This window comes from Salmo salar, chromosome ssa04 (assembly GCF_905237065.1).
Source record: "Salmo salar chromosome ssa04, Ssal_v3.1, whole genome shotgun sequence".
NCBI lineage: Eukaryota > Metazoa > Chordata > Actinopteri > Salmoniformes > Salmonidae > Salmo > Salmo salar.
Window position 1 is genome coordinate 52890132 of NC_059445.1, and position 72089 is coordinate 52962220.

General features: G+C 43.4%; 2 protein-coding genes across 3 annotated transcripts; both read right to left on the bottom strand.

Annotated features, from left to right (window-relative positions):
* Window positions 1-10256: 10256 nt before the first annotated feature.
* Window positions 10257-36931, bottom strand: LOC106603569 (solute carrier organic anion transporter family member 2B1). Of its 2 annotated transcripts, none has more exons than XM_014197427.2 (15): window positions 36783-36931; window positions 30980-31068; window positions 25310-25447; window positions 24902-25064; window positions 24558-24782; window positions 23959-24057; window positions 17408-17538; window positions 16684-16780; window positions 16281-16445; window positions 14909-15098; window positions 14660-14810; window positions 14031-14188; window positions 12943-13007; window positions 12407-12527; window positions 10257-12154 (listed from the first exon to the last, which is right to left on the bottom strand). In XM_014197427.2, exons 1-15 carry the CDS (start codon window positions 36832-36834, stop codon window positions 11968-11970), a joined length of 2031 nt encoding a protein of 676 aa, XP_014052902.2. In that variant the 5' UTR covers window positions 36835-36931; the 3' UTR covers window positions 10257-11967. The 2 variants fall into 2 exon arrangements, with proteins under 2 accessions (XP_014052902.2, XP_014052903.2); XM_014197428.2 differs by lacking the exon at window positions 36783-36931 and adding an exon at window positions 30643-30777.
* Window positions 36932-48977: 12046 nt separating this feature from the next.
* On the bottom strand, window positions 48978-50340 carry LOC106603570 (olfactory receptor 7C1). Its single transcript, XM_045717655.1, has one exon. It carries the CDS (start codon window positions 49915-49917, stop codon window positions 48979-48981), a length of 939 nt encoding a protein of 312 aa, XP_045573611.1. The 5' UTR covers window positions 49918-50340; the 3' UTR covers window position 48978.
* Window positions 50341-72089: the final 21749 nt, after the last annotated feature.

The window sequence follows — 72089 nt, forward strand, 5'->3', positions numbered from 1 at the left end:
GCACCTGCTGTCGGAATGGTGTAGGAACAACCACTTGACTCCAGTCACTACATTTACATTTTAGTCATTTAGCAGACGCTCTTATCCAGAGTGACTTACAGTAGTGAATGCATACATTTCATACATTTTTTTCTTCTTCTCCGTACTGGTCCTCCTGTGGGAATACAAACCCACAACCCTGGCGTTGCAAACACCATGCTCTACCAACTGAGCCACACAGGACCACACATGGTGTCATGAGCTGCCCATTTACACATCAAAACTCCTACTTCCATAAAGTAGGCGGTTTCTCTAGTTTTAGCTTCCTCAGTGGGAATTACCGAAGAAAAACACTTGAAGACTGGTGCCTCCTTTTTAACATTCAGTCAGCTTCTCGGGGGTGACAGACAAAAGAATGTCATGTAATTGGGGTGCGATTCCGCTTTCCCCTGCCTTAGTTTTCACGGGGGTAAAAACCGTTGGCTTTGCAGAAGGAATTCTCGGTGCATTGTCTTCACATTCAACATTCCCAAACATGGAACTAGACAAATCCACCACATCTCATACCTTGCGAGATTGTGCCCTTGTTAACACACAAGCAGGAAAAACATGGGGAAATGCTTGAACCAATATCTCAGCTGTAGTTATGATTTCTGGGTTGTCTACTACCTCTAACACAGGAGTGACGTTACCACCAGCAAAGTCATTCCCTAGTAGCAATGTGACTCCTTTTACTGGTAGTGTAGACACTACACCATCACGGAAACATCCTGATACCAAGTCTGACACTAAGTGGACCCAGTGTAATGGTACAGGTGCGGTTTTTGTCTCTATCCCCTGTAATATGACATGTGAGCCGCAATACGTTTCAGGAGACCAGGGTAGAGCATCAGTAACCATTGCTGACTGTGCCGCCCTGTTGTCTCGTAAGATTTGAATGGGCTTTTGATCCGCTTGTTCTCCAGTTAAGGAAACACAACCGGTAGAGATAAAACGGAGCATAGACAGGATCCGGTTCCCCAAATGTTGAATCAATAACTTGGTCCAACGGACGAGCCAAAGACTTGACTAAACCCACACTTTTCATTTTTGGGGAAGGTGACAGGGACTGTTTCGGTTTATTTTTCAGGCTTAGGGTTGTTAGAGGAAAAGCGACCTAAACGAGGCACTGGTGATGTAATCAGTCGGCCTTCAAAACGAGGCGTACCAAAGACAGTCTTGTGTGTCAAAGCGTACTCATCTGCCAACACTGCTGCCTGGACCAATGTCGCCACTTTCTGTTCATTTAAATGAACTACAATTCTATCAGGGAGGTTGCTTTTAAAATCCTCCAACAGCATCAACTCCCAAATCAGGTGTTAGCTTTGCTGGCTGAACACCAGCGATTAAACAGAGACTCTTTGTCCCTTGCAAACTAAAACGTACGGTGAGAGTTTTTTTTGTGGTTCCTGAAGCGCTGCCTATAAGCTTCAGGCACCAACTCATAAGCCCGCAACACGGTAGTTTTAACTATGTCATACTGTAAACTGTCTTCCAGGGAGAGAGCAGCTACTACTTCCTGGGCTTTCCCAGACAATTTACATTGTAACAGGAGCGGCCAAACCTCGAGTGGCCAACGCAGCGCTGCGGCCACACGCTCAAACGCAGAGAAATAGGAATCAACTTCCGACTCCCGGAATGGAGGGACTAAAGCTATATTTTTACTCACATCGAAGTGGGCTTGATGATGAGCAGGGTGTGGAGTCACACTGGCGCAAGCGTCTAGCTCGAGTTGTCGGATCCTCACCTTGTCGATTTCCATTCGCCTAATTTCTAGATCAAACTTAATTTGTCTCTTTATCATTTTGCTCCATTTCTAACTGGGCCAGCCTCACCTTCAGCCTAGCGGTCCCATCTGAATGGCCAGAAGCAGAAGATAAAGGGTCAAATCGGAGCAATGTGAAGGGGGTACAAGCAACCCCTTCCTCCGCCCTGTCCTCCGACTTGGCTTCGGAAGTTCTACCCGTCTCCTCCCCTGAAGCCTCCCTCTCATCCTCTTTCAACGAGAGAATTCATTCTCACTAAACCCTCCCTGACTTGCACCAAAAGCTCAGCCTTTAGGGCTTTCTCAGGGACGAAGAGTCCATAATGGTCAGCTATAGCAAAAAGGTCTACTTTCCGCAACCGCACTAACCGATCAACAGAGGGCGCTTCCATAAACTTGGAGATGGCTGAGGCAGCCATTTTGTACTCTGCAGCCTACTGAACACACAAACTAAACAAGTCATCCAAACTCACAACCTACCATCACACCAGACCCTTTTCCCCAAAATTACCATGTGACGGAATAAATTCCCAGTAAACGGTAAATTCTCTGTCTTTTGTCATCCTTACTCGCACCTACAGTCCCATACCTCTTTCACTCCACGGGGAGTTGAGTTGTAGCAGGGTGTTACGTTCCCTCTTCCAAGAGGCGTACGTAACAGTGGAGATGCTACAATGTTGTTGATCCACCTACTCAGCCAGTTACGTGCCTGCAGCCGTTCGGCCCCTGGCTCTCTCAACTGCGACCCTGTCCCAGTTGAGTGAACCGACTGCCTTTCTGTTCCAGTTTTCACTGCCGGCCGCTCTGGCCTCCCGGCTAACTAACCTGCACTATCGTCACAGCCTCTCGCAGCTCTCCCCCTCTCAGGTCCCGCTGCCCCCGCAGCCGTTCGGCCCCTGGCTCTCTCAGCTGTGACCCTGTCCCAGTCGAGTGAACCGACTGCCTTTCTATTCCAGTTTTCACTGCTGGCAGCTCTGGTTTTAAATGTACTTAAGTATCAAAAGTCAATTTAATTGCTAAAATATACTTAAGTATCGAAAGTATAAATAATTTAAAGTTCCTTATATTAGGAAACCAGACGGCACCATTTTCTTGTTATTTTATTTACGGATAGCCAGGGGCACACTCCAACACTCAAATCTTTACAAACTAAGCATTTGTGTTTAGTGAGTCCGCCAGATCAGAGGCAGTACAGAAGACCAGGGATTTTCTCTTCATAAGTGAGTGAATTTGTCAATTTTCCTGTCCTGCTAAGCATTCAAAATGTAATGAGCACTATTGGGTGACAAGGAAAATGTATGGAGTAAACGTACATTATTTTTCTTTAGGGATGTAGTGAAGTCAAAATTACCAGAAATATGAATGGTAAAGTACAGATACTACTTAAGTAGTACTTAAACTCTTAAATGTTATGGCAAAATGTAGATTTCTGCCTAAATAGACATACCCGAAAGTAACTGCTATTCATGTGCAATTACATGATTCTGACATGCAAAAACGTGGTATGTTTGGAAAGAAGACATCTGGGAGATAGTTACAAAGTTCAGAATACACAAAATCAAGCACAGACATTAACAGTTTTTTTTATTTGGAAAGTCATCTTTCATTGGCTTCCACAACATGTGAACAATGTCAGAAAAAAATATGCGATTGATAGACCTAAGAACTAGAAATGTTTTAGTAAGTGTGGTCAAGTATTTGTGGTTAGTAAGTGTGGTCCAAGTATTTTTTTTCAGTAAATAAACACAATTTCTACCATATCAATCTCACTCAAACATTGTGGTGGTGTCAGGGGAAATTTGGGGGTTATCCCCCCAAAAATTGGTGCCTGACAGTGCCTGAACGTTTAGCCTTGGCATATTCAATGTATTGGTCCCACATACAAATAAACAGTTTATAAAAGCAACAGATATACACTACCATTCAAAAGTTTGGGGTCACTTAGAAATGTCCTTGTTTTTGAAAGAAAAGCACTTTTGTTGTCCATTTAAATTAACAAACTGATCAGAAATAGTGTAGACATTTTTAATGTTGTAATTGACTATTGTAGCTGGAAACGGCTGATGTTTTATGGAATATCTACATAGGCATACAGTGGCCCATTATCAGCAACCATCACTCCTGTGTTCCAATGGCATATTGTGTTAGCTAATCCAAGTTTATAATTTTAAAAGGCTAATTGATCATTAGAAAAGCCTTTTGCAATTGTTAGCATTGTTCTGATTAAAGAAACAATAAAACTGGCCTTTAGACTAGTTGAGTATCTGGAGCATCAGCATTTGTGGGTTTGTTTACAGGCTCAAAATGGCCAGAAACAAATAACTTTCTTCTGAAACTCGTCAGTCTATTCTTGTTCTGAGAAATGAAGGCTATTCCATATGAGAAATTGCCAAGAAACTGAAGATCTCGTACAACACTGTGTACTACTCCCTTCACAGAACAGCGCAAACTGGCTCTAACCAGAATAGAAAGAGTGGGAGGCCCCGCTGCACAACTAAGCAAGAGAACAAGTACATTAGTGTCTAGTTTAAGAAACAGACGCCTCACAAGTCCTGAACTGGCAGCTTCATTAAATAGTACTCGCAAAACACCAGTCTCAACGTCAACAGTGAAGAGGCGACTCCGGGACGCTGGCTTTCTAGAGTTCATCTGTCCAGTGTTTTTTTCCCCCATCTTTTCTTTTTATTTTATACTAGTCCCATGCATTTCATAGACCTCTTGAATAAGAAAATAGGGGCTTGTGGCACCATTCGTCCTAACAGAATCGGTTTCCCCAAGACCAAGGTAAACAACATGACAAAGACAGCGGATCAGGACTAACAAGCTGCTTTTTTTCAATTCAATAACGACCATGTCTCAAGGAGAGTGAATAATGCATGGGTGAGGAAGAATATGAGGAAGAATACCCCCGTTTCTGTGATGATGAGGAGTCACAAAAAGCAGAAATAGATACAATTAATCACTAATCTTTGATGATCTTCATCAGATGGCACTCATAGGACTTCATGTTACACAATACATGTATGTTTTGTTCGATAAAGTTCATATTTATATCCAAATCTCAGTTTACAATGGCGCGTTATGTTCAGTAATGTTTTGCCTACAAAACATCTGATGATTTTGCAGAGAGCCACATCAATTTACAGAAATACTCATAAACTTTGATGCAAGATAGAAGTGTTATGCATAGGTTTATAGATAAACTTCTCCTTAATGCAACCACTGTGTCAGATTTCAAAAAAGCTTTATGGTGAAAGCACACCATGTCATGATCTGAGTACACCGCTCAGCCACCAAAACAAGCCATACAGATACACACCATGTTGTGGAGTCAACAAATGTCAGAAATAGTGTTATAAATATTAACTTACCTTTGATGATCTTCATCGGAATGCACTCCCCGGAATCCCAGTTCCACAATAAATGTTCGTTTTGTTTGTGCGTTTAGTCCAGTAATACAAATGCACAATGTGCGCTCACAAAGTCCAGATGAAAAGTCAAAAAAGTTCCATTATAGTTCATAGAAACATGTCAAATGATGTATATAATCAATCTTTAGGATGTTTTTATCATAGATCTTCAATAATATTCCAACCGGACAATTCCTTTGTCATTAGAAAGGAAAAGGAACGGAGCTTGTGCTCACGGCCGTGCGCGATCAACAATTCAAGGCTTTCAACCAGACCACTGGTTCAAACAGCTCTTATTCGCTTCCCTTTCACAGTAGAAGCCTGAAACAATGTTCTAAAGATTGTTGACATCTAGTGGAAGCCTTAGGAAGTGCAATCTGACCCCATTTACACTGTATATTGGATAGGGAATCACTTGAAAAACTACAAACCTCAGATTTCCCACTTCCTGGTTGGATTTTTCTCAGGATTTTGCCTGCCATATGAGTTCTGTTATACTCACAGACATTATTTTTAACAGTTTTGGAAACTTTAGAGTGTTTTCTATCCAAATCTACTAATTACATGCATATTCTAGCTTCTGGGCCTGAGTAGCAGGCAGTTTACTCTGGGCACCTTATTCATCCAAGCTACTCAATACTGCCCCCCGTTCCCAAAGAAGTTAAACCTCTCTTTCGTATTGTCTGAGATCCCCAAAGATTGGAAAGCTGACGCGGTCATCCCTCTCTTCAAAGGGGGCAACACTATAGACTCAAACTGTTATAGAGCTATATCCATCCTGCCCTGCCTTTATAAAATCTTCGAAAGCCAAGTTAACAAACAGATCACCAACCACTTCGAATCCCACCGTACCTTCACCACTATGCAATCTGGTTTCCTACCTGGTCATGGGTGCACCTCAGCCATGCTCAAGGTCCTAAACGATATCATAACCGCCATCAATAAAAGATAGTACTGTGCAGCCGTATTCATCGACCTGGCCAAGGCTTTCGACTCACCGCATTCCTATCGGCAGACTCAACAGCCTTGGTTTCTCAAATGACTGCCTCGCCTGGTTCACCAACAACTTCTCAGATAGAGTTCAGGGTGTCAAATCGGAGGGCCTGTTGTCAGGACCTCTGGCAGTCTCTATGGGGGTGCCACAGGGTTCAATTCTCGGGCCGACTCTTTTCTCTGTATAGATCAAAGATGTTGCTCTTGCTGCTGGTGATTCTCTGATCCACCTCTACGCAGACGTCACCATTCTGTATACATCTGGCCCTTCTTTGGACAGTGTTAACGATCCTCCAAATGAGCTTCAATGCCACACAACACTCCTTGCAGTGTTGTCAATTAAAGGTTCTTTGCTATAAATTCAGCTTTTACAACTATGACAACACACAGTATCACTGTGGCCCAATTAAGACACCATAGTGCCCTCAAAGCTCATCACTAAGCTAAGGACCCGGGGACTAAACACCTCCCTCTGCAACAGGATCCTGGACTTCCTGACGGGCCGCCCCCAGGTGGTAAGGGTAGGTAACAACACATCTGCCACGCTGATCCTCAACACTTCTTAAAGCATTGTTGGTTAAGGGCTTGTAAGTATTTCACTGTAAGGTCGACACCTGTTGTATTCGGCGCATGTGACAAATACGATTATAATAGGGCTAGGATTTAGGGCTATAGGCTAACTATGAGCACCCGGGCAAACTAACAGCAGTTGATTCATTCACGGAACGGTGGCCAATGTTCATTCGTTCGTCTCTTTCCGAGCAGGGTTCATTCGTTCGGCTCTACCCGTGCAGGGTTCAGCTCTTCCAACCGTGCAGGGTTCAGCTCTTCCTACCGAGCAGGGGTCGTTAGTTGATGGCTGGTTTGGTCATCAATGGCAGGTTCAGTTGTCAGTGGCTACGTGCTGGGCCTCTTGTAGCTGGGTCAGGCGTGTCCCCAGTATCTGTAAATATACAATTAGAGCATGTACTGGCCAACAGTTGGAGTCACAATCACATGCTGGAAATAAGCAATTTCCTTTTGATCACATTGTATGAGTTGTCTTTTTCCCACAGCAGGTGATTAGTGGAGAGGAGCAGCAAGGAGGTAGATGTCAGTCACTCGAGAGGTCCCCGGTCCAAATGGTGCACTGAAGAAAGGTTCCAGTTCCCTTTGACTCTAGTTTTGGGGTGTGTTTAGCAATTAGTTTGGGGAGGGAAGAGGTGATAGGGAATTGGCAACAGCTGTCTCAATGTCACTTTAGTCCATGCCAATCTTTGGAATCACATCACAACATACAGTACAAGCAAGCAAAATAGTCCAAGCATTTCAATTTGATTTCACACGTGAGAATGTAAGGAATTAAGTGAAAGGCACTCGTTGTAAACAACACACAGCACACGTGAATAAAAGCCACTCATAAATAGACATGATGTCAAATAATAAGACATGCTGATACGTAATATAAAGAGAATGGCAGTCTCTAGTTTAGTAAGTGTTTTGTGCATATCTCTGTGTGGCTGAGTGTGTGAGTGTGGTTGGGTGTGTGTGTGAGTGTGTGGAGGGTGCTGGATGCTCTGCAGGGGTCTGCCATGTCCATCCAGCCGTGTCCGTGCACTGTAATTGAAAACGCTCAAGGTATACGGTAATTTTCGATATTATCAACACTAAAATATTCAGAAATGTTTTACTGCAGCATACTGGGCGGGGAAAGATTTGTTCTATTTCGAATGGTACTGTAATTTCACCCCACAGAATTCAGTACCATACCGTGTCTTTGGAGTGTCAAAGACCTTTTGACCACTAGTGGTTGCATGGTATTGTTGTTTTGATCATTAACATATTTTGACATGTGCCTTGTAAGAGGCTATATTTCTTTCACCAGTGAGTGAGAATTCTATACCAGTTTAACTGGTATGTGGTAGTAGTGCCCCATCAATTTATAATGTATAAGGGACAGATTGGGGTGGGAGCAAGTCTCTTTTGGTCCGTTTTGCCCTGCCAGTTTGGAAGGCTTTGTTAACGGGCTAGGGGGCAGTATTTTCACATCTGGATGAAAAGCGTGCCAAAAGTAAACTGCCTGTTACTCAGGCCCAGAAGCTTGGATATGCATATACTTGGTAGATTTGGATAGAAAACACTCGAATGTTTCTAAAACTGTTAAAGTTATGTCTGTGAGTATAACAGAACTGAAATAAATGGCAGGCGAAACCCCGAGGACAAACCATCCCCCCCCAAAAAGAATTCAGCTTACCTCTATTTTCATTGGCTAGTACTATAATTATAAGCCCCTGTCCTCCCAAATTGCAGTTCCTAGGGCTTCCACTAGATGTCAACAGTCTTTAGAAAGAGTTTCATGCTGATTGTGAAATTGTAGTTTTTCTAGGTGGCTCCCATTTTGGCTTGTAGTATTTCCTTGCTCATGGACGAGTGCACGTTCTTTTTGTTTATCTCCAGTAAAGACAATAACGATTCTCCATCTTAAATGTTATCGTTTATTTGCGTAATAGGATACCTAAGGTTTGATTATAAACGTTGTTTCACTTGTTTGGAAAAGTTGACTATTAAAGTTTGGGATTCATTTTGTATGCATCTTGACGTAGGGAAACTGAGTGGATTTTTGACTGAAGCGCACCAGCTAAACTGAGTTTTTTATGGATATAAAGGGGGACATTATCGAACAAAAGGATAATTTTTTATGTAACTGGGACATTTTGGAGTGCCAACAGAAGATCATCATCAAAGGTAAGGCATTTTTTATATCGCTATTTCTGACTTTCGTGCCGCACCTCCCTGGTTGAAAATGATTTGTTATGCATTTGTATGATGGGGTGCTGTCCTCAGATAATTGCATGGTTTGCTTTCGCCGTAAAGCCTTTTTGAAATCTGACATGGCGGCTGGATTAACAACAAGTTAAGCTTTATTTTGATATATTGCACTTGTGATTTCATGAAAGTTTAATATATATAGTAATTTAATTTGAATTTGGCGCTCTGCAATTTCACCGGATGTTGTCGAGTGGTTCCGCTAGCGGAACGTCTAGCCGTAACATTAAGACCTCTAGAAATGCAAGTAATATAAAACACCAAATATTCATTAATATGCTGTAATGTGTAAACACTATACCTAGCAGCCAACCTGCTTGCAACAATGCCTTGTAATTACAATAAAATACTGTGAAGTACAAACCTATTCCTTCAATGAATTGAATTAATTCATCCATTCATTCCTTCATTTCAGTTACGGTACCATTTACTTTTTTTTTTACAGTATAATACAGTCGATTTTACGGTATTGTACTGTGTGTCATTAAACAGTACTTGCTTTGATACTGTATATAGATTACAGGAGGTGTACTACAATATGAAATACAGAATTTTACTTGCCACTGAGCTGCCTGTAAGTTACTATCAAATTCCCAGCAAACACTTTACAGTGTGAGTAGAACACCAGTGTGAGTCTATCCTGACTGCTGCTGTGTAAGCTAAAATCTGTTCTCCCTTTCTGGGTCTGAAACTGGGGGAAAGGTCTCAGAGTTACTGATGGCTTCACTGAGTCTGTGTGTGTTTGTGTTACTAATTCCCCCCCTCACTCACTCCCCTAAACCGCAGCAGTGTGTTCTGGATAGAGTTGCAAAATTCCCTGGTTTTCCCGAAACGCCGGTTGGAGGATTCTCAGAATCAGGAGGGAATAAGCAAGAAATTCAGAATCTTTCAAGCAGTACTTCTGGAAAACCAGGGAATTTATTAAAAGTTCCTGGAATGTTGAAACCGTGGTTCTGGATTATCTAAGCAGCAGCGTTGTTGGGGTCAGCCAGCATACACACACACACTTAAACACACACAGATAATTCAAGCAGAATGTCTGTCTCTGGTATGACATGAATTGGGCCTCTTTGGTCCTTGCCTCTGCAGGACATGGCAGAATTCTCTGGTGTTAAGTCAGATATTGTGAGATTAAGGTGCATATCACAACATCTTAGGTAGGTCTGGGCAGGTCCCAGTTGAGCAACTCCACACAGTAAATCAGCAAGAGACGGTTGCTCTCCTGGCATGACTCATTTACACAAAGTATGAGGCCTGAACATGTCTGTCTGCTGATAGAGTTTATTAAACTGGTGTGTCATCACTCATGATGGCAGTTAGAAAATCTTGGCTCAGTTATCACAACATCCTCCCTCCACCATTAACTCCCTCCTCTAACTCCTCTCTGAGAGAACAATACTCTCTTCCATGTCACAAGGGTTCACATTAGTTTATAACATTCATGATTTCTTCCCTGTTTGGAAAGGAACTTTAAACTCACAATAGACGCGATAAAGAAGTCAATTGAACTCGACCAAAACAATGTAATTACCATGGATACGCGTGGGGGAAAGATCCCGAGTCTCCTCATTGCCCCACAGCAGAATTATCCTACATTTAGGCTATTGTTTATATGTGTATTTCACACTATGTTGAGGTCAAAATCAGAGTATAATGCTGGTATGGATGTCAACCCCAACACATGTTCATATCTTCATCGGTACCAATTAAATGCATTACAGTTAAAAACGACTTTGACTACCATCAACGATTTCTGTATGCTAACCAGCTTATACAAATAGCAGTTAGCGTTTAGCAGTCACTTCTTCTAAACCTGAAAAGGTTTGCAACAAAAACAGCCAAATATATCAAAATCGGACTTAAGTAACCACATTGTGGGTCTGTTATTTACATCAATCATGACAGATTTGATGAATATCCACTTTGTTAGATCAGATTTGTTGAATGTGCGCCAATCTGATCAATGGAACATCTGCGTTACCACATCTATGCTTGCCTACCATAACTCATTACATGACAAGAGCAATGGAGAAACAGATGCATTGTGCATAAATGTCCATCAAATAAAAATCCCACTGACAAGAATTGTAAGAATACTGTAAACTGTACGTAAAAATATTTACATTATGTTTCACATGATAAGATTCAAAGCATTATATCTTATTGGAGTTGTATAAATGTAAGGCGCTTGCTTACTGAATCTACAATGATCCTTTTCTTTGAAAGTATAAATTCACCATTTTATATTGATTACAAAGGCCAAAAATGCATTTTAAAAAACAAAGAAAAATATATGGTATATACATGTTTCCTAAAAACAACCAACACAACAAGAGTATTGGCTTAGTGGGAGTTTGGTTTTCTAATGCTGTCTTTGGTCTGATCGCTTTAGTCTGGTGGCTCGAGTTGACAAGGTGAAAATTCTGTCAATGTGCCCTTGAGAAAGGCACCCAGGGTTGCCGTACTACTATGGCTGACCCTGTAAAACAACACATGTCACTGCACCTAATCGGTGGATGTGACAATAAAATTCTAATATAAAAAAACATCTAGAGATCTAGGATCAGTTTATAGCAGCTTACACTCGCCATGTCCTAACCTTAAGCATAAGAGAGATGGAAAAAGATCTGACCCTGTATCAGTGGAAAGGGGACCACTCAGACTGGTTCCAGAGAATGACACGCTATGTTACCATGTCTCAGATACAGCACTGGCAGTTTGGGAGCAGTAATAGTGTAGAGATATTTAAACACTCCTCATTGGCCAACAGGAGGAGAGAGAGAAACAGGTCCTCCCATGGACAAAATAGAGGACACAAAGTAAGAGATGGACTCTCCCTGAGAAAGATGCCCACGGAGCGCTTCTCATCTCTGTAGTCTTCATCATGACTCTCTGGAGAATTAGATTGATACATTTTTCTTCTCTGTCTACCCAGCTTGCAATTCAGTTCAATTATCTTTCTCTCTCAGTCCTCTCTCATGCTGCCATCCTCTGCAGTTCTTTGGAGGCGGTGTTGTTGTCTGGACTCTTTACTCCGTTCACCACAGTGTATCTCTGTCCCGCCTGCTGGCCTTGTTGTCCTGCCCTATGTCTCAGGATGAGGAGAGAGAGCAGGAAGCAGATGAACGCTCCGCAAACAAATAACACCTGCAGTCCCAGGAACCTGGCCATAAAAGAGATGGAATCTGTAAATATCATACATCCAAGATATTCTGTATACTCTATAACAGACCTGCGTCTAATACATACTGTATGGCAAATACTTTCAAAAAATGGAGCTGCGCTTGATTTAGTTTGCCTGGTAAAATGGTCCCAAAAGTGCAATGGAATGGTCCCAAAAGTGCAAACTCTAAGTATGGCTGACATGGAGGCATGAGTCATTGTGCAGGTGGAGGGTATATCTGCTGGTGCTTGCCTCTGTCTGAAGAGGTCCATGTTGTAGTAGTGACATGATGTGTTCCTCCCACACTTCTTCCCCCAGAGGATACAGGTGGTGTCTATGGCAATGCCATACAGGACTGGGGCTGGCAGGAATGCTGGAAACACACACGTACACCAATTACAAATACACATCCATGTGAACATGCACACACAGACATGCACTCACGCACGCATGTGCACACACATACACAATTGGCTGAGAGGCTGTGAGATGATTCTTCTTGAGTGGCAGTGTTGATATGTGTCATTGTGCCGTAGAGATGTGTTTTCTGAGTTTACATGGTCCTGCTTCATGTCACCTAACAGGACAGCCAGAGAGGAATTTCGGGGCTGGATTTTTGAAAAGGCATTTTTTCCAAGACGTTTGCTGTTCAAACTGTGGATGTCGAGCAGAAAGGTTGATCACTGTGAAAGTGAATCACTCTGCATTGGTCGTTTATCTACATTTCTTGGAATCCCGGGCCAAAGATGTGATAGTGTGGCTGTCCGGGAAATGTTGATATAACTCACCCAGCATTCTGAAGAGCATGTACTGAACTCCCACCGCAAAAGACTTATCCTCTGCTCTCACTGTCCTGCAGGGGAGAGAGAGGGAGAGAGCAAGAAGGAAAAAGTGAAGGAGAGGGTAAAGGGGATGAAGAGGGAAAGGGAAAGGATGGGAGCGGGTCAACATCAGTCACAGTAACCGTGCCAGTTCTGGTGTGAAGAACTTACTGACCAGCTGGATGGAGTCTGCGTTTAGCTCAGAGTGAAACCGAACAGCTGAACGGATGCAGTAAATTATGTCAGACGTATCATACACACACACACACACACACACACACACACACACACACACACACACACACACACACACACACACACACACACACACACACACACGCACACACACACACACACACAAGCACAATTGTACACACACACACACTTTGCGTTGCTTAAATATCAATATGTAAAAACTACCCCATCCACTTTATCTTGAAATCTGTGTTGTTGCGTGTGCAGTTGCTGTCTGATAAATGAGAGTGACAGTGTATGAAGAGTTGGTTAAACATCTATAGGTCATGTTTAGCAGACTGTATAAGTGTTACCAGTGAGGAAGCGGAAAGCTCTGTTGTTTATTCCCTCGTTATGTTTGCTATCACACACAGTGCTGACGTGTATGGTTTGTGTGTGTGTGTGTGTGCGTGTGCGTGTGTGTGCGTGTGCGTGTGTGTGCGTGTGCGTGTGCGTGTGTGTGTGTGTGTGTGTGTGTGTGTGTGTGTGTGTGTGTGTGTGTGTGTGTGTGTGTGTGCGTGTGTGTGTCTGGTTTGGGCAGGCTCAAACATGCTGAAATGAAGGAGGAATGCGTTATAACCAACTGAGACATCATGACGGATGATGATGTTATGATACAGCGGCAACTACTGCCTCAGGGCTAAGCAATAGAACTAGTGTCTGTGTCCCAGCAATAATAACTAAGGGAGAGTGTGAGAGAACTCAGATACCTCAGGCTTTACCATGGGGACACGACTGCACATGACTCTCTCTCTATCTCTGTAGGTAGGTAGGTGATTAGTGTGTGTGTTCATATGTATGTGTGTGAGTGTGTTCTGTACCTCAGTATCATCATGTATGATGGCGTCTGTGAGAAGGATGCGATGAAGCAGGTGAGGGCAGAGAGAACCATAAAGGGCAAGAGGAGGTGTTCACAGTTGCTACCGCATGTCCCCGGCAATGCATGGGACCCGTTGATGCAGGCACAGTTTGTGTAGTTCTGTCAGAGAAAGAGTCACATGACATTAACCACCAGCCAATCACCACTGCATCTGGTAGTAACTGTTGGCATAGTAGGTGTGAATGAGAATCACTCATCTCACAAAATAAAAGTACATTATCAAGAAACTGGCTTGATAGTCTCTCTGGCTTCAAGGCAAGGGAATATTCTTCTCCCGAGCTTTGTATGGTGGTGGAGTGTATGTGAGTATTCAGTGTAAATAATACTGAGTCTGGCGGTAAACCCTGTTTTCCATTGAGTAGACATCTGACAGTAAAGCAGAAGTGAAGCCCCTTTAGAGCTGTGTATGTCTGACATGTCTACTTCCTGGAAATTCATAATCTTGGGTTTCTTCATGTTTCTGCATGTTATGTGATTTAGTTGTCTCTCTGTGTTCTTTTTAACCTCTATGATTGGCCTGGGAAAGATAGGATTCAGCCTATTCATGAACAGGCAGGTGTAGTGGTTTACCAGGACTTTGATGGTGTTGTTGTCCTGTACTTTGGTCATGCAGCCTGCATGACAGGGTGATATGAACTCCACCCCGTCTGAGCCACACACTGGGTTAAAAGTCTCGGTCGGACAGGAGCACCCAGCGCTACACCCCAAGGAAACATTTTGTCTGAGAACAGAGGGAGAAAGAGGAATGGTACCTGGTGGAGTACACAATGGCAACTTAAGGCTTCAGTGCTGTTTTAAGGAGAGGTGATGGTAACCTACGTGGTGGGGTAGACACCAGTGACACTCTGTGTGGAGCAGCCGAGGAGGAGGAGAGGCAGAGCGGTGAGGATACACATCAAGATGGCTGCCGTGCACATGAGGGCGGAGCCTCTAGTAGACATACTCAGCCTCCTCATCAGAGCCCCACCTAGCACGATGCCCAGCACCGCTAGAGGGATACTCACCCCACCTACAGGCACACAGAGGTTAAGGATCCGCCCCTTTTTTCCCCATTATCGCCTAAAATGACATACCCAAATCTAACTGCCTGTAGCTCAGGCCCTGAAGCAAGGACATGCATATTCTTGGTACCATTTGAAAGGAAACGCTTTGAAGTTTGTGGAAATGTGAATGTAGGATAATAGAACACAACAGATCTGGTAAAAGATAATACAAAGAAAAAAACAACCATTCTTTTGTAAAACTTTTTAACCATCATCTTTGAAATGCAAGAGAAAGGCCATATTGTATTATTCCAGCCCAGGTACAATTTAGATTAGCAGTGTATGTGCAAAGTTTTAGATTGATCCAATGAACCATTGCATTTCTGTAACAAAGTGTTGTATCAAGACTGCCCAAATGTGCCTAATTTGTTATTAATAAAGCATAACAGTCACTCCGATTTAAGTAGTGAACACGTTCCAGGTCGTGTTTTTTGCAGTCGCCCTGCACATCTCAGAAGATAGATCTCAGAAGACAACATGGTTCCGGAGACATGAGATCTGTGCTGCCTGACTTTGAAAAAGAACCTGGAACGCAACCAGTGTTTCCCCTTACATAGGCAGGGTGGTTCCGCTCTGCCTAGCTCTGTTAAACCCCTCCTAATAATAGTTGGCCTTATTTTGTAGTCATGTAAAATGTTGATATTGGCAGCTTCCGGTGCTGACGCTGGAGATTCTGCGCCCTTCCAAAGAACTAAAACACTGGGGTAAAGGGAAAGTAAATCCCATCCAGATTTGACCCTGCTATAAACAGTAGTGGGTGGCAGGGGTTTGATTGCCTGTGCTCTGCAGGCAATCTTCTGGAATGATTACCTCCAGTTGCTCAATAGCAGTGTTTCTGTGGTAGAATTCCATGCTCTCTGTGCTATTCATAGACCCCTGGAGAGTTGGAGCATACTCTATTATTCATCTCAGCTAGTATTAAGTGTGTATATGATGTAGTATTACCCATATTTCTTGTTCCCATCAGACCTGAGTCAAATACATATGCCAAATACTTAAGTTTTGCAGATTGGATTTTAAAGTAATAACTCTCCATTGAGTGGAATTTTCATTTGGTCCATTGATTCTATTTTTTTTTTTTATTAGACAAACCCTAACCTTAATCTAAATCAAGATGTTTCACAGAGATAATGAATAATTTCTCTCACCGATCATCATGTTGGAGAAGGAGGCAGTCTGGGTGAACTGGCGTTCTATGAACTTGGCCATAAAGGTGGCGAGGCCGGCTACCATCGCTGCCAGGTGGACCTGTGCCAGCACCACCAAAAGGTAGATGGGGTTCCGCATGGTCCGCAGGGCGATACGGGGGAAACCTGGGAGAGAGAGGGGGAGGGAGGGAGAGGGGGGCTAATGGCTAATGACCTCACTGCTTAAGACAATATTTACCATGGGGGTTGCAACAATAGAGGAAGAGAGAGGACACAATGTGACCACTTCTGCTTTTTATATACTATCAGTATGTATATCAGTGACTGTCACCCTTAATGCTCTGTAGTCACCCACAGACCCAGTGAAAAGAAATGTGGATGTGGTTTTATAAAAGTGTCTCACTTTTGAGAAACTGTGTGAGGGTGAGTTCCTGGACGGGGTCTGGCAGTGGTTTCTTTTCCTCTTCTGCTCTGGGCTCGGTGGCATCGCCTCCAGTTTCCTAACCAGGGGAGAGAAAGAACCACACTGCAATTATGCGCTGTACCTGTATTACAACAGATTAGAGTTTGATCATGGCACTGCAAACATGCAATCCTGTCATTATTGCATTAACTCTCTAATAGCCTTTGTCAGGTCTAGGGAACATGATGTGGGAAAGAGAGAGTTTTGCCTACAAGATCTCTGATTGCGAAATGGTAACATTTAAAGTGTATGAAACACTGCAGTGCACTCAAGTTACACGGCAAGCTTTAGAGCTTTTAAAGCCTTGGCCAGCGTTCAAGAGACTATGTGTGTGTGTGTGTGTTTGTGTGTGTGTGTATGCTATGCTATTGAGCAAGACCTGGCACAATGATTCTTCTTTGTGCCAGATGACTGATGAGAGAAACATGAACCAAAGACTCAACCTCTTTTGAAACATTCCCTTACAGAATGATAGATATCAACCAGGACCTTATTCAACAAGGTCAAACCTCACTCTTTCTCTGAACCACATTTTTTCTATAAGAGAAGATTGTTCAACTTTCATTACATTTTCTTAGTTAATGCTTAATAAGACATAAAGTCAATCAATCACAAATATATATCATGACAGTTACAACGTCTCAGCTTGTATCCCATACTACACCTCTTTGGGCATCTGCCGGGGGAAGAAGAGGTAGGGCAGTGAGGTGAGGAAGAGGAAGGAGGCTGCCACCAAGAAGCCTAGCCACCAGGCTCCCACCCAGCGAGGGTCTCTTCGCTCCAGACCTATCTGATCTGCAGAGAGGAGAAAGACATGTTACTGTATTAGTGACAAAGTATTCATAAATAATAAAATAACAATATTCAATCAACTATTCAATTAAATAACCAATGCAATCAAAGGTACTGTATGAGAACACTTCCTGGTTTAAAACGTTATAACCTTTTGAAAAAATGTTGATATTAGGAAAGAAAGTACATTTTTGTCCTTGGCATTTTTCAACAGAACATTGAATCTCTTTCTAACTGACCGCAGCTTCCAGGAAGAAGTCATTTTCTCTTTCACTGTGAGAAACTCCACATTCATTCTATGTGACTAAAGTGAAAGACTGAGTAAATGAGGTCATACCAGCTGTTCAGAGAGCCGAGATTCCAGTTAAGAACATATTTTCCTCCAAAAAGGGAATAAGCTAATTTCTATAACAGAAATTCGTCTGATATCATGCACTTTTCTACAGAAGTAAATAACTATAGATATGCACCAACATACCCCCACACACGCCATACACACACGCACATACATACATACTTCAGCAGGCGTTTGAACATGTCCCCAATCACTAACGATACTCTCACACCTTGATAAATGAGATGCATCAAACTGGAAGGACGAGATCAATGACATGAAACTGGAAAGACAGGACACTGGTCCATGACCATGACTGGGATAAATCCAGTTTCTGAGGTGTCTGAAGCATTGCAGGGAAAGCTGTGGTTCACACAGAATGAGGTGGATTGGAAAGTCCTTGATAAAAACCTGCTCCAGAGCGCTCAGGTCCTTATGACTGGGGCAAAGGTTCACCTTCGAATAGGACAATGACCCTAAGCACACAGCCAAGACAACACATGAGTGACTTCGGGACAAGTCTCTGAATGTCCTTGAGTGGCCCAGCCAGACCTGACAGAGCTTGAGAGGGTCTGCAGAGAAGAATGGGAGAAATACCCCAAATACAGGTGTGCCAATCTTGTAGTGTCATACCCAAGAACACTCAAGGCTGTAATCGCTGCCAAAGGTGCTTCAACAAAGTACTGAGTAAAGGGTCTGAATACTTATGTAAATGTGATATTTCAGCTTATTATTTTCAATACACTTGCAAAAAATTCTAAAACTTGTTTTTGCTTTGTCATTATGGGGTATTGTGTGTAAATTGATGAGAACAAAAAGAACAATTTAATACATTTTGGAATGAGGCTGCAATGTAACAAATGCACTATATATGTTTGCCCGTTAGAATTCACAGGAGTGGAGTAAGGATAACATGGTCGTTATCATCAACATTATTCCAGCTAGTCTCCATTAAACCCTGTTTATTAAAACACAATCATTCAGAGTTTTATTTCGGCTTGTAAAGGAAACTATAAGAGGAGGACCTCCAGGCTGTATCATAACCGGCCGTGATTGGGAGTCCCATAGGGCGGCGCACAATTGGCCCAGCATCATTGGCCGGTGTAGGCCGTCATTGTAAATAAGAATTTGTTCTTAACTGACATTCCTTAAAAGTTAAATAATAAATAAATTGTAAATAAGAATATGTTCTTAACTGACTTTCCATAAAGGTTAAATAATAAATGCTTCAACCACAACCCTAACCCATATCAGCTCCGGATGAGACACTCCTGACATGCTGTGAACATCTGAGGACCTCCTGGGTGTGAGTGTGTGAGTGTGTGTGAGTGAGTGAGTGAGTGAGTGAGAGTGAGAGTGAGAGTGTGAGAGTGAGAGTGAGAGTGAGAGTGAGAGAGAGAGAGACCTGGCACATTTGGTTCCTTGGAAGTTGTAGGAACATGTGTTTTTGGTTTCAGATTGGTTCCGGGAACGAAGCCCTAACTTTCCTGACCGGTAAAAGTTGTAGGGAGATTTTCCGTGAAGGTTTTAATAAAGCTCTGAGAATGGAAATGATCGTATTTAAAGGTAAATACAGTTCCTTCGGAAAATATTCACAAACCTCGGCTTTTTCCTAATTTTGTTTTGTTACAGCCTACACATAATACCCCACAATGTCAAAGTGGAATTATGTTTTTAGAAATGTTTACAAATTCATTAAAAATGAAAAGCTTAAATGTCTTGAGTCAATAAGTATTCAACCCCTTTGTTATGGCAAGCCTAAATAAGTTGAGGGTTAAACATCTACTTAACAAGTTAATAAGTAGCATGGACTCACTCTGTGTGCAATTATAGTGTTTAACATTATTTTGAATGACTGACTACCTCATCTCTGTATACCTCATACATTGTAGTTACTCTGCAATACTAACCGAAACCACAGATTGAAAAGAAGGAAACCCGTACAAAATATTCCAAAACACGCATCCTGTTTGCAATAAGGCACTAAAGTGAAACTGCAAAGAATTCGGCAAAGAAATTCACTTAATGTCCTTAATACAAAGTGTTATGTTTGGGGCAAATCCAACACGTCACTGAGTACCACTCTTCATATTTTCAAAATCCAAATCAAATCAAATGTTATTGGTCACATGCACATGGTTAGCAGATGTTATTGCGAGTGTTGTGAAATGCTTGTGCTTCTAGTTCCGACAGTGCAGCAATATCTAACATGTAATCTAACAATTCCACATCAACTACCTAATACACACAAATCTAAGTAAGGAATGGAATAAGAATATATGCATATAAATATATGGATGAGCAATGACAGAGCGGCATAGGCAAGATGCAATAGATGGTATAAAATACAGTATATACATATGAGATGAGTAATGCAAGATATGTAAACATTATTAAAGTGGCATTATTAAAGTGACTAGTGATCCATTTATTAAAGTGGCCAATGATTTGAGTCTGTATGTAGGCAGCAGCCTCTCTGTGTTAGTGATGGCTGTTTAACAGTCTGATGGCCTTGAGATAGACCCTGCTTTTTAGTCTCTCAGTCCCAGCTTTGATGCACCTGTACTGACCTCGCCTTCTGGATGGTGGCGGGGTGAACAGGCAGTGGCTCGGGTGGTTATTGTCCATAACAAGCATGTTATGGGTATGCTTGTCATCAGCAAAGACTAGGGAGTTTTTTTTCGGATAAAAGAAACGGAATAGAGCTAAGCACATGCAAAATCCTAGAGGAAAACTTGGTTCAGTCTGCCTTCCAACAGAAACTAGGAAACAAAATCACCATTCAGCAGGACAATAACATAAAACACAAATATACACTGGCTTAGTTACAGTTTTGACTTAAATCGGCTTGAACATCTATGGAAAGACTTGAAAATGGCTGTCTAGCAATGATCAACTACAAACTTGACAGAGCTTGAATAATTTTTTTAAGAATAATGTGCAAATATTCTACAATCCAGGTGTACAAAGCTTCAATAAGATTTAAGTAGGATTGATCTAGGATTTCTTTTTATCATAAAAATACACCAGAGTCCTTGCCAATGACAAACATTCCCAAGAACATGATGCAGCCACCAGCATGGTTGAAAATATGAAGAGTGGTCCTCAGTGATGTGTTGTTGGATTTCCCTAAAGATAACACTTTGTATTCAGGACATCTTTGCCACATTTTTAGTGCCTTATTGCAAACAGGATGCATGTTTTGTAATATTTTTTATTCTGTACAGGCGTCCTTCTTTTCACTCTGTCATTTAGGTTAGTATTGTGGAGTAACTACAATGTTGTTGATCCATCCTCAGTTTTTTCCTATCAGAGCCATTAAACTGTTTTAAAGTCCCCATTGGCCTCATGGTGAAATCCATGAGCGGTTTCCTTCCTCTCCGGCAACTGAGTTAGGAAGGACGTCTGTATCTTTGTAGTGACTAGCTGTATTGATACGTCATCCAAAGTGTAATTAATAACTTCACCATGCTCTAAGGGATATTCAATGCTTGCTTTTTTTTACCCATCTACCAATAGGCGCCCTTCTTCACGAGGCATTGGTAAACATCGCTGGTCTTGGTGGTTGAATCTGTGTTTGAAATTCTCTGCTCAACTAAGGGACCTTACAAATAATTGTATGTTTGGGGTACAGAGATGAGGTAGTCATTCAAAAATAATTCTAAAAAACACTATTATTGCATATATACATGTATAGAGTGAGTCCATGCAATTTATTATGTGACTTGTAAAGCATATGTTTACTCCTGAACTTATTTAAGCTTGCTATATCTTTTATTTAACCTTTATTTAACGAGGCAAGTCAGTTAAGAACAAATTCTTATTTACAATGATGGCCTACCAAAAGGCAAAAGGCCTCCTGCAGGGGTGGGGGCTGGGATAAAATAAAAATATATAGGACACAACACACATCACGACAAGAGAGACACCACAACACTACATAAAGAGAGACCTAAGACAACAACATAGGATGGCAGCAACACATGACAACACAGCATGGTAGCAACACAACATGACAACAACATGGTAGAAACACAACATGACAACAACATGGTAGCAAAACAGCATGGCAGAAGCACAACATGATAGCAGCACAAAACATGGTTCAAACATTATTGGGCACAGACATTTACATTTAAGTCATTTAGCAGACGCTCTTATCCAGAGCGACTTACAAATTGGTGCATTCACCTTATGATATCCAGTGGAACAACCACTTTACAATAATGCATCTAAATCTTTTAAGGGGGGGGTTAGAAGGATTACTTTATCCTATCCCAGGTATTCCTTAAAGAGGTGGGGTATCAGGTGTCTCCGGAAGGTGGTGATTGACTCCGCTGTCCTGGCGTCGTGAGGGAGCTTGTTCCACCATTGGGGTGCCAGAGCAGCGAACAGTTTTGACTGGGCTGAGCGGGAACTGTGCTTCCTCAGAGGTAGGGGGGCCAGCAGGCCAGAGGTGGATGAACGCAGTGCCCTTATTTGGGTGTAGGGCCTGATCAGAGCCTGAAGGTATGGAGGTGCCGTTCCCCTCACAGCTCCGTAGGCAAGCACCATGGTCTTATAGCGGATGCGAGCTTCAACTGGAAGCCAGTGGAGAGAGCGGAGGAGCGGGGTGACGTGAGAGAACTTGGGAAGGTTGAACACCAGACGGGCTGCGGCGTTCTGGATGAGTTGTAGGGGTTTAATGGCACAGGCAGGGAGCCCAGCCAACAGCGAGTTGCAGTAATCCAGACGGGAGATGACAAGTGCCTGGATTAGGACCTGCGCCGCTTCCTGTGTGAGGCAGGGTCGTACTCTGCGAATGTTGTAGAGCATGAACCTACAGGATCGGGTCACCGCCTTGATGTTAGTGGAGAACGACAGGGTGTTGTCCAGGATCACGCCAAGGTTCTTAGCACTCTGGGAGGAGGACACAAGGGAGTTGTCAACCGTGATGGCGAGATCATGGAACGGGCAGTCCTTCCCCGGGAGGAAGAGCAGCTCCGTCTTGCCGAGGTTCAGCTTGAGGTCGTGATCCGTCATCCACACTGATATGTCTGACAGACATGCAGAGATGCGATTCACCGCCTGGTTATCAGAAGGGGGAAAGGAGAAGATTAATTGTGTGTCGTCTGCATAGCAATGATAGGAGAGACCATGTGAGGATATGACAGAGCCAAGTGACTTGGTATATAGCGAGAATAGGAGAGGGCCTAGAACAGAGCCCTGGGGGACACCAGTGGTGAGAGCGCGTGGTGCGGAGACAGATTCTCGCCACGCCACCTGGTAGGAGCGACCTGTCAGGTAGGACGCAATCCAAGCGTGGGCCGCGCCGGAGATGCCCAACTCGGAGAGGGTGGAGAGGAGGATCTGATGGTTCACAGTATCAAAGGCAGCAGATAGGTCTAGAAGGATGAGAGCAGAGGAGAGAGAGTTAGCTTTAGCAGTGCGGAGAGCCTCCGTGACACAGAGAAGAGCAGTCTCAGTTGAATGCCCAGTCTTGAAACCTGACTGATTAGGATCAAGAAGGTCATTCTGAGAGAGATAGCAGGAGAGCTGGCCAAGGACGGCACGTTCAAGAGTTTTGGAGAGAAAAGAAAGAAAGGATACTGGTCTGTAGTTGTTGACATCGGAGGGATCGAGTGTAGGTTTTTTCAGAAGGGGTGCAACTCTCGCTCTCTTGAAGACATTCAGCACAAAGGGCAAGAAGGTAGAGACAATAATACATCACGTGAATCAGCCACGACTGTCAGTAAGAGTGTCCATGATTGAGTCTTTGAATGAAGAGACGGAGATACAACTGTCCAGTTTGAGTGTTTTTTGCAGCTCGTTTCAGTCATACTGTATCAAAGTGGTTGAATACCTATTGACTCAAGACATTTCAGCTTTTCAATTTTAATTAATTTAAAGCAGAATTCCACTTTGACATTATGCCATTATGGGGTATTATGTGTAGGCCAGTGACACAAAATCTCAAATTTAATCAATTTTAAATTCAGGCTATAACACAACAAGACGTGGGAAAAAGTCAAGGGGTGTGAATACTTTCTGATGGCACTGTAGAAATGACAGAAAGTGTCACAGTATGATGCATTTGTGTATGTGCTCACCTTTGGACATCTTGTCAATGTCGACATAAAAGCTCAACATGAAGGAGCCCATCATAAAGCCAAAAGCAGGACCAATAGACGTGACAGCCAGGAGGATACCTGCAGGGGGGAACCACAGTCAGACATGTCACCCCTGTTGTGGGATCAATATACTGACACAGAAAAGAATGCTTATCGTTTGGTTTCACCCCAGATCATACTTCGAAGTTGATGAAAATAAAATAAAAGACTGCCCATTGTTTGCTGATCTCAAGTTTCATTGTATCATAAAGATTACACACATGACATTCCCTTGAGAGCAGCAAAACAATGAGTGCATACAAAACATTCACTTTAGTTTCATTACTATTTTTCCACATCCTGCACCAGGGTTATGTGTGATATTCCTAATCTAACTCCTTCTAATGTCCCTGCAAGTATTCTCAGAATTGGAGGGGATTGAGTGGAACGTTAGAGAAGAATGATGCAACTCTCCATTTTAAAAAACCAACAGTGATACTATTGATTCCTAGTTTAAAAACCCCAAAGACCTGCATCAGAATGTATATTTCCTGTATTTCAAGAATTTCCTGTTTCCCAGTCACTCCCAGTGCTCATACCGAGGTAGAGAGGAGAGTTCCTCTTGCTGGCATGGTCATCAATGTAGGAGATTCCGAAGGGTTGTATGGGAACGCTGCCGATTCCCAGGAGTAGCTGTCCTAGGAGCAGGAGTGGGAATACTCCCTGCTGGGATTGACTCTCCTGCTGAGTGCAGCTATGATTGGACAAGGGTGATTGGAAAGAGCTCTCTAATTGGCAGAGGCCAGAGTCGTCCTCCTTGGATTCTATGGAACACAGGTAGAAGTAGGAAGGAGTTGAGAGTTAGGTGATAACTACTATTTTTGTTTTGAGATTCAAACAAATATATGTATGTACTGTATGTGTGTGTGTGTATGTGACTTACCGCTGATGTGGTCTGTGTACTGGTAGGGGCCACTGATGAAATGAGGCATGGCCATTATCAGAGCAGCCAGACTGACCACCAGTGCCCCTCCACCAATGAACCGTGGTCTGTGGACACGGCTACCAAAGAAACTAACAAACACTATTAGGACTATGTTCCCCACCTACACACACACATAAACACACACACACAGAATCATGAGCACAACACAATCACTGAAACACAAACATTAACACACTCATGTGCCCACTCTCACATGTAAACATTTAAAGTATACAATTTTTTCATATATAAATAAAAAGAATAATCTGAACCTATATGGATCTGGAATTTATCAGTCAATCTTCCTATTATCTTGATCAGCCCAAACGAGTGGTGGGATAGGGTCAGGGTAAGGTTTAGGCTTACCTCATTGAAGGATGCCAAGATGCCAGACTTCTGGCTAGAGAAGCCATAGCGTCTCTCTATGGTGGAGATGGAGCTCTTCAGATATCCAGACACCAACAGCTGGGTCAGCTGGAGCATGCCATGGCACAGCACAAATAACTGGAGAGACAGGAGAGAGAGGATAGAGAGGAAAGGGAGAGAGAGTTTGAAAACCATGGTATATCATTTGTTTATGGTTTCATCAGTATGCAGACAGACTGTAGATACATGAAGTGTATCAAAAATGTTGTTCCCAGCTTACTCTAAGTAGTAAATAATATGATCTGATCAATGAACTACAGAGAGCTCCAAAGTCTGATTGAAATATTCAGGAGAACATCTTGTTCCACACGGGGCACTACGTCTAGTTGCACATTTGACACCTTTATGTAAAGAAAGTATGTAATGCAACAAAACATATTGCTACAGTAGTCAAGAGGGTCTGGAGGCCTATGAGTAACTTTATGAGGATTTTCACAACCAGAGCAAAATCTGTTACATACAGTACCAGTCAAAGTTTGGACACAGCTATTCATTCAAGGGTTTTTCTTTATTTTTTACTATTTCTACATTAAAGAAAATAGTGAAGACATCACAACTATGAAATAACACATATGGAATCATGTAGTAACCAAAAAAGTGTTAAACAAATGAAAATATATTTTAGATTTTAGATTTTTTTACAGTAGCCACCCTTTGCCTTGATGACAGCTTTGCACACTCTTGGCATTCTCTCAAATTCTCACACCCTGATCTGATTCACCTGTCTTTGTGTCTGTCTCTACCCCCCTCCAGGTTTTGCACATCTTCCTCATTATCCACAGTGTACTTACACCTGTGTTCTCTGTTTGTCTGTTGCCAGTTCGTTTTGTTTCGTCAAGTCTACCAGCGTCTTTTTCTGTGCTCCTGGCGTTCTCTAATTCCTGGTTTCCTGGTTTTGACCATTCTGCCTGCCTTGACCCTGATTCTGCTTGTCGTTCTGTACCTTGCCATACCACCCTGGATTACTGAACTCTGCCTACCCTGACCCTGACCCTGAGCCAGCCTGCTGTTCTGTACCTATCGGACTCTGCTCTGGACTACTGACCTCTGCCTGCCCTTGACCTGTTGTTTGCCTGCCCCCTTGTTTGAGTAATAAACTTTTGTTACTTCAAAACTGTCTGCATCTGAGTCTTCTCCTGAGCCTTGACAGTAGGTGTGTCAACTTTTGACTGGTACTGCACCTGTAGTACAAGCTGCCTATCCCTCATTTTTTTTAAAGTAATTCTTAATTTGCTGAGGTACAGTTTTATTGTAATACAAGTGCATTCATGAGGCAGTAGACTCATAAAACAGTGTAGTTAACCTGTTAGGGCTAGGGGGCAGTATTGACACGGCCGGATAAAAAACGTACCCGATTTAATCTGGTTACTACTCCTGCCCAGTAACTAGAATATGCATATAATTATTGGCTTTGGATAGAAAACACCCTAAAGTTTCTAAAACTGTTTGAATGGTGTCTGTGAGTATAACAGAACTCATATGGCAGGCCAAAACCTGAGAAGATTCCATGCAGGAAGTTGCCTGTCTGACAAGTTGTGTTTCATCTTGGCTCTTTTTATTGAAGTCTGAGGATCTTTGCTATAACGTGACACTTCCTACGGCTCCCATAGGCTCTCAGAGCCCGGGAAAAAGCTGAACGATATCGAGGCAGCCTCTGGCTGAAACACACTATCGCGTTTGGCAAGTGATCAGAGTACTATGGGCTTAGGCGCGTGCCCGGGTCGACCCCATGCTTTATTTTCTTTCGTCTGTTTACCTAAACGCAGATTCCCGGTCGGAATATTATCGCTTTTTTATGAGAAAAATGGCATAAAAATTGATTTTAAACAGCGGTTGACATGCTTCGATGTACGGTAATGGAATATTTAGAAATGTTTTGTCACGAATTGCGCCATGCTCGTCACCCTTATTTACCCTTTTGGATAGTGTCTTGAACGCACGAACAAAACACCGCTATTTGGATATAACAATGGATTATTTGGGACCAAACCAACATTTGTTATTGAAGTAGAAGTCCTGGGAGTACAGGCCTCGGTGTAATGCTCATTCCTTCAACGATAAACGTGAATCCGACCATCACCCCTGGTGAGACAAAACCGTGACTCGTCAGTGAAGAGCACTTTTTGCCAGTCCTGTCTCTGGTCCAGCGACGATGGGTTTGTGCCCATAGGCAACGTTGTTGCAAGTGATGTCTGGTGAGGACCTGCCTTACAACAGGCCTACAAGCCCTCAGTCCAGCCTCTCTCAGCGTATTGCGGACAGTCTGAGCACTGATGGAGGGACTGTGTGTTCCTGGTGTAACTCGGGCAGCTGTTGTTGCCATCCTGTACCTGTCCCGCAGGTGTGATGTTTGGATGTACCGACTCTGTGAAGGTGTTGTTACACATGGTCTTTCACTGCGAGGATGATCAGCTGTCCGTCCTGTCTCCCTGTAGCGCTGTCTTAGGCGTCTCACAGTACGGACATTGCAATTTATTGCCCTGGCCACATCTGCAGTCCTCATGTCTCCTTGCAGCATGCCTAAGGCACGTTCACGCAGATAAGCAGGGAACCTGGGCATCTTTCTTTTGGTGTTTTTCAGAGTCAGTAGAAAGGCCTCTTTAGTGTCCTAAGTTTTCATAACTGTGACCTTAATTGCCTACCGTCTGTAAGCTGTTAGTGTTTTAACGAACGTTCCACAGGTGCATGTTCATTAATTGTTTATGGTTAATTTAACAAGCATGGGAAACAGTGTTTAAACCCTTTACAATGAAGAACTGTGAAGTTATTTGGATTTTTACTAATTATCTTTGAAAGACAAGGTCCTGAAAAAGGGACGTTTATTTTCTTGCTGAGTTTAGATGCACATCTTAAATCCGGTTACAGACCAGTTAACTAGGCCTAAGACCCCTAGACTTAGCGAGTGCAACAATATTAGCAGGCTAGTTAATCGGTTTCATAAGAGTGTCTAGAAGCTTTCCCATGCATACCCCATTCAGAGGACATGTTTATGTGTTTCTAAATCTGGAAACAATACAAGGATGTGCTGAAAACACCAGGAAACACAACCCCACCTGGGACTATAGAGAAAAACCACAGTACAGGATGCCAAAACATCAATGTTTTCACTACAGTAAGAAATAAACTAAATTACAGATCGTAAAATAAGGAAGATTCACTCTCTTTCCTCTCTGAAGATCTTTCTTTCTCCAGTCCCAAAACATATCCTGTCAATGAAGGTAGGTTAATTTCCTTAATGTTAGCATGCTAGCATGCTTCTCTAACCCTATAAGGTCATCATATCTTGACTCCTGAACAGCAATCTGTAGACACAGATTTTACCTCACTTCCTAGTACTGTCTCAGTTCTGTGACAACACGACCCATAAATCAGACCGATACATTACTTGTATCGTCACAGAAGATCCCACCACAAAAAGACTAAGCAGCGTGGTCCGGAGCAATGGACCTGGGAAGACATCCTGGACGGCAAGGGATCCTGGATGTGGGAGGAGATCGAGGCCGGATGGGATCGCCTCCCATGGGAACAGGTGGAGGCAGCGATAGCAGAGCGGCTACAAGACGAGGAAACTAGCATAGCATCGACGGAAGCACGAGAGGCAGTCCCCAAATTTTTTTTTTGGGGGGGGGGGGGACGGGTAGATTGGCAGAGTCAGGGTGGAGACCTGAGCCAACTCCCCGTGCTTACTGTGGGGAGCGAGTTACTGAGCAAGCACCGTGTTATGCGGTGATTCGCACTGTGTCGCCAGTGCGCATTCACAGCCCTGTGCGCTCTGTGCCAGTGCCCCGCATTTGCCGGGCTAGAGTGAGCATTCAGCCAGGAAGGGTGGTGACAGCTCAGCGCTCCTGGTCTCCAGTACACCTCCTCGGTCCAGGATATCCTGCGCCGGCTCCGCGCACTGTGTCGCCAGTGCGCATTCATAGCCCAGTGCGACCTGTGCCAGCGCCCCGCATTTGCCGGGTGAAAATAAGCATCCAGCCAGGACGGGTTGTCCCAGCTCTACGCTCGAGACCTCCAGTGTGCCTCCACGGCCCAGTATATCCTGTGCCTGCCCCACGTACCTGGCCTCCAGTGAGTCTGTCCAGCCTGGTATGCCCTGTGCCTGCTCCTCGCTCTTGCCCTGAGGTACGTGTCACCAGTCGGGCGCCACCTGTGCCAGCCCCATGCATCAGGCCTCTAGTGCGCCTGCCCAGTGCGGTGTGTCCTGTTCCTGCTCTCCGCACTTGCCCTGAGGTGCGTGTTACCAGTCTGGCGCCACCTGTGCCAGCCCTACGCATCAGGCCTCCAGTGCGCCTTCCCAGTCCAGAGCTTCCGGCGACAGTTCCCAGTCCAGAGCTTCCGGCGACGTCTCCCAGTCCGGAGCCTCCAGCGACGTTCCCCAGTCCGGTGAGACCTGTTCCAGCTCCACGTAAGAAGCCTCCAGTGATGATCCATGGCACAAAGCCTCCAGTGATTGTCCATGGTGCGGAGCCTGCAGTGTTGATCCATGGCACGGAGCCTGCAGCGACGGTCTACAGTCCAGAACCTCCTGAGATGGCCCACAGTCCGGAACCTCCTGAGACGGCCCACAGTCCGGAACCTCCTGAGACGGCCCACAGTCTGGAACCTCCAGCGACGTTCCCCAGTCCGGAGTCTTTGGCGACGGTCCGCAGTCCGGAGTCCGGAGTCTTCGGCGATGGTCCGCAGTCCAGAGTCTCCAGCGGTCAGTCCGCAGTCCAGAGTCTCACGCGGTGGTCTGCAGTCCAGAGTCTCCGGCGGCGGTCTGCAGTCCAGAGCCTCCGGCGATGATCCGCGGTCCGGTTCCTTCGACGACGATCCACTGTCCGGTGTTACAAAAGCGGAGGGATCAGCGGGCGGAGCGGGGGCTACGCCCCGAACTGGAGCCGCCACCATGGGTCGATGCCCACCCGGACCCTCCCCTATAGGTTCAGGTTTGCGGGCGGGAGTCCACACCTTTGGGGGGGTACTGTCACGCCCTGACCTGAGAGAGCCGTTTTTCTCTGTTTGGTTAGGTCAGGGTGCGATATGGGGTGGGCATTCTATGTCATTGTATTTCTTTGTTTTGACTGAGTATGGTTTCCAATCAGAAGCAGCTGTCTATCGTTGTCTCTGATTGGGAATCATACTTAGGCAGCCCTTTTTCCCTCCTTCAGTGTGGGATCTTGTTTTTGTACAGCTCAGTAAAGCCTGCAGAACGTGACGTTTGTTTTCCTTTGTTTGTTGTTTTGATTTAGTGTTCTGAGTTATAATAAATATTAATCATGAGCACTTACCACGCTGCACCTTGGTCTCCTCCTTACGACGGTCATCCCAAGTACTGCTTTTTACCTTTTCATAATCCAAATAGCATCAGTTGCAGCAAGTATGTGAAGAGGTTTTGTCTTGTTAATGTTTTTGATATTGTCCACCTCGCAAATGAGAACCAATCATTTAGGAAGTTGTACACACAACAGCAACAGCCAGACGGTAAAATGCTAATTAGCAGCATCAAGTGGTGTTCTAAAAAGTATGTTACTCTCATGGATTTCTATTCCTTTGCTACTTCTGGTATTGAATTGACATTTGGAGCTAGTTGCAGGTGAAAATGATACATGTAACTCTTGAGCCTACCTTGATGCTGTTGAAGGGGCCCCTGCATCTTGCGGGAGGCATCGACCTCTGTGAATCAGAGTTCAGCTGGAGGTCGCTGGCTGTCATATCTGCAGAGACGGAGGAGAAGCGAGACATCACAATCGCTATTGTTTTCTGGTTTGTGTACTGCCAATGAACTAAGCAGACCAGACCCAGCTGCTAACGCATTGGTGCCTATGGAAGAGTCACCCCTTAAGCAGACCGAAACTGACCATTTTGTCTAATGGTAAACGGCCTGAGTAGGACATCTTAATTTATCCACCGTTGTTGATATCTGTCTGTCACACCTGCCCAACTCACTGATCCGACCCAGGGAATATAAAAAATTATTGTAATGTTTACACTTTCGAAAGTCTCTCAGCCTATTACACAATGTTATGCAAATGAGTTGCTGTATGTGAGGATGTGGGAGGCATGCTGAGAGAGAGTATTTGGGAAGGCATTTAGTGCACCCTAGCACTGACCAGCTGCACAATCTGTTCATTTAAATAAAATACAACTTGATTATTTCATGGTAAATCAGTGTACTAGACTGTTTACGCTAGTCATCAAACAATGTGCAAATTTCGGTGGCCTTCGTTACAATACTATAGAAATTGCACAAGAATTCCAGTCAGACTATATTCCTTGTACTCTGGTTAATGTGTATCCTCAATCTTTATACTCACTTTGTATCTCTATACTTCGGACTTCTGCTTACTTTAATCTCTGCTGGTGTTATGTATCTACTGCTATTGTTTAATGCAGATGTGCAATTCATTTAAATCATATTGAGACACAGTGCTCTGTGTTAGTATTCAGATTGAAGAGAAATGATCTGCATTTCCATAAGAATGGGAAAAAGAGCTGTGTTTCCCTGTGCGTGGTCAGGTTTCCTGTATACCCAGGCAGGCGTGTTATATGACTTGAGAAGGGGAGTTTTATGCTCTATCAAAGTGCACATGTCTGCAGCTCCATGGTGTTTAACAGAAACAGCTGGAGATCCTCCAGGACTACAGATATAGGATTTTAATTTGCACCAGTTTGCTACATCACGTGTGCGCATGAGTTGCATGTGGTTGTCTGTGTAGGAGAGAAATATCTCTGGATTACAGATATTAAGATAACCTTGACTCCCAAGTAACTCTCACTCACTCATATTGCAATGTGTGTGTGTGTGTGTGTGTGTGTGTGTGTGTGTGTGTGTGTGTGTGTGTGTGTGTGTGTGTGTGTGTGTGTGTGTGTGTGTGTGTGTGTGTGTGTGTGTGTGTGTGTGTGTGTGTGTGTATGTTTGTGTGTGTGTGGTTGTACATGTGTGAGATAACATTAACATACCATTTTGACAGCCTTGACTCTAAGCAAATCCCCACTCCAACATGTTGAATCATATTGAAATATGTGTGTGTATGGTACAGATTACTTTTAAGGGGTAAATCCCCCTTGGACTGACTCTGCCTGTTTAGTTTTCCAGTCCAGGGGAGATTCCTGGAATATGGGATGTAGTGTGGTTGTCCATTCTCCCCCACAAATTGCACAATGCTGAGAAAGAGAGGGGGAGTGAGAGAGAAAGAAAAAGAGAGATGAGGACAGACAGACAGACAGACAGACAGACAGACAGACAGACAGACAGACAGACAGACAGACAGACAGACAGACAGACAGACAGACAGACAGACAGACAGACAGACAGACAGACAGACAGACAGACAGACAGACAGACAGACAGACAGACAGACAGACAGACAGACAGATAGATAGATAGATAGATAGATAGATAGATAGATAGATAGATAGATAGATAGATAGATAGATAGATAGATAGATAGTCAATTTGAAAGTCAATGAAAGTCATCACTCCTCCCCTCAAGACTCCCAAGCTGTAATGACATGCTTCCCTCTGAATTGTAACAGTTTGGTAAATTACTGTGCATATTACACACAAGATCAGACCAAACAATGCAGTAAAAAAAAAAAATGATCTGACCTGCAGACCACAAAGAGTAGAGATTGCGTTGCACTGGCCACTGAAACAGACTATGGAGAAGCATTTCCAGATGTGTAACCTTCATTTAACTAGGCAAGTCAGATGCATGACATACTGCAGGGATCATCAACTAGATTCAGCCACGGGCCAATTTTTTTCTTGAGCGGATGGTCGGGGGGGCCGGAACATAATTATACACTGCTCAAAAAAATAAAGGGAACACTTAAACAACATAATGTAACTCCAAGTCAATCACACTTCTGTGAAATCAAACTGTCCACTTAGGAAGCAACACTGATTGACAATAAATTTCACATGCTGTTGTGCAAATGGAATAGACAACAGGTGGAAATTATAGGCAATTAGCAAGACACCCCCAATAAAGGAGTGGTTCTGCAGGTGGGGACCACAGACCACTTCTCAGTTCCTATGCTTCCTGGCTGATGTTTTGGTCACTTTTGAATGCTGGCAGTGCTTTCACTCTAGTGGTAGCATGAGATGGAGTCTACAACCCACACAAGTGGCTCAGGTAGTGCAGCTCATCCAGGATGGCACATCAATGCGAGCAATGGCAAGAAGGTTTGCTGTGTCTGTCAGCGTAGTGTCCAGAGCATGGAGGCGCTACCAGGAGACAGGCCAGTACATCAGGAGACGTGGAGGAGGCCGTAGGAGGGCAACAACCCAGCAGCAGGACCGCTACCTCCGCCTTTGTGCAAGGAGGAGCAGGAGATGCACTGCCAGAGCCCTGCAAAATGACCTCCAGCAGGCCACAAATGTGCATGTGTCTGCTCAAATGGTCAGAAACAGACTCCATGAGGGTGGTATGAGGGCCCGACGTCCACAGGTGGGGGTTGTGCTTACAGCCCAACACCGTGCAGGACGTTTGGCATTTGCCAGAGAACACCAAGATTGGCAAATTCGGCACTGGCGCCCTGTGCTCTTCACAGATGAAAGCAGGTTCACACTGAGCACATGTGACAGACGTGACAGAGTCTGGAGACGCCGTGGAGAACGTTCTGCTGCCTGCAACATCCTCCAGCATGACCGGTTTGGCGGTGGGTCAGTCATGGTGTGGGGTGGCATTTCTTTGGGGGGCCGCACAGCCCTCCATGTGCTCGCCAGAGGTAGCCTGACTGCCATTAGGTACCGAGATGAGATCCTCAGACCCCTTGTGAGACCATATCCTGGTGCGGTTGGCCCTGGGTTCCTCCTAATGCAAGACAATGCTAGACCTCATGTGGCTGGAGTGTGTCAGCAGTTCCTACAAGAGGAAGGCATTGATGCTATGGACTGGCCCGCCCGTTCCCCAGACCTGAATCCAATTGAGCACATCTGGGACATCATGTCTCGCTCCATCCACCAACGCCACGTTGCACCACAGACTGTCCAGGACTTGGCGGATGCTTTAGTCCAGGTCTGGGAGGAGATCCCTCAGGAGACCATCCGCCACCTCATCAGGAGCATGCCCAGGCGTTGTAGGGAGGTCATACAGGCACGTGGAGGCCACACACACTACTGAGCCTCATTTTGACTTGTTTTAAGGACATTACATCAAAGTTGGATCAGCCTGTAGTGTGGTTTTCCACTTTAATTTTGAGTGTCACTCCAAATCCAGACCTCCATGGGTTGATAAATTGGATTTCCATTGATTATTTTTGTGTGATTTTGTTGTCAGCACATTCAACTATGTAAAGAAAAAAGTATTTAATAAGATTATTTCTTTCATTCAGATCTAGGATGTGTTGTTTAAGTGTTCCCTTTATTTTTTGGAGCAGTATATATAATTTGTAAACTGGAAATTGACTGCAAGAAGCCCAAACAGATATAATGTTTGACTAAAACATAATAATTTGGGAATACTTGGGAACAGATTTCATAAATTAAAATCACTTGGAGCTGATTTCCTGGTGTTTTTTTATGTCCAACAATGAACATTTCACACACACAAAAAAAAACATATACAGTACTAGTCAAAAGTTTGGACACACCTACTCATTCAAGCGTTTTTCTTTATTTTACTATTTTCTACATTGTATAATAATAGCGAAGACATCAAAACTATGAAATAACACATATTGTAAGTCGCTCTGGATAAGAGCGTCTGCTAAATGACGTAAATGTAAATGCAAATATGGAATCATGTAGTAACCAGAAAAGTGTTAAACAAATCAAAATATATTTTATATTTGAGATTCTTCAAAGTAGCCACCCTTTGCCTTGATGACAGCTTTGCACACTCTTCACATTCTCTCAACCAGCTTCATGTGGTAGTCACCTGGAATTCTTCTCCAAAAGTCTTGAAGTAGTTCCCACATATGCTGAGTACTTGTTGGCTGCTTTTCCTTCACTCAGCGGTCCAACTCATCCAAATGAAGAATTTCTTTGGGTTGCAATCGAGGTGCAGTTACTTGCTAATTTCTGACGCTGGTAACTCTAATGAACTTATCCTCTGCAGCAGACATAACTCTGGGTCTTCCTTTCCTGTGGCGGTCCTCATGAGAGCCAGTTTCATCATAGTGCTTGATGGTTTGAGCTGTTCTTGCCATAATAGGGACTTCGTCTTCTACCAAATAGGGCTATCGTCCGTATACCAACCCTACTGTACCTTGACACAACACAACTGATTGGCTCAAACGCATTAAGAAGGAAAACAATTCCTCATGAAGCTGGTTGAGAGAATGCCAAGAGTGTGCAAAGCTGTCATCAAGGCAAAGGGTGGGCACTTTGAAGAATCTCAAATATATTTTGATTTGTTTAATACATGATGATGTTCACCGGACGTGCTTGTTGCACCCTCGACAACTACTATGATTATTATTATTTGACCATGATGGTCATTTATGAACATTTTAACATTTTAACATCTTGACTATGTTCTGTTATAATATCCACCCTGCACAGCCAGAAGAGGACTGGCCACCCCTCATAGCCTGGTTCCTCTCTAGGTTTCTTCCTAGGTTTTTGGCCTTTCTAGGGAGTTTTTCCTAGGGAGTTTTTCCTAGCCACCGTGCTTCTTTCACATGCTTTGCTTGCTGTTTGGGGTTTTAGGCTGGGTTTCTGTACAGCACTTTGAGAATATCAGCTGATGTACGAAGGGCTATATAAAAATACATTTGATTTGATTTGATTTGATACTACATGATACATGTGTGTTATTTCATAGTTTTGATGTCTTCACTATTATTCTACAATGTAGGAAAATAGTAAAAATAAAGAAAAACCCTTGAATGAGTAGGTGTGTCCAAACTTTCGACTGGTACTGTATATTTTTTTTGCTCATAAAAAACAAACGCCAATTGGGGAACCCTGACTTACCTTGTGTTCCTTCTGTAAAGCAGTATTAAAGGGGCAATGCACTTATGCTGCCATATATAGTGTTTTGTAGGCAGTTGTGTATGTTTGTGCAACACAGGAGTTGTTGTCAGCAGAGATAAGATGAGCAGGAGATAACTACCAAGCAGATGTGGAATGTCATCATAAACAAATACTGAACCATCATTTACCACAACAGCGGGATTGGAATTAAGGGTCATGGAAATAACAACCTTCATTTCAGACTCCTCAAATTCATACACACAAAAACAATACCTTTTAGATGAGGTATTACTAACCCCTTGGTGTTAATTGTTAATTGTAATTGCCCTAAATGCCAGAAGGCCAGTTCAACCACACACATGCTCCAAACAGCAACCTTTCCTTTCACACATATGCTCTACACACTGCATACTAAATGAGATAATAGTGTCTGAGTCCTTACTACTAGAGTTAGTGGATCACAGTTAAAAGCAGTAGTATAGAACAGTACAGTTGTTCACTTACTCTGTAGATGGAGCTGTGGTGTAGTGGTGTTCTCTGTGTCCAGTCCTGTCATAGCGCTATGGTGTAGTGTTGCGTTCAGTATCCACTCCTCATTCACACAGAACACTACTAAGCTTGGAATCCCAGGAGCTCTCACTTGATGAAATAGGCGTGCTTATTGTTGAGGAATTCCATGACCTGAGGTGAGTGGGGCTGGGAGTGGGAGGGGGAATTCTATAGTAAACTGTAGTATCCCTCGATCATGTGTAGTACTTACTATAGAATGTTGTAATATACTAAAGAATACTATAGTAAATACTACAGTATTATCCACAAAAAACAGTTGTAAATACTACGGTAATGTTTGCAAAAACACTACAGTCCGAAAAAACAGTAGACTTTTTTAACTATAGTAAAAACGAAAGTATTTAATTTACATGTACCCTGCCCATTCCCCTCTCCATTTCCCAATATATGCCACCCATAAGTGAGAAACGTACATGCCAAGTATATGTCGTATATTGTGTTCCCTACAGGTTATAGAAAAGAGCAGAAGCTCTGAACTATCCTTTCAGACCTCAGTCCTACCTACAGGTTAAAGCAAATTTGCTCTTTTAGTATACCCCAGTAGGTTTCCTGAAGGAAAAAGCCTCCACTTCTATGTCAAAGAAAATAAAACAAAAACACTATAGTAAATACTACAGTAATGTCCGCAAAAACACTACAGTAAATACTACAGTATACTACAGTTTGCACAAACACTACAGTAAATACTACAGTATACTAAAATCTCCAAAAACACTACATTAATTACTATATCAAATCAAATCACATTTTATTGGTCACATACACATGGTTAGCAGATGTAAATGTGAGTGTAGCGAAATGCTTGTGCTTCTAGTTCCGACAGTGCAGTAATATCTAACAAGTAATCTAACAATTCCACAACAACTACCTAATACACACAAATCTAAAGGAATGGAATAAGAATATGTACATACAAATAAATGGATGTACGATGACCGAGCGGCATAGGCAAGATGCAGTAGATGATATAAAATACAGTATATACATATGAGATGAGTAATGCAAGATATGTAAACATTATTAAAGTGGCATTATTTAAAGGGACTAGGGATCCATTTATTAAAGTGGCCAATGATTCGAGTCTGTATGTAGGCAGCAGCCTCTCTGTGTTAGTGGTGGCTGTTTAACAGTCTGATGGCCTTGAGATAAGAAGCTGTTTTTCAGTCTCTCGGTCCCAGCTTTGATGCACCTGTACTGACCTCACCTTCTGGATGGTAGCGGGGTGAACAGTGGCTTGGGTGGTTGTTGTCCTTGATGATCTTTTTGGCCTTCCTGTGACATCGGGTGCTGTAGGTGTCCTGGAGGGCAGGTAGTTTGCCCCCGGTGATGCGTTGTGCAGACCGTACTACCCTCTGGAGAGCCTTGCGGTTGAGGCCGGTGCAGTAGCCGTACCAGGCGGTGATACAGCCCCACAGGATGCTCTCTATTGTGCATTTGTAAAAGTTTGTGAGGGTTTTAGGTGACAAGCCAAATTTCTTCAGCCTCCTGAGGTTGAAGAGGCGCTGTTGCATCTTCTTCACCACACTGTCTGTGTTGGTGGACCATTTCAGTTTGTCCGTGGATAGGGGACTGCTCCCTCTGCTCTTTCTTGAAGTCCACGATCATTTATTTTGTTTTGTTGACATTGATTAAGAGATTGTTTTCCTGATACCACACTCCGAGTGCCCTCACCTCCTCCCTGTAGGCTGCCTCGTCATTGTTGGTAATCAAGCCCACTACTGTTGTGTCGTCTGTAAACTTGATGATTGAATTGGAGGCGTGCATGGCCACGCAGTCATGGGTGAACAGGGAGTACAGGAGGGGGCTGAGCACGCAGCCTTGTGGGGACCCAGTGTTGAAGATCAACGAAGTGGAGATGTTGTTTCCTACCTTCACCACCTGGTGAAGGTAGAAAGTCCAGGACCCAGTTGCACAGGGCGGGGTTGAGACCCAGGGGCTCAAGCTTAATGATGAGCTTGGAGGGTACCGTCTAATAGTATATATTACAGTTGAATTTTACTATGGTATTTATTCTATAGTTAAGTGTAAATACTAGAGTATACTACAGTCAATACCACAGTACATACTGTAGTCAAAAAAACACTACAGTGAATACCACAGTAAAGTCTACAACAGCAATACAGTGAATACTGTAGTATTTTGTTTGTGTGGGATGTGGGTATGTGAGTGTCTAAACATAACATCCTGTATTGGTTGTTAGACAGCTACGCACATTGTTTATCTGGCTTACAGTAAAGACTGAGCACAACCATTAGATGGTTAATTCTGTGTGATATGTGTTCCCTTAGTAAGAGATAATAGACCTTGTAATTAATAGCACTGGTCTGATATTGGCCTCTAGTGGTTTCATTGAATATCCCCAGGACTCTAGGCTACAATGGCATCATATCTCCAGCAGGTGGGGATACAGTGCTTTGCCGTATCAGAGAGAACAGTCTCTGACTAGGGTGGCTGGAGTCTTTAGCAATTTTTAGGGCCTTCCTCTGACACCGCCTGGTATAGAGGTCCTGGATGGCAGGAAGCTTGGCCCCAGTGATGTACTGGGCCGTACGCACTACCCTCTGTTTCCATACAAGGCGGTGATGCAACCGGTCAGGATGCTCTCGATGGTGCAGCTGTAGAACTTTCTGAGGATCTGAGGACCCACAACAAATCTTTTCCATCTCCTGAAGGGGAGCACACAACAGAAAATCACAGAGAGAACCTGTACTAAACAAACAACAGCAAGACGAAACCAATTTGTCAGCAGTCTTCAAACATGTAATTTCAGGTTTTGAGAAACAAAGAGGATACTCTTGGTCTGAATCACATGCCTACTGCTCTAATTATACCCAAATCAGACTGTATGGTCATCTATTTAGTTCTTGAGTTACTTTCCATCCCCCCAGTCGTAGAAAAAGTACCCACTATTGTCATACTTGAGTAAAAGTAAAGATACATTAAAGGTAGACTCATAAATATAATGTAGATGCAGAAAGTAAACAGCATAGTGGGTCAATTTCTGCAATTTAGAGCGCTGAAGTGCAAGGCTCAACTTCTCTGCTGTTTTGGTGCCCTGGCTACCATGCTGTACAGAGTGTGAAGTGAACCCGTTCACATGCGCAGTTTATTGTGTGAGAGCGAAGTGTTGCATCTCGCTTAACTCAATATCTCAAGTGCTGCTCGTGGCAACATCATTTCGTTGAGTCTACTTTTAATACAGTATAAAGGTGAAAGTCACTCAGTAAAATAATACATGAGTAAAAGTATAAAATATTTGGTTTTAAATATACGTAAGTATCAAAAGTAAATGCTATAAATACTTTCAAATTCTTTATATTAAGAAAACCAGATGGCACAATTTTCTTGTTTTTCAAATTTACAGATAGCCAGGGGCACACCTCCAACCACTCCAACCACGTGTTCTCCTGAATTGGAAAATGTTCCTGTCCCGCTAAGCATTCAAAATTTAGCCACTACATTTGGGTGTCAGGGAAAATGTAAAAAAGTTAATACTGGGTGTAAATAGTTAATATTTTCTTTAGGAATGTAGTGGAGTAAAAGTTGTCAAAAATATTAATATTAAAGTACAGATACCCCCAAAAATACACCACTGGACCCCCTTTAGTATAACATCTTTCAAAAATTCCTTCTGCAAAATCCATCAGCATATTGTGTCGGGTAAAAGGTGACGTTCTAATTCCAGTATGGTCTGCAGATTCCATAGCAAAGAGAAGAGGCTGCCACACACTGCTGACAAACATGTGTAGATTCATATTTGCAACCAGAACAAAGACATTGCATGTGATACTGACTGCATTTCCTATTCACCACTACAACCTCCACTCTAACCCTATAGTGGAACCAGCGCTACTCATCAGCTTGTTTATTCTATTAGCATCACATTTGTTGATGTTTCCAGCCCAAGGCAGCATAGAAAATTGAGAGAGTGAAGCAGTGGAAGAAGAGGGAAAAAAGGAAGAACGTTATAAGATAACCATACAGTAGATTTACCTGTGTAGGGCATAGTGGGGTATGCCATTTTTTACATTCAGCATCACTAGGTCAAGGGAAATATAGTATTCTTTCTGACAAAGATATCTACATATATTTTAGGATTTTGTGTATTTCTGGAAATAATCAGAATTCATGTAAACATAACAGTTTTGAAAACATAGCTTGTCCAAAAAAAGTGATCTCTTGACTCAACTTATCCAGGGTATGGGGTCAGTTGAGCATAGGGACAGGGAAAGTTGAGCCCCCTTGGGGTAAGTGGGTGCTAGTGTCCTGTGACAGTGGGTTTTATTCATGGAATGAGGGTGTGGTATATTGTATATCTTAAATGTATGCCTACATTCAGATATAGATCTATGTTCAATATCACTTACCCTTCCATTTCTTGACCAGTTGTCTGGGACAGGGATGTTGTTTCGATGTGCCAATTCGTTGGAAAGTTCTCTGCATTTGAGGCTACTAAGCCAATAAAACTGCTCCACGAGATTCTTGATATGTTTAGCAAGCTCAGACTCCATGTCATCACATAAGACCGTATGTGCCTCTGCTACTCTATCACAGCCTCTCTTTCACACAGGTATATGTTAATTTAGTTTTTTGTCAAAGTAACTCTTCAGTGTCATTCAGTCTATTTTTCATCCCTTGCTGCTGTTCTTCCCTTTAATCACTTCCTTGGCTGCTCTCTCAAGAACATCAAGGGGGGCTAGACCCCTGCTTGTTTTCCGTTTGTATATACGGGCATAGTCTGCTCTATAACAATAAAAATGCACTATCTAGAGTTCCTATGCATGACATAGTACACAAATACTTTGCATATTATGCATAAAACTGACAAAATGTAATCATCATCTGTATGGGGCATGGTGGCCATGGGCTCAACTTACCTCAAAGCAAACATTTTGACTATATTAGCCCACACAGCTACAAGGATGCACTTTCATGCTAGGTTTAGGACCTCATATTGTAGCTTATAGAGACCCCAACTGATGTGGCAAATTATCTTAAAACGATCTACTTTGGTTTAGATACAAGCATCATGCAACCTATAACATAATAAATTAATTAGACTTTATGAAAATCTGTTTTTGGACCTAATTTTCCATGTGGTTTCTTCCTTCATAGACTCCATGAAATTATGACCTCTTGCTAAATATTTGGTCACATGATTCATGTTGTGTATGGTTTCCTAGAAACAAGTCGTGGCTGAACTAAATACATGAACATGGAATTCGATAATGAAAACCAGGTGTGTAGAAAATAAAGACAAAACCAATGGAACATGAAAGATGGATCAGTGATGGCTAGAAGACCGGTGACGTAGACCGCCGAACGCCGCCCGAACAAGGAGAGGGACCGACCTCGGCGGAAGTCGTGACAACTGTAAAATGTTGTTGACCTCTAAAACATAATTTTGGAATGATGAAATTATTCAAATGTTGTTTTATCATTTTAGGAACTCTAGAAAATGTTTATCTACCAGGTTGTTGAGTTGCCCATTAAATTAATGTTATTTGGACAATGGAGAAATATTGTTATGGAATTTTTTGGTCTGTGTAAATCGAATCATATTTTCATATTCATATCAGTATTTACTGTCTGCCTGTTATCTTCAATACGTTTCACAATATTATTCAGTACATTTAATTTTACAGGTATTATGGGCGCCATTATTAACAGTTAATGCATTCATTTACATACATACCAGTCAAAAGTTTGGACAAAAGTTTGGCTTGATTCACGCAGTCGCCCCTGAACAGTTAATGATGAGATGTGTCTGTTACTGGGACTGCAATCTGAAGTGCAGTTAATTGCAGATTTCTGAGGCTGGTAACTCTAATGCACTTATCCTCTGCAGCAGAGGTAACTCTGGGTCTTCCTTTCCTGTGGTGGTCCTCATGAGTGCCAGTTTCATCATAGCACTTGATGGTTTTTGCGACTGCACTTGAAGAAACTTTCAAAGTTCTTGACTGACCTTCATGTCTTAAAGAAATGATGGACTGTCGTTTCTCTTTGCTTATTCTTGCCATATTATGGACTTGGTCTTTTACCAAATAGAGCTATCTCTGTATACCACCCATAACTTGTCACAACACAACTGATTGGTTCAAATGCATTACGAAAGGAAAGAAATTCCACAATTGACTTTTACCAAGGCACACCTGTTAATTGAAATGCATTCCAGGTGACTACCTCATGATGCTGGTTGAGAGAATGCCAAGAGTGTGCAAAGCTGTCATCAAGGCAAAGGCAGGCTACTTTGAAGAATCTAATTTAACTGTTAAGATAGTATTTACTAAATAAAATGAAGTAAACAATAAATAAATAAAAATGAAAAGGGAAGAAAATATAAAAATAACTAATAATTAAAGAGCAACAATAAAATAACAGTAACTAGGCTATATACAGGGGGTATCAGTACAGTACCAGTGTGCGGGTGTACAGGTTAGTAGAGGCAATTGAAGAAATATGAACATGTAGGTAGAGGTAAAGTGACTGTGCATAGATAATAAACAGAGAGGAGCAGCAGCATAAAAATGGGGGGGAGGGGTCAATGCAAATAGTCCAGGTAGCCATTTGGTTAGCTGTTCCGGAGTCTTATGGCTTGGAGGTTGAAGCTGTTAAGAAGCCTTTTGGACCTAGACTTGGCGGTCTGGTACCGCTTGCCGTACAGTAGCAGAGAGAACAGTCTATCACTAGGGTGGCTGGAGTCTTTGACAATTTTTAGGGCTTTCCTCTGACACCGCCTGTTATAGAGGTCTTGGATGGCAGGAAGCTTGGCCCCTGTGATGTACTGGGCCATACGCACTACCCTTGCAGTTGGTGCCTTGCAGTTGGAGGCTGAGCAGTTACCATACCAGGCAGTGATGCAACCAGTCAGGATGCTCTCGATGGTGCAGCTGCAGAACAGAACTTTTTGAGGATCTGAGGACCCATGCCAAATCTTTTCAGTCTCCTGAAGGGGAATAGGTTTTGTTGTGCCCTCTTTACGACTGTCTTGGTGTGTTTGGACCATGACAGTTCGTTGGTGATGTGGACACCAAGGAACTTGAAGCTATCAACCTGCTCCACTACAGCCCCGTCGATGAGAATGGGGGCATGCTCAGCCCTCCTTTTCCTGTAGTCCACGATTATCTCCTTTTGTCTTGATGACGTTGAGGGAGAGGTTGTTATCCTGGCACCACACGGCCAGGTCTCTGACCTCCTCCCTATAGGCTGTCTCATCGTTGTCAGTGATCAGGCCTATCACTGTCTTGTCGTCGGTAAACTTAATGATGGTGTTGGATTCGTGCTTGGCCATGCAGTCATGAGTAAACAGGACATACAGGAGGGGACTGAGCACGCACCCCTGAGGGGCCCCCGTGTTGAGGATCAATGTGGAAGATGTGTTGTTACCTACCCTTACCACCTGGGGGTGGCCCATCAGGAAGTCCAGGATCCAGTTGCAGAGAGAGGTGTTCAGTCCCAGGGTCCTTAGCTTAGTGATGAGCTTGGAGGGCACTATGGTGTTGAACACTGACCTGTAATCAATGAATAGCATTCTCACATAGGTGTTCATTTTGTCCAGGTGGGAAAAGGCAGTGTGGAGTGCAATAGAGATTACATCATCTGTGGATCCTTTGGGGCGGTATGCAAATTGGAGTGGGTCTAGGGTTTCTAGGATAATGGTGTTGATGTATGCCATGACCAGCCTTTCAAAGCACTTCATGACTACAGACGTTAGTGCTATGGGTCGGGAGTCATTTAGGCAGGTTACCTTGGTGTTCTTTGGTCTGCTTGGAACATGTTGGTATTACAGACTCGGTCAGGGACAGGTTGAAAATGTCAGTGAAGACACTTACCAGTTGTTCAGCGCATGCTCGGAGTACACGTCCTGGTAATCCGTCTGGCCCTGCGGCCTTGTGAATGTTGACCTGTTTAAAAACTCACATCGGCTACGGAGAGCATGATCACACTGTCGTCCGGAACAGCTGGTCCTCTCATGCATGCTTCAGTGTTGCTTGCCTCGAAGCGCGCAGAGAAGTAATTTAATTTGTTTGGTAGGCTCGTGTCACCGGGCAGCTCACAGCTGTGCTTCCCGTTTGTAGTCCATAATAGTTTGCAAACCCTGCCATATCCGACTAGCGTTGGAACCGTTATAGTAGGATTCAATCTTATTGTATTGTATTGACGCTTTGCCTGTTTGATGGTTTGTCGGAAGGCATAGCGGGATTTCTTATAAGCATCCGGGTTAGAGTCCTGCTCCTTGAAAGTGGCAGCTCTACACTTTAGCTTAGTGTGGAAGTTTCCTGTAATCCATGGCTTCTGGTTGGGGAATGTACGTGCGGTCACTGTGGGGATGACGTCATCAATACACTTATTGATGAAGCCAGTGACTGTACTCCTCAATGCCATCGGAAGAATTCCGGAACATTTTCCAGTCTGTGCTAGCAAAACAGTCCTGTAGCTTAGCATCTGCGTCATCTGACCACTTCCTTATTGAGTGATTCACTGGTACAATTTATTGTTTGCTTATGGCCTTATACAGCTAGTTGTGTGCGGTCTTAGTGCCAGCATCGGTTTGTGGTAGTAAATAGACAGCTATGAAAAATGTTGATGAAAACTCTCTTGGTAGATAGTGTGGTCTACAGCTTATCATGAGACACTCTACCTCAGCGAGCAAAACCTTGAGTCTTCATTAATATTAGATTTCGTGCACCAGTTAATAACAAATAGACACAGACCGCCACCCCTTGTCTTACCGGAGGCAGCTGTTCTATCATGCCGATGTACAGAAAACGCAGCCAGCTGTATGTTATCCATGTCATTGTTCAGCTACGACTTGGTGAAACATAAGATATTACACGTTTTAATGTCCCGTTGGTACAATAGTCTTGATCGGAGCTCAGCCAGTTTATTATCCAATGATTGCACGTTGGCTAATAGGATTGATGATAGAGGCGGGTTACCCACTCGCCGTCGGATTCTTACATGGCACCCCGACCTACGCCCCCTATATCAAAGCTTAAGTTATGGCCATTCTTCTGAAAAAGTGGTGAAAAAAAGAAGTAATTGCAAATGAGGACCAGAACTATTGCTATGAATAATCAAGGATTTGGGACTATAAGGTTCTGTCGTGTCTTTGGCTATGCCGGATTAAGTGATATGACATGCTATTCTATAAAATCCTTTCTCTGATTGACTAATCATGTAAATGTAATTAACTAGAAAGTCGGGACACCACGGAAGAGTGTTTATAGAGCCGTTATCTTCCGAATAAATTCTTAAAGATCTAGTAATATTTTACATCAATAGCAGTCATTATTAATCGTCACCTTATTTTCAGTCTCATATGAAAGTTGTAAATTCTTGGTTATCTTCACGAACCCTGGCTAACAAGTTGAATCAGCAATACAAAATTGGGTTTAATTATTTATTTACCAAATACCTAACTAATCACACAGAATTACATATACACAGAATACAAATTATGCCATACAGAAAACGTCCCTGGTGGACGTAACCTGTATGAGGCTTGTTACACAAAGAAAGGGGGTTGGGCTTGAATGGAAGAGCGGGAAGACTGAGGAACAAAAAGAAACAGCTATGCTATCGTAAATACAGTATCTTATGCATTCTAAATTACCAGCCATTTGGAAAAGGAAAATGCAATAAATATTTACTCTGAGCTGCGCTTCGGTAGGTTGGTCGTAGATGCTGGCCAACAGAGATCTTCTTGTCCTCGGAAGAATGTCACTGGTGGTAAATTGGATACGTTGTAGTATCTTCGTTGTGTGTTAGACTGGATACATCGTCCGTCCTTTCCTAGCCCACGTTTACAGCGGCCGCTGCTAACTCAACGGCTAGGAAGTATCACTTCTGTAGTGAATAAGAGTTCAAAGTTCATACCATTCACAACCAAAGCTCACGCTGAGGTTGGCTTAGTTCTGTACTTGACGGGTTAGTCCTTTTAACGCAGAACCTGCAGACCTCACATACCCGAACACACTGGTTACATTTTCGTCACTGGCTTATATAGTGGAGAGGGGAGAAGGGTGTGTTTCATCGTTTATAACCCCTGTCTCCTTACAGGGGCGTGCAACTGATTGAGCAGGGCTCTTTCCTTATGAAAACCCAATTCTCTCAATTGGAAGCTAAAATTACATTTAATCTCCTAACAAACAGTTTCAATATCAAACATTTAAATTGCACAACAATTCCATGTGAATCTGATAACTAGAATGTGTAGACTTTCCCAGGTACAGTTTATGTCGTCCTGTCATCAGTCATAATGTCTCAGATGACAACCGAACTGACATCCATACTCATTAAGTACCTGGTATATTTCCAACTGGTTCTATTACCGAAATATGGTTCCTTACCCCCACTTGTTTGATGTTCCCAGACTCTCTATGTTTAACAAAGGCTATTCGAGAGTCCTTCAGTAGGGTCAGAGAGAGAGGGGAAGGGAGAAAGGTATTTATGGGGGGTCATAAACCTTACCCACAGGCCAACGTCATGACAGTTCTATCTGGAAAATGTAGAGTTTTGAGATAATTAGTACTTTTCAAGTCCCAGATCTCTGAACTATTTTGTGATGTCTTCCTCTTTCATGACTCGATAAGTACATCACCTTACATTAAAGTATTAGAACCTTATAGAAGCAAGTTCAAAGATGTTTGCGCAGATAGAAAAAAAAATCTGACATATAGTATCTCACATGTGAAGGACCACCTAAAGAGCAATTCTATGTGAATGACTCATTTTTGACCAAAATGCCAGATAGAGCCTTATAGTCCCAAGGTCTCAAAATTATAGATTCTGCCTATTATTTACTTCTACCATCTACCAAATCAAAAGTGGTAATTTCAGATGATGTAGATTCAGTTATAAATTCAATAATATTTCATCAACCTCATGGCACGAGGCAGGACTGACCACTGTCCGCTCCTGTTTTCTGGATTCAGTTGCGTCAAATACTTTCTCAATATTTTCATTTACAGTGTGGCACTAGGAAGGACTACCACTGTCCACTCCTCTCTTCAGCATAATCGTCGAGCCACTTGCCATAGCTTTACACAATGATAATGTGTGTGATGTGTCAACATTCATCGAGTAGCCAGCTAGCTATCCCTTGCAAGATTTGGTCCTGAAATTATTATCAATGTGGCTTTCACATGTACACCCATATTTGACACGTGTTTACTTGAAAAGATTAGATGATGGGGGACTAAATGATTCACAGAATACCCCTGAATACTTCTGCATTGTTCAATAGTCAACAGCAGAGGGCAGCTCAACCTAAATACTGACAATGCTGGGATAGAATAAATAACTCATTCAGATTTTGGAAAAACCCTTTATTTTAATATAAAAAGATAAATGATATGCTATAATTCATATATTACATTCAATTATTGCTATACTGACATCGAATATACATACACTGTATATATATTTATGGATGGATGTGGGGTTGAGTAGAGGGAGATTAGGAGAGGATACATACTTTGTTGTGGACAATTAAAAAGTGCTGCTTTTTAATTCTATCATACTACATAGAATACACCCACACAAAAAAAATTATGCCATGGAAAGGTTGTCACTTGTTGGTAGTTCTACATTATTAAAGCCTGCTAGCCAGATATATGTCATGCCTATGAGCTTCCCTGCTGTCTAGGTCAGTCTCAGGATTTGGGCTTTGAGCTCTTACTTTCAGGATGCCAAACCAAGTAAAAATGCTGTAGCGTAGGATCGACTCCAATGGTTGTTCTATAGAAGAGAAGAGTTATGTTCTTGTTTACTCCATAGACCCTGAGTCGATACAGGAAGTTCAGGCGCTGTTGGATGCGTGAGCACATGTTCTCCACATGGTGCGCCAACACAGCCTGCTGTCAATTTGAAACCCAAGATACATGTATGAGCTCACCTACTTGGTGTCAAGGACACAAAGGGAACAGTTCCTCCTATTCACCCTTAGCCTCAGTAAACCCCACTAGTGCTTGACTACCACCAAGGTCGAGGATTGAGGATGAAAATGACAAATTATGAGTAATAATGTAAATGTTTCTCTCCTCTTGGCATACGATTGAATTTATACATACAGTACATACATATACGTATCTTTGTACGTATGTGAACAATAGAATGTGTGTTAAACTCATGGAGACACTTTCTTGCAATGGGAGATATTTACAACTAGTTTGCGAATGTCTTTGGACTGCAGCCCATAGATAATGGGGTTCAGTGCAGGAGGAACCACATAAAACATAATTGATGCAAGTTTCCTGTGGTCTGACCACTCTGGGTACCGATGAAAAAAGACAATGATGAAACCTGTCATCAGCATAATGAGGTATACAGCCAGGTGTGTGAAACAGGTGTGCAGGGCTTTGCTGTTTAGCGACTTGCTCTTACTCCTCACACACACCATGGTGATTCTAATGTATGTCAGAGCCACACTCCCCATGGAGGCGATGAAGAAGGTAGCGGTGAAAAATAGTCCATAAATGTTATTTATAAGCACACTCTCACAGGAGAGCTTGAATAATGAGGCATTGTCACACCAAGGGTTGATGATTTCTGACCTGCAGCGTGACAAGCGGAGGGTGAGGCCCAGGAGGACAGCCACAAAGACAAGGGACACCACCCAGGCAAACACACACAGCTTCACCAGCATTTTGCTGTTCATGATGGTGGCGTATCGCAGAGGGTTGCAGATTGCCACATACCTGTCAAAAGCCATGATCATCAGTATCGTATGAAAGTTTGAACCAAACCAGTGACCCAAGAATGCTTGGGTGAAACACTCATTGTAGGTAATATATCTGTCTGATCTAGGTGTTAAAATGTCAAACAGCACTCGGGGTATGATGGTGGTGATACTGAGAGCATCGTTGAAAGACATGTTGCAAAGGAGGATGTACATGGGCTGGTGCAGGCTTCTCTCCATGCAGATGAGCACTGTGAGGCCGATGTTGGCCACCATTGTGAAGATGTAGATGATAAGGAGGAGGATGAAGGCAGGGAAGGTGGACTGATAGATGACTTTAACCCCCTCTAGCTTGAGAAGGTCCATGCTGAATGTGTGGTTCTCCATCTGTGGGGCGGAGAGCCGAGACTGAATTACCAACTGAAATGTGCTCCGTTACACTATTGTTTCACCTCAATGATTCCGTCCATGCATACCTTCACTGAAACAGTTAGTTCAGCATTTGGGGTTTTGTGCTAGTTTCTGAAGTAATGCTAATTGGACCTGCAATTCTTTTGCTGATTCCAAGTCCTTCTCAATTGGAGCAGGAACAGTAGTGAACAGTAGCAATATTTAGCCTGTATTCCAGGCTATGGAGAGCCTAGAGAAAATACGACAATATGAATCAGTCAACCACACAGTCAACAACACACCAGATACAGCACCAATAAATCAAATATCCTTATTTGATCATATTGTAATACTATTTTAACATCTCTTACCATTGACAAAGAAAGAGACAGTTGGACTGTCTGTGTGTCCTGTTCACCCGGTCTGACACACAACCCCACAACTGAGGCCAGTCAAATAACACCACCACCTTTTATTAGGTTAGGGGTTGAATCTCTAACATTGGGGCACATCCTGTGCACTCTGTGAGGCAAACCGTTTCCAAGCAACAAGCTCTCAGTTTGTCTCATCTCTCAGGTACTGTAACTCATCTGTTGTCTGTTTACAGTACCTCCCATTACAGACAGTCCAATGTGGGTTTTATGGTGTTGACTGAATCTATAACCAACAGAAAGGCTATGACATTATTTAGGGCAGGTCGAATGACAATCAATTAGTTGTTATCTTGCTAAGAAAAGGCCAGTCAAGGATGAAGCTATTGTAATGTATGGGTGGTGGTACCATACGTAAAAATGTATGCACACTTGACTGTAAGTCGCTTTGGATAAAAGTTTTATAAGTAACATTAAAGTAATGAAATGTAATGGGGGTTTTAAGGTAAGTGGGACGTTATTCAGCTAAAATTGTGTAAAAACATAATGGGGATGTATTCCAATCAGTTTTCGTATGCTTTAAGGAGCTACAAATGTGCATGCTGAGAATGTTATGGTAATATGTATTATGTATTTCTTACATTGTTAGCCAAGAAAATGTTGTGTTATTACATACAGCCGGGAATAACTATTGGGTATAAGAACAGCGGTATCTCACCAGTATTATCAGCATTACGATAAGGAATACGACTTCCCCGAAGCGAATCCTTTGTTCGCACCACCCAGGGCTATTGAACTTATTCCAGAGGCCGACCAAAAACAACGCCGGCGGAGATGAGGTCGTCGGAGCAGTCTTCTAGTCAGATTTAATAGGCGCGCACACCACCCACCACTTCCGAGTATATCTTCTTCGGGATAGGGGGCAGTATTCGGAAGTATGGATGATTGAGGTGCCCAAAGTAAACTGCCTGTTACTCAGGCCCAGAAGCTAGGATATACATATAATTGGTAGTATTGGATAGAAAACACTCTAAGTTTCCTAAACTGTTAACCTCTATGGGCTAGGTGGGACGCTAGCGTCCCCCCCGTGGTGCACTCCATCAACAGCAGGTGCATTTCAAGAGCGGCAAATTTGAAACCAAATAAATGTCAAAATTCAAATTTTTAAAACATACAACTATCTTACACCCTTTGAAAGATAAACATCTCCTTAATCTAACCACGTTGTCCGATTTCAAAAAGGTTTTACGGCGAAAGCATAAAGTTAGATTATGTTAGGAGAGTACATTGACAATAGCTGTGTGTAATGTTTTGTCAATTCAAAGACAGGGTCACCAAAACCATAAAACCAGCTAAAATGATGCACTAACCTTTTACAATCTCCATCAGATGACACTCCTAGGACATTATGTTAGACAATGCATGCATTTTTAGTTCTATCAAGTTCATATTTATATCCAAAAACAGCGTTTTACTATGGCATTGATGTTGAGGAAATCGTTTCCCTCCAATAACCGGCAGTCAAGTCAGCACCACAAATTAAATAATTAAAATTAGAAAACATTGGTAAAATATTATATTGTCATTTAAAGAATTATAGATTTACATCTCTTGAACGCAATCAACTTGCCAGATTTAAAAATAACCTTACTGGGAAATCACACTTTGCAATAATCTGAGCACTGCGCCCAGAAAAATACGCGTTGCGATACAGACTAGCCGCCATGTTGGGGAGATCTAAAATCGAAAATACTATGTAAATAATCCATTACCTTTGATTCTCTTCATCAGATGTCACTTCCAGGTATCACAGGTCCATAACGAATGTAGTTTTGTTCAAAAAAGCTCATCATTTATGTCCAAAAATCTCCGTCTTGTTAGCACATGATCTAAGCCCGCCGGATTTCACTTCATGAACGAGGGGAAAAAATATATTTACGTTCGTTCAAACATGTCAAACGTTGTATAGCATAAATCATTAGGGCCTTTTTTAACCAGAACATGAATAATATTCAAGGTGGACGAATGCATTCTCTTTTATAACGTATTGGAACGAGGGTACCCAACATGAACTCGCGCGCCAGAGTCTAATCGGCCATCACCGTTCCATGGCTCTTGTTCGGTCAGATCTCACAGTAAAAGACTCAAAACACTTTGTAAAGGCTGGTGACATCTAGTGGAAGCAATAGGAAGTGCCAAAACATTAATCAACCCCTGTGTGTTTCAATGGCATAGGCTTAAAGGTAATTCAACACATCAGGTATCCACTTCCTGTCAGAAAATTTCTCAGGGTTTTGCCTGCCAAATGAGTTCTGTTATACTCACAGACACCATTCAAACAGTTTTAGAAACTTTAGGGTGTTTTCTATCCATATATAATAAGTATATGCATATTCTAGTTACTGGGTAGGATTAGTAACCAGATTAAATCGGGTACGTTTTTTTATCCAGCCGTGAAAATACTGCCCCCTAGCCCCAACAGGTTAAAATAATGTCTGTGAGTATAACAGAACTGATATGGCAGGCGAAAACCCGAGGAGAATCCATCCGGAAATGATTTATGTTGCGCTCAGCACTCATTGAAAGGGCTGTCTATGGGAAAATCAATGGAATACCTCCCAGATTGCAGTTCCTATGGCTTCCAGTAGATGTCAACAGTCTTTAGAAATAGTTTCAGGCTTGTTTTTTGAAAAATGAGCTAGAATTTGTAGTTTTTCTAAGTGGCTCCCATTTTGGCTGTAGTATTGTGGTGTGCATGGATGAGGGCGCGCACTTCGTTATTTATCTCCTGTAATGAACATACTATTCTCCGTCTTAAATTTTTTCATTTATTTACATATTATGGTACCTGAGGATTGATTAGAAATGTTGTTTGACTTGTTTGGATGAAGTTTATTGGTAACTTTTGGGATTCATTTGTATGCATTTTGAACGAGGGAAACCGATGGATTACTGAATCAAGTGCGCCAACTAAACTGACTTTTCTGGGATATAAAGAAGGACTTTAACGAACAGAATGACAATTTGTTATGTAGCTGGGACCCTTGGGATTGCAAACAGAGGAAGATCTTCAAAGGTAAGTGATTTATTCTATCGCTATTTCTGACTTTCGTGACGCCTTTGCATGTTTGGAAAATGTTTGTAATACTTTTGTATGCGGGGCGCTGTCCTCAGATAATCGCATGATATGCTTTCGCCATAAATACTTTTTGAAATCTGACAAAGCGGCTGGATTAACAAGAAGTTATGATTTTAAACGATGTAAGACACTTGTATTTTCATGAATTGTATTTTGAATTTCGCGCTCTGCAATTTCACCGGATGTTGACGAGGTGGGACGCTAGCGTCCCACTGATCCGCAAGAAGATATTACTCGCTAATGTTCAGTCCCTGGATAACAAGGTTGATGAGATCATGGCAAGGGTTTCTTTCCAGAGAGACATCAGGGATTGTAACATACTCTGTTTCACGGAAACATGGCTCTCCCGGGATATACTGTCGGAGTTGGTCCAGCCATCTGGATTCTCAGTCCATCGCGCCAACAGGATTAAACATCTCTCCTTGAAGAAGAAGAAGGGGGTCTATGTTTCATGATTAACAACTCATGGTGTAATTGTAATAGCATACAGGAACTCAAGTCCTTTTGTTCACCCGAACTTGAATACCTCACAATCAAATGCCGACCGTATTATCTCCCAAGAGAATTCTCATCGGTTATTGTCGCAATGTATATCCCCCCTCAAGCTGATACCACGACAGCCCTCAAGGAACTTTACTGGACTTTATGCAAACTGGAAACTATATATCCTGAGGCTGCATTTAATGTAGAATGGGATTTTAACAAAGCAAATTTGAGGAAAAGGCTTCCTAAATTCTATCAGCATATCGATTGTAGCACTCGCGCTGGAAAAACACTCGACCATTGCTACTCCAACTTCCAGGATGCATACAAGGCCCTCCCCCGCCCTCCTTTCGGCAAATCTGACCACGACTCCTTTTTGCTCCTCCCTTCCTACAGGCAGAAACTTTAACAGGAAGTAAGGACTATTCAACGCTGGTCTGACCAATCGGAATCGATGCTTCAATTTTGTTTTGATCACGTGGACTGGGATATGTTCCGGGTAGCTTCGGAGAGTAATATTGACTATACACCGAGACGGTTACTGAGTTTATCAAAAAGTGCATAGGATATGTTCTACCTACTGTGACTATTAAAACCTATCTTAACCAGAAACCGTGGATAGATGGCAGCATTCGCACTAAACTGAAAGCGTGAACCATTTAACCATGGCAAGGGGACTGGGAATATGGCAGAATACAAACAGAGTGGTCATTCCCTCCATAAGAAAATCAAACAGGCAAAACGTCAGTGGAATCGCAATTCAACGGCTCAGACATGAGACGTATGTGGCAGGGTCTACAGACAATCACAGACTACAAAAGGAAAACCAGCTACGTCGCTGACACAGACACCTTGCTCCCATACAGCTAAACACGTTCTTTGCCCACTTTGAGGATAACACAGTGCCACCGACACAGCCAGCTACAAATGACTGTGGGCTCCCCTTCTCCGTGGCCGACGTGAGTAAGACATTTAAACGTGTTAACCCTCTCAAGGCTGCCGGCCCAGACGACATCCCTAGCCACATCCTCAGAGCATGCGCAGACCAGCTGTTTGGTGTGTTTACGGACATATTTCATCTCTTCCTATCCCAGTCTGCTGTCCCCACATGCTTCAAGATGGCCACCATTGTCCCTGTTCCCAAGAATGCAAAGGTAACTGAACTAATTGATTATCGCCCCGTAGCACTCACTTCTGTCATCATGAAGTGCTTTGAGAGACTAGTCAAGGATCATATCACCTCCACTTTACCTGTCACCCTAGACCCACTCCAATTTGCTTACCGACCTAATAGGTCCACAGACGATGCAATCACTGTCACACTGCACACTGCCCTATCCCGTCTAGACAAGAGGAATACCTATGTAAGAATGCTGTTAATTTGACTATAGCTCAGCAATCAACACCACATTACCCTGCAAGCACATCATTAAGCTCGAGGCCCTGTGTCTGAACCCTGCCCTGTGCAATTAGGTCCTGGACTTCCTGATGGGCCATCCCCAGGTGGTGAAGGTAGGAAACACCCCCACTTTGCTAATCCTCAACACTGAAGCCCCGCAAGGGTGCATGCTCAGCCCCCTTCTGTACTCCCTCTTCACCCATGACTGCGTGGACATGCACGCCTCCAACTCAATCATCGAGTTTGCAAATGACACAACAGTAGTAGGCTTGATTAAAAACAATGATGAGACAACCTACGGGGAGGAGGTGAGGGCTCTGGGAGTGGGGTGTCAGGAAAATAACCTCTCACTCAATGTCAACAAAACAAAAAAGATGATTGTGGACTTCAGGAAACAGCAGAGGGAGCACCCCCGATCCACATCGACGGGACACCAGTGGAGAAGGTGGAAAGTTTTAAGTTCCTCAGCGTGGACATCACCGACAAACTGAAATTTTGCTTGTCAAATAAAACCTTCACAAACTTTTACAGATGCACAATTGAGAGCACCCAGTCGGCTGTATCACCACCTGGTACGGCAACTGCACCGCCCACAACTGCAGGGCTCTCCAGAGGGTGGTGCGGTCTGCAGGACACCTACAGCACCCGGTGTCACAGGGAGGCCAAAAAGATCATCAAGGACAACAACCACCCAAGCCACTACTTGTTCCCCTCGCTATCATCCCGAAGGCGAGGTCAGTACAGGTGCATCAAAGCTGGGACCGAGAGACGGAGAAACAGCTTCTTATCTCAAGGCCATCAGACTGTTAAACCGCCACCACAAGCACAGAGAGGCGGCTGCCTACCTACACACAGTTGAAATCATTGGCCACTTTAATAAATGGTCACTTTAAATAATGTCTCTATAATAGTGTTTACTTATCTTGCTTACTAATCTCAATCAGTATGTATACAGTGGGGGAAAAAAGTATTTGATCCCCTGCTGATTTTGTACGTTTGCCCACTTACAAAGAAATTATCAGTCTATAATTTTAATAGTAGGTTTATTTGAACAGTGAGAGACAGAATAACAAAAACAAAATCCAGAAAAACGCATGTCAAAAATGTTATAAAATGATTTGCATTTTAATGAGGGAAATAAGTATTTGACCCCTCTGCAAAACATGACTTAGTACTTGGTGGCAAAACCCTTGTTGGCAATCACAGAGGTCAGACGTTTCTTGTAGTTGGCCACCAGGTTTGCACACATCTCAAAAGGGATTTTGTCCCACTCCTCTTTGCAGATCTTCTCCAAGCCATTAAGGTTTCGAGGCTGACGTTTGGCAACTCGAACCTTCAGCTCCCTCCACAGATTTTCTATGGGATTAAGGTCTGGAGACTGGCTAGGCCACTCCAGGACCTTAATGTGCTTCTTCTTGAGCCACTCCTTTGTTGCCTTGGCCATGTGTTTTGGGTCATTGTCATGCTGGAATACCCATCCACGACCCATTTTCAATGCCCTGGCTGAGGGAAGGAGGTTCTCACCCAAGATTTGACGGTACATGGCCCCGTCCATCGTCCCTTTGATGCGGTGAAGTTGTCCTGTCCCCTTAGCAGAAAAACACCGCCAAAGCATAATGTTTCCACCTCCATGTTTGATGGTGGAGATGGTGTTCTTGGGCTCATAGGCAGCATTCCTCCTCCTCCAAACACGGCGAGTTGAGTTGATGTCAAAGAACTCCATTTTGGTCTCATCTGACCACAATACTTTCCCCAGTTGTCCTATGAGTCATTCAGATGTTCATTGGCAAACTTCAGACGGGCATGTATATGTATTCTTGAGCAGGGGGGACCTTGCGGGCGCTGCAGGATTTCAGTCCTTCACGGCGTAGTGTGTTACCAATTGTTTTCTTGGTGACTATGGTCCCAGCTGCCTTGAGATTATTGACAAGATCCTCCCGTGTAGTTCTGGGCTGATTCCTCCACGAGGTGAGATCTTGCATGGAGCCCCAGGCCGAGGGATATTGACAGTTCTTTTGTGTTTCTTCCATTTGCGAATAATCGCACCAAATGTTGTCACCTTCTCACCAAGCTGCTTGGCGATGGTCTTGTAGCCCATTCAAGCCTTGTGTAGGTCTACAATCTTGTCCCTGACATCCTTGGAGAGCTCTTTGGTCTTGGCCATGGTGGAGAGTTTGGAATGTGATTGATTGATTGATTGCTTCTGTGGACAGGTGTCTTTTTTACAGGTAACAAGCTGTGGTTAGGAGCACTCACTTTAAGAGTGTGCTCCTTATCTCAGCTCATACCTGTATAAAAGACACCTGGGAGCCAGAAATCTTTCTGATTGAGATGGGGTCAAATACTTATTTCCCTCATTAAAATGCAAATCAATTTATAACATTTCTGACATGCGTTTTTCTGGATCTTTTTGTTGTTATTCTGTCTCTCACTGTTCAAATAAACCTACCATTAAAATTATAGACTGATCCTTTCTTTGTCAGTGGGCAAACGTACAAAATCAGCAGGGGATCAAATACTTTTTCCCCCCACTGTATGCTGTATTCTATACTATCTACTGTATCTCAGTCTATGGCGCTCTGACATTGCCCGTCCATATATTTATATATTCTTAATTCCATTCCCTTACTTAGATTTGTGTGTATTAGGTATTTGTTGTGAAATTGTTAGGTATTACTTGTCAGATATTACTGCACTGTAATATGCTAAAAACACAAGCACTTCGCTATACCTGCAATAACATCTGCTAAACACATGTATGACAAATACAATTAGAATTGATTTGATATTATGTAAAACTTTAACATTTTCTAAATGTTTTTGCAATATTCTGATGACCTCTAAGACAAGGTATAATGTATATTGCGTGAACATCTATTGAATATTATGATAAACCGAAAACAAATATGCCCATGAATGAAATATACAGACTTATTCGGAAATCATAGAACATTGTGCAACATTGAGGGAATGTTCTGTGCAACTTATGTGAATATCACAAGAATATTCTTGCAACATCCCCAGACAACTCCCATAAATTAATTAAATGTTCTGTAACCCTTACCTGCAGTCAAATGAGTAGTCTCAGTGGTGGAATGTTATTCATATTTTTCAGAATGAATACTTTAAATTAATACATTTCATAATTAATACACCTCACAATGTTCCCACCAGACTGTTCCCTCAACCTAATGAAACATTCTGATAACCTTTAAAGAACAGATTACATGTGTTCTAGGAACGTTTCTGCAACACCAGGTTTTTTACAAACATTCTATAATCATCAGCATGACAGGACAGTTTTATGTTATGAGAACATTTTCCGCGACCTAACGAATGATGTGGAAACTTCAAAGAACAAATTTGGGTTTGCTGGAAATGCTCCGTAAATGAGTTAATAATTTAAAAAATTTTTGATGTGAACTCCCCGTTTTTTCCGTAGCGCTCATAAGCCTCCATGAATTTCAAAAGAAAGCTTGACCTGGGCCTGAGCATCAGACTCCAGAGCCCTTTATTGCAGAGTTGTGTCAATGACATGGTCAGTGTACAATTGGCTAACATTTACCATGTGGTATGCGCAGGCTGAAACATGGTGTGTTCAGAAGCAATCGTAAAGTTGAACATTTGAAACAAGCATGGTAACAAACTTTAAGCATCAGCTGTCAGAGCAGCTTACGGATTACTACACCTGTACACAGCCCATCTGTAAATAGCCTGTCACGTCCTGACCATAGTAAGTTGTTATTTTCTATGGTAGAGTAGGTCAGGGCGTGACAGGGGGTGTTTGTCTGTTTTGCATTTCTATGTTCAGTTTCTAGTTTTGTATTTCTATGTTGGTTTTTGTTTGGCATGACCTCCAATTAGAGGCAACCGGTTGTCATTGTCTCTAATTGGAGGTCATATTTAAGTTGATGTTTGTCCCACCTGTTTTTGTGGGTGATTATATCTTTTGAGTAGTGTGTTTTCCTCTCTGCGTCACGGTTTGTTGTTTTTTGTGTTTCAAGTATTTAGTGTATAGCATTTAGTTTAACGGAATAAATAAATATGTGGAACTACGAACACGCTGCATTTTGGTCCGATCATTCAGACAGCCGTGACATAGCCCACCCAACTACCTGATCCCCATATTATTTATTTTTTGCTCTTTTGCACCCCAGTATCTCTACTTGCACATCATCATCTGCAAAATCAAGTCAAATCAAATCAAATTTATTTATATAGCCCTTCGTACATCAGCTGATATCTCAAAGTGCTGTACAGAAACCCATCCTAAAACCCCAAACAGCAAGCAATGCATGTGAAAGAAGCACGGTGGCTAGGAAAAACTCCCTAGGAAAAACTCCCTAGGAAAAACTCCCTAGGAAAAACTCCCCAGAAAGGCCAAAAACCTAGGAAGAAACCTAGAGAGGAACCAGGCTATGAGGGGTGGCCAGTCCTCTTCTGGCTGTGCAGGGTGGATATTATAACAGAACATGGTCAAGATGTTAAAATGTTCATAAATGACCAGCATGGTCAAATAATAATAATCATAGTAGTTGTTGAGGGTGCAGCAAGCACGTCCGGTGAACAGGTCAGGGTTCTATAGCCGCAGGCAGAACAGTTGAAACTGGAGCAGCAGCATGGCCAGGTGGACTGGGGACAGCAAGGAGTCATCATGCCAGGTAGTCCTGAGGCATGGTCCTAGGTCCTAGAGAGAAAGAAAGAAAGAGAGAAAGAGAGAATTAGAGAGAGCATATTTAAATTCACAAAGGACACCGGATAAGACAAGAGAAATACTCCAGATGTAACAGACTGACCCTAGCCCCCCGACACATAAACTACTGCAGCATAAATACTGGAGGCTGAGACAGGAGGGATCAGAAGACACTGTGGCCCCATCCGATGATACCCCCGGACAGGGCCAAACAGGCAGGATATAACCCCACCCACTTTGCCAAAGCACAGCCCTCACACCACTAGAGGGATGTCTGCAACCACCAACTTACCGTCCTAAGACAAGGCCGAGTATAGCCCACAAAGATCTCCGCCATGGCACAACCCAAGGGGGGGGCGCCAACCCAGACAGGAAGACCACGTCAGTGAGTCAACCCACTCAAGTCACGCACCCCTCCCATGGACGGCATGGAAGAACACCAGTAAGCCAGTGACTCAGCCCCTGTAATAGGGTTAGAGGCAGAGAATCCCAGTGGAGAGAGGGAACCGGCAAGGCAGAGACAGCAAGGGCGGTTCGTTGCTCCAGCCTTTCCGTTCACCTTCACACTCCTGGGCCAGACTATACTTAATCATAGGACCTACTGAAGAGATAAGTCTTCAGTAAAGACTTAAAGGTTGAGACTGAGTCTGCGTCTCTCACATGGGTAGGCAGACCATTCCATAAAAATGGAGCTCTATAGGAGAAAGCCCCACCTCCAGCCGTTCGCTTAGAAATTCTAGGGACAATTAGGAGGCCTGCGTCTTGTGACCGTAGCGTACGTGTAGGTATGTACGGCAGGACCAAATCGGAAAGATAGGTAGGAGCAAACCCATGTAATGCTTTGTAGGTTAGCAGTAAAACCTTGAAATCAGCCCTTGCCTTAACAGGAAGCCAGTGTAGGGAGGCTAGCACTGGAGTAATATGATCAAATTTCTTGGTTCTAGTCAGGATTCTAGCAGCCGTATTTAGCACTAACTGAAGTTTGTTTAGTGCTTTATCCGGGTAGCCGGAAAGTAGAGCATTGCAGTAGTCCAGCCTAGAAGTAACAAAAGCATGGATTAATTTTTCTGCATCATTTTTGGACAGAAAGTTTCTGATTTTTGCAATGTTACGTAGATGGAAAAAAGCTGTCCTTGAAACAGTCTTGATATGTTCTTCAAAAGAGAGATCAGGGTCCAGAGTAACGCCGAGGTCCTTCACAGTTTTATTTGAGACGACTGTACAACCATCCAGATTAATTGTCAGATTCAACAGAAGATCTCTTTGTTTCTTGGGACCTAGAACAAGCATCTCTGTTTTGTCCGAGTTTAAAAGTAGAAAGTTTGCAGCCATCCACTTCTTTATGTCTGAAACACAGGCTTCTAGCGAGGGCAGTTTTGGGGCTTCACCATGTTTCATTGAAATGTACAGCTGTGTGTCGTCCGCATAGCAGTGAAATTTAACATTATGTTTTCGAATGACATCCTCAAGAGGTAAAATATATAGTGAAAACAATAGTGGTCCTAAAACGGAACCTTGAGGAACACCGAAATTTACAATTGATTTGTCAGAGGACAAACCATTCACAGAGACAAACTGATATCTTTCTGACAGATAAGATCTAAACCAGGCCAGAACTTGTCCATGTAGACCAATTTGGGTTTCCAATCTCTCAAAAAGAATGTGGTGGTCGATGGTATCAAAAGCAGCACTAAGATCTAGGAGCACGAGGACAGATGCAGAGCCTCGGTCTGACGTCATTAAAAGGTCATTTACCACCTTCACAAGTGCAGTCTCAGTGCTATGATGGGGTCTAAAACCAGACTGAAGCGTTTCGTATACATTGTTTGTCTTCAGGAAGGCAGTGAGTTGCTGCGCAACAGCTTTTTCAAAATTTTTTGAGAGGAATGGAAGATTCGATATAGGCCGATAGTTTTTTATAATTTCTGGGTCAAGATTCGGCTTTTTCAAGAGAGGCTTTATTACTGCCACTTTTAGTGAGCTTGGTACACATCCGGTGGATAGAGAGCCGTTTATTATGTTCAACATAGGAGGGCCGAGCACAGAAAGCAGCTCTTTCAGTAGTTTAGTTGGAATAGGGTCCAGTATGCAGCTTGAGGGTTTAGAGGCCATGATTATTTTCATCATTGTGTCAAGAGATATAGTACTAAAACACTTTAGTATCTCCCTTGATCCTAGGTCCTGGCAGAGTTGTGCAGACTCAGGACAATGGAGCTTTGGAGGAATATGCAGATTTAAAGAGGAGTCTGTAATTTGCTTTCTAATGATCATGATCTTTTCCTCAAAGAAGTTCATAAATGTATTACTGCTGAAGTGAAAGCCATCCTCCATTTGCGAATGCTGTTTTTTAGTTAGCTTTGCGACAATATCAAAAATAAATTTCGGATTGTTCTTATTTTCCTCAATTAAGTTGGAAAAATAGGATGATCGAGCAGCAGTGAGGGCTCTTCGATACTGCACGGTACTGTCTTTCCAAGCTGGTCGGAAGACTTCCAGTTTGGTGTGGCGCCATTTCCGTTCCAATTTTCTGGAAGCTTGCTTCAGAGCTCGTGTATTTTCTGTATACCAGGGAGCTAGTTTCTTATGACAGATGTTTTTAGTTTTTAGGGGTGCAACTGCATCTAGGGTATTGGGCAAGGTTAAATTGAGTTCCTCGGTTAGGTGGTTAACTGATTTTTGTCCTCTGACGTCCTTGGGTAGGCAGAGGGAGTCTGGAAGGGCATCAAGGAATCTTTGGGTTGTCTGAGAATTTATAGCATGACTTTTAATGCTCCTTGGTTGGGGTCTGAGCAGATTATTTGTTGCAATTGCAAACGCAATAAAATGGTGGTCCGATAATCCAGGATTATGAGGAAAAACATTAAGATCCACAACATTTATTCCATGGGACAAAACTAGGTCCAGAGTATGATTGTGGCAGTGAGTAGGTCCAGAGACATGTTGCACATCTATCACTCCAGTGTTAATGCTAAATTGTAATTATTTCGCCACTATGGCCTATTTATTGCCTTACCTCCCTAATCTTACTACATTTGCACACACTGTACATAGATTTTTCTATTGTGTTATTGACTGTACGTTTGTTTATTCCATGTGTAACTCTGTGTTGTTGTTTTTTGTCACACTGCTTTGCTTTATCTTGGCCAGGTTGCAGTTGTAAATGAGAACTTGTTCTCAAATGGCCTACCTGGTTAAATAAAGTTTAATTTTTTTTTTTAAATGGTTACATGTTCTTAACAGTGTATCTATGAATTATTACAATCAATTACAATACTTGTTACACTGTAATTTGATATGTAATTACACACTGTAATAACAAGCCCCTTAAAATCAAGAGGTACAGCTGTTTTATTAACCCCATCAACTACTTTGATTAAGCTAACTTCTCACTGTTGAATTAACTGCCATGGACATTTCTGAAATGTTAGATTATAATACTGGGGGAGCACATTCTAAGAATGAGATAATTAGCTAACAATGTTACTTAAGTTCCCTTGATAAACCATTTACAAACAGTTTGTAAAGAGTTTACTTACCATCATTATTCCTACATTTGTAAAAGTCAATAAGACATCTGTAAATAGCCTCAATTCGTCGGGGCATGGACTCGAAAGCATGGTGTCGAAAGCATTCCACAGGGATGCTGGCCTATGCTGACTCCAATTCTTTCCACAGTTGTGTCAAGTTGGCTGGATGTCCTTTGGGTGGTGGACCATTCTTGATACACACGGGAAACCGTTGAGTGTGAAAACCCCAGCAGTGTTGCAGTTCTTGACACAAACCAGTGCGCCTGGGACCTACTACCATACCCCATTCAAAGGCTCTTAAATGTTTTGTCTTGCCCATTCACCCTCTGAATGGCACGCACACAATCCATGTCTGAAGGGTTTAAAAATCCTTCTTTGACCTCTCCTCCCCTTCATCTACACTGATTTAATTGGATTTAAGTGACATCAATAAGGGACCATAGTGTTCACCTGGATTCACCTATGTCATAGTAAGAGCAGGTGTTCTTAATGTATTATATACTCAATGTATGTCATGAATGGGATATAAGGACGCAGGCCTCCTTATTGTCAATAGGATTTCTAAGCAAACAGCTCGAGGCAGGGCTTTCTCCTATAGAGCTCCATTTTTTATGGAACGGTCTGCCTATCCATGTGAGAAACGCAGACTCAGTCTCAACCTTTAAGTCTTTATTGAAGACTCATCTCTTCAATAGGTCGTATGATTGAGTGTAGTCTGGCCCAGGGGTGCGAAGGTGAATGGAAAGGCACTGGAGCGAAGACCCGCCCTTGCTGTCTCTGCCTGGCCGGTTCCCCTCTCTCCACTGGGATTCTCTGCCTCTGACTGTATTACGGGGGCTGAGTCACTGGCTTACTAGTGCTCTTCCATGCCATCCCTAGGAGGGGTGCGTCACTTGAGTGGGTTGAGTCACTGACGTGATTTTCCTGTCCGGGTTGGAACCCCCTCGCGTTCGTGCCATGGGGGAGATCTTCGTGGGCTATACTCAGCCTTGTCTCAGGGTAGTAAGTTGGTGGTTTGCGGATATCCCTCTGGTGGTGTGGGGGCTCTGCTTTGGCAAAGTGGGTGGTGTCATATCCTGCCTGGTAGCCATTTCCTGGGGTATCGTCGGACGGGGCCACAGTGTTTTCCCATTTAAGTATGCTACCTCTAATTCTCTCTCTCTTCCTCCCTTTCCAGGGGACCTGAGCCCTGGGAACATGCCTCAGGACTACCTGGCCTGATGACTCCTTGCTGTCCCCAGTCCACCTAGTCGTGCTGCAGTTACAGTTTCAACTGTTCTGCCTGCGGCTATGGAACCCTGACCTGTTCACCGGACGTGCTACCTTGTACCAGACCTGCTGTTTTCGACTCTCTCTCTCTCTCTCTCTCTCTCTCTCTCTCTTACCGCACCTGCTGTCTCGAACTCTTAATGCTTGGCTATGAAAAGCCAACTGACATTTACTCCTGAGGTGCTGACCTTTTGCACCCTCTGTTGCACCCTCTACAACCACTATGATTATTATTATTTGACCCTGCTGGTCATCTATGAACGTTTGAACATTTTGGCCATGTACTGTTATACTCTCCACCTGGCACAACCAGAAGAGGACTGGCCACCCCTCAGAGCCTGGTTCCTCTCTAGGTTTCTTCCTAGGTTCTTGCCTTTCGAGGGAGTTTTTCCTAGCCGCCATGCTTCTACATCTGCATTGCTTGCTGTTTGGGGTTTTAGGCTGGGTTTCTGTATCACACTTTGTGACATCAGCTGATGTAAAAAGGGCTTCATAAATACATTTGATTGATTGATTGATATTTATTCATTGTTAATGAGTGCATTTGTAAATGTGGGTACATGCACTTACTAATAATTTGGGGGGCTATTAGCCCATACTCTTACGCTCGTTGATGGAAGGATCGGACCAAGGTGCAGCGTGGTAGGCGTACATCTTAAATTTATTAAATGAACACCGAAACAAAACAAATACAAATGAAAATGTAACATTCAGTAGGGCATACAGCACAGTACCAAAAACAAGATCCCACAGTCTCAGGTGTGAAAAAGGGCTGCCTAAGTATGATCCCCAATCAGAGACAACGATAAACAGCTGCCTCTGATTGGGAACCATACTAGGCCAACAAAGAAATATAAACATAGATTTTCCCACCCAAGTCACACCCTGACCTAACCAAATAGAGAATAAAACAGACTCTCTAAGGTCAGGGCGTGACAGTACCCCCCCAAAAGTTGCGGACTCCGGCCGCAAACCTGAACCTATAGGGGAGGGTCCGCGTGGGCATCTCATCTCGGTGGAGGCTCCGGTGCGGGACGCAGACCCCGCTCCGCTTGGGGCTCCCCCCATTTCGGTGGCGCCTCTGGTGCGGGGATCGTCACTGGGGACTCCGGACCGTAGATTGTTGTCGCGGACTCCGGACCGTAGATCATCGTCGCGGACTCCGGACCGTAGATCACTGCTGGAGGAACCGAACCACCGATCGTCACCGGAGGCTCCGGCCTGGGAACCCTTGCTGGGGGGTCCTGACCGGGGACCCCCGCTGGAGGCTCCTGACCGGGGACCCCCGCTGGAGGCTCCGGACCGGGGACCCCCGCTGGAGGCTCCGGACCGGGGACCGTCGCTGGAGGCTCCGGACCGGGGACCGTCGCTGGAGGCTCCCGACCGGGGACCGTCGCTGGAGGCTCCGGACCGGGGACCGTCGCTGGAGGCTCCGGACCGGGGACCGTCGCTGGAGGCTCCGGACCGCGGACCGTCGCTGCAGGCTCTGGGCCGCGGACCGTCGCTGGAGGCTCTGCGCCGCGGACCGTCGCTGGAGACTCTGGGCCGAGGACCGTAGCTGGAGACTCTGGACCGCGGACCGTCGCTGGAGACTCCGGACTGTGGACCGTCTCAGGAGGTTCCGGACTGTAAGCCGTCTCAGGAGGTTCCGGACTGTAAGCCGTCTCAGGAGGTTCCGGACTGTAAGCCGTCTCAGGAGGTTCCGGACTGTGGACCGTCTCAGGAGGTCCGGACTGTGAAACGTCGCCGGAAGCTCAGGACTGGGAACTGTCGCCGGAAGCTCCGAACTGGGAACTGTCGCCGGAAGCTCCGGACTGGGAACTGTCGCCGGAAGCTCTGGACTGGGACGGCGCACTGGAGGCCTGGTGCGTGGAGCCGGGACAGGTGGCACCACCAGACTGGTGACACACACCTCAGGGCGAGTGTGGGGAGCAGGCACAGGACGTACCTGACTGGGGACACGCACTTCAGGAAGAGTGCGAGGAGCAGGCACAGGACGTACTGGGCTGTGGAGGCGCACTGGAGACCTGGTGCGTAGAACCGGCACAGGATATACTGGACCATGGAGGCGCACTGGAGGTCTGGAGCATAGAGCTGGCACAACCCGTCCTGGCTGGACACTCACTTTAGCCCGGCAAGTGCGGGGCGCTGGCACAGGACGCACTGGGCTGTGAAGGCGCACTGGCGACACAGTGCGTAGAGCTGGCGCAGGATATCCTGGACCGAGGAGGCGTACTGGAGACCAGGAGCGCTGAGCCGGCACAACACGTCCTGGCTGAATGCTCACTTTCGCACGACAAGTGCGAGGAGCTGGCACAGAATGCACCGGGCTGTGGATGCGCACTGGAGACACATTGCGTATCTCCGCAAAACATGGTGCCTGACTGTTCACACATTCCTTAAAGCGAGTGCGGGAGTTGGCTCTGGTCTGAAACCTGGCTCCGCCAACCACACCGTGTGCCCCCCCAAAAACATTTTTGGGGCTGCCTCTCGGGCTTCCGTCGTGGTCGTGAAGTTCGGAGTCGCCGTTGATCCTCCCTCGCTGCCTCCGTCTGCTCCCATGGATGGCGATCCATTCCTGCCTGGATCTCTTCCCACGTCCAGGATCTCTTTCCGTCCAAGATATCCTCCCATGTCCAGGATGTCTGCTCCTCCTGGCCATGCTGCTTGGTCCGTTTGTGGTGGGATCTTCTGTTACGCTCGTTGATGGAAGGATCGGACCAAGGTGCAGCGTGGTAGGCGTACAGTTTAAATGTATTAAATGAACACCGAAACAAAACAAATACAAATGAAAACATAACGTTCAGTAGGGCATACAGCACAGTACCAAAAACAAGATCCCACAATCTCAGGTGGGAAAAAGGGCTGCCTAAGTATGATACCCAATCAGAGACAATGATAAACAGCTGCCTCTGCTTGGGAACCATACTAGGCCAACAAAGAAATATAAACATAGATTTTCCCACCCAAGTCACACCCTGACCTAACCAAATAGAGAATAAAACAGACTCTTTAACCTCTTACATCTAGACGTTCCGCTAGCGGAACAACTGCTCCAATATCCAATGATAGGCGTGGCGCGAATTACAAATTCCTCAAAAATACAAAAACTTCAATTTTTCAAACATATGACTATTTCACAGCATTTTAAAGACAAGACTCTCCTTTATCTAACCACACTGTCCGATTTCAAAAAGGCTTTACAGCGAAAGCAAAACATTAGATTATGTCAGCAGAGTACCAAGCCAGAAATAATCAGACACCCATTTTTCAAGCTAGCATATAATGTCACAAAAACCCAGAAGACAGCTAAATGCAGCACTAACCTTTGATGATCTTCATCAGATGACACACCTAGGACATTATGTTATACAATACATGCATGTTTTGTTCAATCAAGTTCATATTTATATCAAAAAACAGCTTTTTACATTAGCATGTGACGTTCAGAACTAGCATACCCCCCGCAAACTTCCAGGGAATTTGCTAACAATTTACTAAATTACTCACGATAAACGTTCACAAAAAGCATAACAATTATTTTAAGAATTATAGATACAGAACTCCTCTATGCACTCGATATGTCCGATTTTAAAATAGCTTTTTGGTGAAAGCACATTTTGCAATATTCTAAGTACATCGCCCAGCCATCACGGGCTAGCTATTTAGACACCCGGCAAGTTTAGCACTCACCAATATCAGATTTACTATTATAAAAGTTTCATTACCTTTTGTTGTCTTCGTCAGAATGCACTCCCAGGACTGCTACTTCAATAACAAATGTTGGTTTGGTCCAAAATAATCCATCGTTATATCCGAATAGCGGCGTTTTGTTCGTGTGTCCCAGACACTAAATCAGGGTCGCGCGCATGGCGCAATTCGTGACAAAAAAAATCTAAATATTCCATTACCGTACTTCGAAGCATGTCAACCGCTGTTTAAAATCAATTTTTATGCAATTTATCTCGTAAAAAAGTGATAATATTCCAACCGGGAATCTCCTTTTCGGCAAACAGAGGAAAAATCACAAAGACGGGGGCGGCCAGGGCACGCGCCTAAGCCCACAGTCCCTTGATCGGCCACTTGAGAAAGGCGATAATGTGTTTCAGCCTGGGGCTGGGATGACGACATTCAGGTTTTTCCCGGGCTCTGAGCGCCCATGGAAGACGTAGGAAGTGTCACGTTAGAGCAGAGATCCTTTGTAAAAGATAGAGATGGCAAAGAAGTTCAAGAAATGGTCAGACAGGCCACTTCCTGTAAAGGAATCTCTCAGTTTTTGACCTGCCATTTGAGTTCTGTTATACTCACAGACACCATTCAAACAGTTTTAGAAACTTTGGAGTGTTTTCTATCCAAAGCCAATAATTATATGCATATTCTAGTTACTGGGCAGGAGTAGTAACCAGATTAAATCGGGTACGTTTTTTATCCAGCCGTGAAAATACTGCCCCCTAGCCATAACAGGTTAAGGTCAGGGCGTGACACATACAAATGCATTGAATGACAGATTCACTACAGATTCACCCCCCAAATAATCGAAAGAAAGTTTGTTCCGAGGTGTCTGTCCTATATCTGAGAGATACATGAAATATCAGGAAACTATTATTATAATTTTTTTACATGTATGTAACCCCTCATTTTTGGCACTAAGCTGTCTCCATATACAGTATACTTCCATACATTTTTACTACTGGTACCGGGGATCCTTTAGACAAGTCTTGTGAGACTTGTGGGCATCTTAGAGCAAAACCGACATGTACGTGTTCGTGAGAGTCTCACCTTTCCACAGAGGGGTCATTAGTGTGTAGCCCAAACTGTTCGGACACTACAGACAGAAGTTGGCAGATTAGCTGTACTGACTTCAGACGAGTCCCAAGATGTGTGTGGGGGTTGTAGAGCAAAACAGAGTTCACCATCGTTTTTGTGACAGTTTCATCATTCCATAGAGGGCATAATAGCTTGTAGGTCAAACCAAAATCATATAGATGATTTTGTGAGAAGAAAGATTTTCGCGTTGTCTGATGGTCTGAGAAACACCGCTCTAGCTCTGTCAACTTTCACCACAGATACAGATGTGCAACATACAGTAGGTGGATGCAGTGGATGCAAAAACACTGATGTCTCTAGCTTAAACTGACATATTTTTATGGGGATACTCTACCTACATGTACATATTACCTCAATTACCTCAACTAACCGGTGCTTCTGCACATTGACTCTGTACCAGAACCCGCTGTATATAGCCTCGCTATTGTTATTTTACTGATGCTGTTTAATTATTTGTTACTTTTATTTTCTATTTTTTAACACGTATTTGTCTTAAAACTTCTTAAAGCATTTTTGGTTAATTTAAGGGCTTGTAAGTAAGCATTTCACTGTAATACCTGTTGTATTCGGCGCATGTGACAAAAAAAATGATTTTATATTTGTATTATGCTAATTCAATTTCAGTGGGGGTGTGGACATTATGGGGTTGACAAACTATTTTGCAGATCCTAATCTAAAGTGTGCACTATATACACTTTATAAACATTTATAAATGACTTGTTACTCCCCAAAAACTGGCCACATTAGTAGACAGTACCTGATTCTCCACCAATGGCAAAACATAAACTAAAACATGCAATTTTCAAGGACATTCAGAGACTTGGCTGTGTGTTTAGGGTCGTTGTCTTGCTGGAAGGTGAACCTTCGCCCCAGTCTTAGGTCCTGAGTGCTCTGTAGCAATTTTTCATCAAGGATCTCTCTGTACTTTGCTTCGTTAATTTTTCCTTCGATCCTAACTAGTCTCCTAGTCCCTGCCGCTGAAAAACATCCCCACAGCATGATGCTGACACCACCGTGGTTCACTGTAAGGATGGTGCCAGGTTTCCTCCAGACATGACGCTTGGCATTCAGGCCAAAGAGTTCAATCTTGGTTTCATCAGACCAGAGAATCTTGTTTCTCATGGTCTGAGAGTCCTTCAGGTGGCTTTTTGGCAAACTCCAAGCAGCTGTCATGTGCCTTGAACTGAGGAGTGGCTTCTGTCTGCCCACTCTACCATAAAGGCCTGATTGGTGTAGTACTGCAGAGATTGTTGCCCTTCTGGAAGGTTCTCCCATCTCCACAGAGGAACTCTGGAGCTCTGTCAGAGTGACAATCGGGTTCTTGGTCACCTCCCTGACCAAGGCCCTTCTCCACCGATTGCTCAGTTTGGCCGGGCGGCCAGCTCTAGGAAAAGTCTTGGAGGTTCCAAACTTCTTCCATTGAAGAATGATCGAGGCCACTGTGTTTTTGGGGACCTTCAATGCTGCAGAAAAAAAATGTGTACCCTTCCCCAGATCTATTCCTCAACACAATCGTGTCTCGGAGCACTGCGGACCATTCCTTCAACCTCATGGCTTGGTTTTTGCTCTGACATGCACTGTCAGCTGTGGGACCTTATCAAATCATGTCCAATCAATTGAATTTACCACAGGTGAACTCCAGTCAAATTGTAAAAGCATCTCAAGGATGATCAATGGAAACAGGATGCACCTGAGCTCAATTTCGAGTCTCATAGCAAAGGTTCTGAATACCTATGTAAATAAGGTATTTCTGTTTTCTGTTTTTAATACATTTTAGTTTTTTTTATTAATTTGCTAAATATTCTAAAAACCTGTTTTTGCTTTGTCATTATGGAGTATTTTGTGTAGATTGATGAATAAAATGTTGTATATAATCGATTTTAGTATAAGGCTGTAACGTAACAAAATGTGGAAAAAGGGAAGGGGTCTGAATACTTTCCAAATGCACGGTACCTCATCCGTGTACCCCAAACATACAATTACCTGTAAGGTCCCTCAGTCAAGTAGTGGATTTCAAACACAGATTCAACCACAAAGACCAGGGAGGTTTTCCAATGCCATGCAAAGAATGGCACCTATTGCTAGATGACAAAATTTAAAAAAAGCAGACATTTGAATATCACTTTGAGCATGGTGAAGTTATTAATTACACTTTGTATGGTGTATCAATACACCCAGTCACTACAAAGATATAGGCCTCCTTTATAACTCAGTTGCCGGAGAGGAAGGAAACCACTCCGAGATTTCAGCATGAAGCCAATGATGGCTCAAAAACAGATACAGAGTACATGTCATAAGCGTCATTGTAGGTAGTGGACCAAAACTCAGCGGGTATATGAATCATCTTCTTTTATTGAAGGAAAAACAAAGCAAAACACTTACACAAAAGAAACGACGAAAAACAGTCCTGTAAGGTACTCAGACTATACAGGGAAACAACCACCCACAAACACAAGAGAAA

What these genes read in the sequence shown, in the direction of transcription:
- LOC106603569 (XM_014197427.2), bottom strand. Translation starts at nt 36,834, where the DNA reads ATGACAGGACTGGACACAGAGAACACCACTACACCACAGCTCCATCTA. An exon ending in ACCACAGCTCCATCTACAGA is followed by an intron (nt 31,069 to 36,782) that starts GTAAGTGAACAA and finishes CCGTCTCTGCAG; the next exon opens with ATATGACAGCCAGCGACCTC. An exon ending in GTACACAGACCACATCAGCG is followed by an intron (nt 24,783 to 24,901) that starts GTAAGTCACATA and finishes TGTGTTCCATAG; the next exon opens with AATCCAAGGAGGACGACTCT.
- LOC106603570 (XM_045717655.1), bottom strand. Translation starts at nt 49,917, where the DNA reads ATGGAGAACCACACATTCAGCATGGACCTTCTCAAGCTAGAGGGGGTT.